Here is a 60,948-nt window from a genome sequence, read left to right on the forward strand (position 1 = left end):
GTTCACTCATGAGTGTGAGAAAAGTTATGTTTGCAGTCATATCAGAGGTGGTTAGGTGCAAGTTGATTTGAGTGCATTCTTTATTTATTTTTTTATTTTTTTAATTTATTTTTTTTCTCCCATTTTCTCCCCAATTTTCGTGGTATCCAATCGCTAGTAATTACTATCTTGTCTCATCGCTACAACTCCCGTACGGGCTCGGGAGAGACGAAGGTCGAAAGCCATGCGTCCTCCGAAGCACAACCCAACCAAGCCGCACTGCTTCTTAACACAGCGCGCCTCCAACCCGGAAGCCAGCCGCACCAATGTGTCGGAGGAAACACCGTGTACCTGGCCCTCTTGGTTAGCGCGCACTGCGCCCGGCCCGCCACAGGAGTCGCTGGAGCGCGATGAGACAAGGATATACCTAATGGCCAAACCCTCCCTAACCCGGATGACGCTATGCCAATTGTGCGTCGCCCCACGGACCTCCCGGTCGCGGCCGGCTGCGACAGAGCCTGGGCGCGTACCCAGAGACTCTGGTGGCCACTGCGCCCTAGACCACTGCGCCACCCGGGAGGCCCTATTTGAGTGCATTCTGTGTAAACCAAAATAATATTTTATCAACCACATCTAGGACCTCTTTCTTGGTACCACACCATCTCATTATCATTGAATTACCACTAAATTAAATTAGCCAGCTGTTTAAAGAGCTTCTAATTGGAGTCATAGGCTGAGGCTCCACTTCAGAGAGAGAGAGAGAGGCAGGGAGAGGGTTAGCTGCTCATTGAGGGTCTTTCTTTCCTGGTAGATACAATGGCACAGCATACTTCCGCTATACATTTAGGAATGTCCCATCAGCTTTCACAAGTAAGATCATTCCGTCAGGGTTTAACCTTGAGGCCATAGTCTACAAATATAAATAATGGTAATTTTAATGACATTTAGTTGTGATAACTAACTTTTATATGTGAAGTAAATAATTCAGTGAAGAAGATGTTGACTTTGAATGTAAAATAATCAAAACATTTGACTGAAGTCCAAGTGAGGGTAAAAATACAGATGGACCCATTTACAGTATTAATCATTTACTTTCAGTCATGTTTGCTTTGGACTACAAGTCTGCATCCTATGATGCAACATCATGACTGACTGGTCGATACACATCCTGTGATGAAATCATCAAAAACTTGTAGCCCCACCCTTCAGACCTCACAGACACTACAATACAGTGTTCTATCCTCCAATAGAATTCCGATGTGTCTGCAGGCATTTGTTCCAGCACAGCACAAACACCTGAGTCAGCTAATAAAGGGGTTGTTCATTAGTTGATTATATGTTGATTATTGATTGATTGATCAATTTAGCTTGAGCACAATGCTCCATGTGTTGGTGGCCTCCTTCCCATCCTCAACTTCAGTTCCGTTACATACACCAGGACAAAGAGAGTGAATGGAAATAGAATAATGTCAAAACTAACAGGGGAAAGCACAATTACTTCTGTTTCGTTAAATCACATCAATAGACCTTGGATGAGCATCTGGATCACCCACAGTGATCTTTTCCACCCTGCTACCCAATCTTCAAAATGAAGCACCTGCTATTATAGCTGCTAAACTGATTTGATTTGGGGAGAAAAACAAAAAAACACACAGAGTCTTTGTATATAGAACAAAAATATGAAAGCAACATGTAATGTGTTGGTCCCATGTTTCATGAGCTGAAATAAAAGATCCCAGAAATATGCACAGAAAGCTTACTTCACACCAGTTTAATGCACACATAATGCACACATTACATCCATGTTAATGAGCATTTCTACTTTGCCAAAATAATCAATCCACCTGACAGGTGTGGCGTATCAAGAAGCTGATTAAATTGTGCAGGGGACAATAAAAGGTCACTCTAAAATGTGAAGTTTTGTCACATAACACAATACCACAGATGTCTTATGTTTTGAGGGAGCATGCAATGCTGACCTCAGGAATGTCCACCAGAGCTGTTGCCAGAGAATTGAATGTTCATTTCTCTACCATAAGCCCTCTCCAATGTCGTTTTGGAGAATTTGGCAGTACGTCCAACCGGCCTCACAACCGCAGACCACGTGTAACCTTGCCAGCCCAGGACATCCACATCCGGCTTCTTCACCTGCGGGGTCATCTGAAACCAACCACCCAGACAGCTGATGAAAATGTGGGTTTGCACAACCAAAGAATTTCTGCACAAACTGTCAGAAACCACCACAGGGAAGCTCATCTATGTGCCCATTGTCGTGCCATTAATCCGCCGCCATCACCTCATGTTTCAGCATAATAATGCACGGCCCCATATCGCAAGGATCTGTACACAATTCCTGGAAACTGAAAATGTCCCAGTTCTTCCATGGCCTGCATACTCACCAGACATGTCACCCATTGAGCATGTTTGGGATGCTCTGGATGGACGTGTACGACAGTGTGTTCCGGTTCCCGCCAATAACCAGCAACTTCGCACAGCCATTGAAGAGGAGTGGGACAACATTCCACAGGCCACGATTAACATCCTGATCAATTCTATGAGAAGGAGATGTGTCGCGCTGCATGAGGCCAGCATCCTGGAGTCGCCTCTTCACTGTTGACGTTGAGATTGGTGTTTTGCAGGTACTATTTAATAAACCTGCCAGTTGAGGACTTGTGAGGCGTCTGTTTCTCAAACTAAACACTCTAATGTACTTGTCCTCTTGCTCAGTTGTGTACCGGGGGATCGATATCCATTTTTCCAAAGTGAAAACAATACGTTTTAATCAGAACAACAGTTTTCAGCTGTGCTAACATAATTGCAAAAGGGTTTTCTAATGATCAATTACCCTTTTAAAATGATAAACTTGGATTAACTAACACAACGTGCCATTGGAACACAGTGATGACATTACAAGTCTTGGTGTGTGTGTGTGTGTGTGTGTGTGTGTGTGTGTGTGTGTGTGTGTGTGTGTGTGTGTGTGTGTGTGTGTGTGTGTGTGTGTGTGTGTGTGTGTGTGTGTGTGTGTGTGTGTGTGTGTGTGTGTGAGAATAGGACTGGCCACCCCTCCGAGCCGGGTTCCTCTCTAGGTTTCTTCCTTTCTAGGGAGTTTTTCTAGCCACCGTGCTTCTACATCTGCATTGCTTGCTGTTTGGGGTTTTAGTGTGGGTTGCTGTATAAGCACTTTGTGACATCTGCTGATGTAAAAAAAGCTATAAATGCAAAACTAGATTTGATTGATTGAATGAATGAATGAATGAATGAATGAGTGAGTAAGTGAGTTTGTGGGTGTGTGTGTGTGTGCGTGCGTGCATCTGCCCGCATGCGTGTTATGCGCACATGTTAACAGTACAACAGTGTAACTAATGCCTACCCATTCAGATATTTGAGAGGAAATATATTGCCATGCCTCCTTTCCCCATTACATATTATTTGCCCTCCTATGTGATTTCTCTTTTTACTATTCACAGTAAATGAAAGATGTTCTCAGGAAATAGACTTGTGAAAGAGTGTAGCTGTGAGTAAACACTGAAGATTATATTAAGGTGGGCAGACAGACACTTCTCTCTTAACATCTGCTCCTTAACATGCAATGTCTTCAGAGGGAATATTATCGTGTTTAATCTATAAGATGTGTCTTCATAAAGTGTGCTATTGTAATATATCTGTATATATCCTAAATATTAGGAAATATTTCTCAAAAAATAAAAAATTGGGGAAAAATGTGTAATAGGAATTTTACAGGAATGTAAATATCCATGAGTCAAAGATGTTACGTCCTAGGGGAGTTTCGGTAAGCTGTGCCAAGGCATCTAGGGGCCTGCACCAGCACACCGCAAACGTCACCATAACACACCTCTCTTGAGATGCTAAATACCTGCCCAGGATGGGCCTGGAATGTTTACTAAGACCATACGGTCTACATCTAATTCCTAGGAGGAATCGCTGTCAATGATGTGAAGATGCCCAACCTATTATTTTCAAAGATTCGGATCTATGAATTGAAGGATATACCGCAAAATAGAACACAGAGAATAAGGTAAGTTAAATGATCTAGGAAAGGGACCTTTATAGGCAGTTCATGATACATTTGTGTTATCATAATAGATCGGATGATAATGCATACTACTTCCACAGGATCGATATCCTTCTAAGCAGAAAAAGACAGAAAAAAGACATCCAGTGTATTCTGGCACAAAAGATAAATGATGAGTCCTTTTCTACAAAAATCAAGTAAGTATGGCAACAGTGGAGACTATTTCACAACAATAACATGTCAAATAGTTTACCTAGTAATATTGACTTACAAAACACATATAATCCGCCTCATTTTTTTCAATCTTTTTAAGTCCAGAGGACAATAGAAGAATCCAGCCAACTCTTGAGACCTTGTTGAAGGACGAAAGTAATGACAACTGTTTTAACTATGTTGGCCCAGAGTACATTCATTATCATCAATAGTACAGTCTGATTAGACCACCTTCTGACTTTAGCATTAATAATCCCCCAGGGGGCCTTGCAGCCTTCCGAGCTTTCCTGCGGTCCGAATTCAGTGAGGAGAATATTGAATTTTGGCTAGCATGCAGAGACTACAGAAAGACCACCTCACCGGCTGACCTGTCCTGGAAAGCAACAGAGATCTACCAGGAGTTCCTCCATCCCCAGGCCCAGAGAGAGGTCAGTTAGTCAGGCTATGCATCAGCATTCACCTTGGCAGTATCTGGATGCAGTTATCCAAAACACTAACATAATATAAGCTAAAGTAGCAGATATAGCTATAATTCCTAAGGTGTGACTATGTAATTCCATGTACTTTGCTGATGTGGGAAATGGACTATTTCAAAGATAACTTAGCCTATCATTAGAACTTTCCCTTGGCACTCATTGTAATGGTTTATGTTTCCCCCCTACAGATCAACGTTGACCACCACATCCACGAGAAGATCAACAGGTCCATGAAAGCTCCTGCTCTGTGCTGCTTTGACGAGGCAGTGAGACACGTGTACAAACTGATGGAGAGCGACTCGTACTCCAGGTTTCTCAGGTCAGACGCCTACCTGGGGCTCAGACGCAAGCCAGGACCTTCTGGTAGAGGTTAGGGGTCAAGAGTTTGTGAATCAAGATTCACCAAGTCCAAACAAGGAGGATTCCAAACGAGTCATGGAAACATGAGACTATAGATCCTGAGGATAGAACTGGAAGATCCCCACAGGAAGTGACACATAATGACCACAGGAAATTACTTATGAATTGGAGAAGAAGAAGAAATGAGTATAGAGTATGGAGAAGCATTGAGTGATGTGTGGTGATGAGTAGTGTCAATGATTCAGAGTGCTAAACAGTACATTTATTCAAACATCTAGACTGACTGATGCATCAAAAGTGGCGTTGGTGTAAAAACATGTGCGTCTAGGGAATAGTTTTAGGTAAGAACAGAAGGTACAGAATGTCTAAATGGAAGGACTTACATTTACATTTAAGTCATTTAGCAGACGCTCTTATCCAGAGCGACTTACAAATTGGTGCATTCACCTTATGATATCCAGTGGAACAACCACTTTACAAATGGTTACAGAAATGAGTTTTGTATGGTTACAGAAATGCAGAACTAAAAGGCTTTTAAGTATTCCATTAATAAAGTGTTATTTGTTTCGGCAAAGGAAAAAATCTGTTTTTTCATTTCATGCTTATTTGACACCCATGATATGGATCTGTCAGCAATATGAAACATGAATACCTGTTATTCATTTAACTCTTAATACTAATATAGCATGGATGGACCCTGTCAGTTTAAATATACAGTATACTTCCATAAGTCAGGATGTAAATGTTGTCAGAGTGAAGGGTTATCTTTAATTTGTCCTGTGACACTGAGTAATCGTGTGTGGTCGGGCGGTGGGCAGGGAAAATCTGAGAAAATAATTTTCCACAGCCTACTGACTGTAAGTCTGTTGTGATCACATGTCAGCTGTCTCAGCTAATTGCCCAGAGCCCACCTTGCGACGATGTATTGAAGCTGGAAAAATGTTGCCCTGTCACCGTTCATCCCACTCTGTAGATGGCTCTATTTCTCAAAGTTGTCTTAAAAAGGTAATCTGGACGGCTCTAAGAATAACTGTGAGTTTGACCCAGAACTCCCACCAGTGGATTGGAGTCAGTGGATGCTCTGATGCATGGCAAATTGGCCTGAATGTGTCCCCTTGTTAGGGAAGTAATCTCATCACCAAGGAACAACTGTTCTGTGATGACTTTTGGCATCAGCATGGCACACTATGGACAAATGTCTGGAGGCTAGTACAGCATGATCTTCAATTGAGCATTGCTCAATGATTATGAGATGAACTCAATGTTTTTACTACATACCAGGTTATAAATAGACCCCAGGAAGAGTAGCTGATGCTTCAGCAACAGCTAATGGGGATCCTAATAAAATACTAAATACTTAAAGCAGTCTTCAAAGGGAAGGTTTTATGTGAGAGTTGATATTTTCAAAGAGGACTATTGGGTAGAGGGAAGACCAGACAATAGCAACTTCTATTGCAATTTTTTGCTCGGTAAGTCAATAGTATAGTTGGTATGAAGGGATATTCTTGCTAGATGACAGAGATCTCGCCCCTCCTGCATCACGACAACATCACACCACTTTGTCCTTCACACAGAGTCTGACGCTGTTTTCCTTTGTCACAAACGGTTGCCATGACAGCCGAGGGGAAGTGAGTAATGTGCAGTGTATTTCTGATACTGTCTGAGTTACTCAATACCGTCACTCAGGAACTTCTATAATGGATACTGTTCGAATTGGTGTAAAGCAGAAGTAGAAAGGAGATTCAGCAACTCTTGGAGGACAATGTAATTCAATTTTTTTTTTTTTACATATTTATGGTGTCAACCACACAGGTGATTGTGGTGTGTTCGTTTAAACCTCTGGTCAGTTTTTACTGTATGATGTAAAGGTAGTTGTGTGGTGGTGTGAAATTGAGGGCACAAGGCAGATTAACTGTATGTGGACATTTTTTGGTGTCACTTGGTTGTGCTTGACTGCTTGTGGCCATCTTTGGGTAAGTTGAGGAGAACCACATCAGTTACTGTGCAGAATGACAAGGGACAGGTCATTGGACATTGCTGCCTATAGTCACATTGGCCATGAGGTGTCTATATGACTCTGGCTAATGTATGCAAAGGCTATACACCCACAATCTACAAACTAAACAACGGACTGTCTATATTGGATTTAATCATCATATAATTTAGTAAAGATACACCTTGCCGCTGGATACAGTATAAGAAATTAAACATCCCAATGACATTTCAACAGGGTACCGAAACACACACCAAGCAAAGGTCATGATTTGCCTATCACTGTCACTGTCTCTGTCATTTGCATCTTAGCAGCCCAGACCAAAAATATTGTGGACATAAAGAGCACACTTTGAACGAGGAGCAGTTAGGCTGCCTGGAAAACCGGACAAAGAGAGAGAGAATGCGCGAGAGAGAGAGGGGTATCCAGAGAGAGAGGGCGAGAGAGCATGACACAGAGAGGTTGAAAGAGAGTGTCGCAAAAAGACAGAGAGCGCATGTCACAGAGAGAGAGATAGAGAGAGAGCGTAGGGGCTTCCTCTCATGCTACGGTTCACTGGGCTGAGTCTGTGTTTCACCTTCCAGCCCTGCATATAAAGGCCTGAGGTGGAGGGAGACCCCTCTATACAGAGAGTGATTCACCCCAGCATGAGCAGCAGCAGGGGACAGAGAGTGTGGAGTTAAAACATGCCCAGCCTAATCATCACAGAGACACTGATACAAACACAGCACTTCAATATGGAGCAGGACGACAGGAGGAGGAACAAGAACTTGTGAGTGTAGCTTATAGCTTTTTTATACTCTCAACAGCTGGCGATGTCGGGAAAATGTATTGTGGAGCTTATGTATATTTAGTCAATACTAGGCTATATTATCAATGTACTCTCGTAATACTATGGATGTGTCATATACTTTCTAAATACTAAAATGCTTGTACAAATGCTTTAGCGTCATACTACATACTTTAGGCCACACATTGTATATAAGCACTGCATATGTTTTACTAAACCTGTGAATACCTTCTACCAAGATACTACATACTGAGATGTCCTTACACAGCAATGGAATACGTTGTTTTATGAGTCGATCGTGACCGTTCTTTTATTCTCTTCATAGGGGAAAGAACTTTATGTGCCGACTGCAATGCATGTTCTCACATTCATCCACCTCTGAGAGGTCAGGATTCTTACCCTTCCTTACTCTGTTACTCTGTGTTGATCCTAATGGTTATTATTATTATATGATTTTAAATGTATATAAAAACATATATTACATATATTGTATTGTTCAAAATCAAATACCATATATGTTGTAGTGTCCATCTGTGGTAGTGTGTGTGAATTCAAATGAAACTTCAGAAAGCAGGCACGCACATAGGCACACACACACGCACCCATGTGCGGCTATAAATGTTTCCTAATTATGTTGGTTCTATGTGCCCTTTTGCCCTCACATCAAATACCAGTTTTATTTTTACCCAGATTTGATTCTAGTTGAGTAATCACCACACATTTTCTTCCTAGCAGGCTAAGTTTAGAAGATACCCAACAATGGTCTCAGTCACTGGAGAGACTCCTCGAGTCTAAATGTGAGTTTCACTTTATCAAACGATCAAAATAGTTCAAGATAAATAGCTAAATTAGATAAAATATCTAACTGAAAACAGCAAGATAGAAATGTTGAACAAAAACAGCACGTGTTTCCAGGCTTGGGGCTGTATAATTGTTTCATGTCTTGGTGTGTTTTTATTCTTCCCCACAGATGGACTGGCGACCTTCAGAACCTTTCTGAAGTCTGAATTCAGCGATGAGAACATTGAGTTCTGGCTGACGTGTGAGGAGTACAAGAAAATCAAGTCTTCATTCAGAATGTCATCGAAGGCCAAAAAAATCTATGAGCATTTCATAAAGGCTGAGGCTCCTAAAGAGGTACGACTGTTATAGTTACAGTATTACAGTACATGGCTACATGCTACAGATTCAAATAGCTGCAGTGACATTTCTACAGAAAACAAACCTGCATTTGAACTCTTTGTAACCTCATTGATGTTTCAATGTATTTCATCAACATCATCTGGTTAATAAACCCCCCTCAAATGTTTATTTCCAAACATGCTATATGAAATCCATCTGTACTTCGTAAATCTAAATTAATCGTGCTCTTGTTCCAGATAAACATTGACTACCACACGAGGGAGCAGATCAAGAGGGCCGTGAAGAATCCTACACTCCAGTGCTTTGACGATGCCCAGAAGATTGTCTATGGGCTGATGGAGAGAGACTCGTACCCTCGCTTCCTGCGCTCAGACATTTACCGATCCCTCCTGGATTCCCTCGCCGCTGACGCCGTCAAGGGCTAATAGGAGCGGATTAGACGACAGGAAAACATGACAACAGAAACTGGAATGTTTGGAGTTCTACAGGATGGAAGGCTGACCAAGCATAGAGAGACTGACAGGCCTGTGTCCCTACAAACCATGGTCGCCACAACACAAGACCACACCCTGAAACACTGCAAGTGGGATTCGCCAAGAGAAAAAGAAAGGCAGAAGGAAAGGCAGAGAGGATATGAGGAATGCTACAGCGCCGCGATTGCACTGGATGCTGCTGTCTTATCTGTAACTCTGGGAGTGACATATCATAGGTGATTAGATCGTCTTTGACAGTGAATGAATCACAGAGTGAATGACGATCGAACTGAAACACAACGTCAGCAACCATGCAGTCCCCACTCAACCGGAGGTGCTTCCTGTCCTAAAAAGATGGAGAAGAGAGTGTATGTGTGTTTGTGTGTGTGTGTGTGTTTGTGTGTGTATGTGCGCAACAGGATGCCTATGATACTGTGATAAGATATGAGATGCAAGGTGGACTTTCACTAGCAATACTAAAGTACGTGGTCTGGAGTGAAACAAAGGAGAGAGCACGCATAGAATGGATACCGGCCCGAAATACTATACTGTCCTTAATACTATTCACATTTCGTCTCTAAATTCAAACCAGTTTTTCAAACGGCGGTTGAATCTTTAGATTTGCAAGGCAGTTAAAGACTTCTTACACTGTCTGTCATTGAATAATTACCAATTATGAAGTAGAGTTTAATTTGTGTGAGTGCAATTGTAGACAGAAGGGTAGCCTATGTCCCACTTTGTATATTGAACTTTGAACTCCTACTTCTCTAATGCAGAATATTTTTTGATTGCTTACAAAGAAAGCACAATACAATGTTGATAAATTAAGATTAGAATGTTGTACTATTTATTACACAGTCACTGTTAGGATGCTGACTTTTGCAATGCTTGTAAAAAATGTTCACGATTAAATTATTAAATTATTTGCAGACAAAATATTTATTGTCAATCACTCTCTTCTGGCTTATTCTCAATTAACAACTAAATTAAAAAACAACATTTCACTTTGCGGTTGCCCCTGTATGTGTAAGCCCTTAGATCGCAATATCTACTAGGTTAGCATATGGAACTGATTTAAGACAGTCATAAAGTTTATAATTTAGCCATTTGATTTAGATTTTTTTTTTTTTTTACTTTATGACTGTCTTATATCAATTCCATATGCTAGCCTAGTAGATATTGACCCCCCCATACTATATATACATAGTAGAGAGCCCACCCTTTATTATCTTTATTTTTTACTATTTTCTACATTGTAGAATAATAGTGAAGACATGAAAACTACGAAATAACACATATGGAATCATGATAGTGCTGTTAAGAAGGTAGAGCAGCATTTTATTATGGACATACAGTAGCAGTCAAACGTTTGGACACACCTACCTCATTCAAGGATTTTTCTTTATTTTTACTATTTTCTCTCAGATATAAGAAACGTCAAAACCTTGTCCTCATGATTGATTTTTTGACTGTCTTGTTTTACCATGTACAAATGTGTTATTCAATGCATTTCTATGGGCCAAAAAAAAACTCAACCCCAACATGTTTGGGACCCATGTTTGGTCACTTTATTCATGGCACATTTTACCCTCTATGAACTTTTTGCACATTTTACATCCCGGTACTGGTTTACCTTGAGATGATTCCCCTGAATCATTGAATTGTAGCTCCAAAGGTTCGGTCTGGACAGTCGGTTTTGTGAGAAGATCAATTCAAAATGAAGTGGTTCGCAACAGAGAGTTCAGACGACTGCAGTACAGCTTGTGGATGCCAAACAACCGACACTGTAGTATTCGTGAGTCTCATCTTTCGATGGTGGTGACTTATTAGTTTCTGTCTCACACAGTTTGGGTTTTACAGACGATTTCGTGACAATTGTCTTGTCCGGATCTTCTCATGTGAAAAAGGCCGCTTCAGAAGCCCTTTTATGGAATAGGCACAAACTTTAGATCGGCAGAAAGAGGGGATTGAGCTGCAGCCATTACAAGAAACGGTAAGTCTCTAGCTTGAACACATGGGGAGCTATTCAATATTCAAAATGATGTCACCGTGTGATGCATGGGTGCATCATACGATTCTAGGGGGTGCTATAACCCTAAAAGTCTCTAGATCAAAAATTGGCTTTTCATTTATCTGACTTTCATTTATCTACATTAGACTCACTATGAATTGCTTTACCATTTTCTTTTCCGGACAACCAGGGCTACAAGTAAAACACAACACATTTTGACATAAACAATTGCATTCATGAGTTAAATTGATGAATGTAAATTTAAAAAAGAAGGTTCACCAAAGCAAAAACCTGGTAAAAAATGTATTTATATGAATGCTGTAAGTACAGAAATAGTATGCTCATTGGGAAATGAATATCCAACTAGTCAGTGATATTTGTGTGAAATTTGGAGTGTGACAGCAACTATGTGAGCTTATTAGAGTATTATAGACACCATGTCCTGGGATTTCCTATGATCTTCTATGTAGAAGAACCCCTTACCTTCTAACAACTATTATGTAACTTTTCATAGATAGCTTTTAATAGTTTGTAGCTCAAACCGTGTCCTTTTTACTGGGCCCCTTCAGGATCACCCTTGTCTCACAAACACTAGCTCGGTCCCCCTTAATCACACAGACTAATGGTTGGTATCAATGGAGGCAAAAGAAATAGATGAATCCATTGGTATAACCTGGAAGTATGTAACACACAATGTTTTAAAGGGGTTAGAAGTACAAAACACACATGTTGGGACTGTAGGAGTTCAAGTTCACAGCTCAGTACAGATGAAATGTCTCAAGATTCCATGATTTCTTACTACATTGTTTTACCAGCTAAACATAAGTATAACATAACCATTCCATGAAAAGTGGTATACAATTATAATTGTGTGGCAATAGTATTAACAAATAAATGACACGTGTTAAATTTGATCCCTTGACACACCTTATTCAAAGATATACATGGGAAGTAGTGAGAGGGCTATTACCACAAAGAAAATCACGTGACAGCATGATGAGTTTGAGTACACCTGATGGTCTTGAATGTACATAAAATCCTCTCAATGTACAAAAATACTATTTTTCAATAACAAGATACGCTACATGATCAAAACTATGTGGACAGCTGCTTGTCGAACATCTCATTCCAAAATCATCTGCATTAATATGGATTTGGTCCCCCCTTAAGCTGCATTAACAGCATCCACTCTTCTGGAAAGGTTTTCCACTAGATGTTGGAACAATACTGCAGGGACTTGCTTCCATTCAGCCACAAGAGCATTAGTGAGGTCGTCCATCGGACTGCCAGATGGTGACGCATGACTCATCACTCCAGAGAGCACTTCCACTGCTCCAGAGTCCAATGGCGGCGAGCTTTACACCACTCCAGCCGACGCTTGGCATTGCACATGGTGAACTTAGGCTTGTGTGCGGCTGCTCGGCCATCGAAACCGATTTCATGAAGCTCCCGATAAACAGTTATTGTGCTGACGTTGCTTCCAGAGGCAGTTTGGAACTCGGTGGTGAGAGTTGTAACCGAAAGCAGACTTGGCAGTCCATTTCTGTGAGCCTCTGTGGCCTACCACTTTGTGGCTGAGTCGTTGTTGCTCCTAGACCTTTCCACTTCACAATAGCAGCACTTACAGTTGACCGGGGCAGCTCTAGCAGGGCAGAAATGTGACGAACTGACTTGTTGGAAAGGTGGCATCCTATGACGGTGCCACGTTGAAAGTCACTGAGCTCTTCAGTAAGGCCATTCTAGTGGCAATGTTTGTCTATAGAGATTGCATGGCTGTGTGCTTGATTTTATATACCTATCACCATGGGTGTGGCTGAAATAGCCAAATCCACTCATTTGAATGGGTGTCCACATACTTCTGTAAATATAGTGTGTCTCTTCATCATTGTGGTTAGATGCTCCTTCATGCTTTTGTTATTTATTTGAAAGACACATCTGCTGTCTTATTTCTAAGGTGTTTTTTCTACATAGTGAATAACATAGAGAAAGGAAGGTGTGAGTTTCAGTTTTTAACGACAAGGGGGTTTATGAGAAGTAATGTGTTATTACAGTAAATTGAAAGGTAAATAAACAATATGTGGCAAGAGACTATGATCCTTGAGATATTAAGAACCATGACATTGCAGATGAAGGTGTTTCATCATCTCAATGACAGTGGGCCCTCCTCATCTGACAAAGACCTTCATGGCTGTTTCTCTCTGCTGTATGTTACAAACAAGGTGCATGATAAATTCTCCATTTGTTAGCATTTATACTGTCCAAGGTATGGCCCTCACCTAAACTGTTTCAGAGGCCCTCATGTAAACTACTTTACAAAGTCCAAAAAGTTGTTATTTTGCATTGCTTGAAGTGGTTTGGAATGTGTTTAAAGGGTTTTAAGTGATCATTGTGTTCCATCCCATGCATTGGACATTACTACCACTGCATTGTTTGCCAAGTTGTACAGTACACAGTCGCTTTAAAGGGAAGGTTCACCCATTTTGAATGTTATATTGTTTTTGTGCATCTCTGAGTGATGTTCTATCGATTCCCTAGGTCATTTCATGTTTTCATGTGTATCTGAGTTACTGGCATTCAAGCAGTCAGAAATCCGGCCGGTATGGCGTAGCCCCGTGACAAAGTCACTCTCACTACACTGGAAATTAATAGGAATATGACTTTCAGATCGCGAAAAAATCTAGCATACATGTCAGATTTCAATACTGATCGCATCGATGTCATAACTCAGGAGGATGTCTTCTCTCGAAATGAGCCATTGATAATATTTTTGCGATATTCCTACCTTGAGAAATGTGTCATTTAATGGAAGGTCTAGCACATTTTTCCTATTTGTCTGCCTCTTTAGTCCAGTGTACATTGCAATGAATGCATAACGCCCCACCCAGCAGACTGTCGACCAATCGCGTTCACGTTGTCATGCTGCGTCAAGCAGTTGCTAAACTAATCTTAATGCAATCCCTTCTCAATGTCAGTGTATGTTGAGAAATGTGCCTATTTTCCTTAAAAGTATGTAATGTCACGTTTCCAAATCTATACGATACTACAAATAGTAAGTTAATTATCTCACATCTCAGAATATTTTTTTTATGTACTTCTTGTTGACGAAATTCATGCTAATGTTAGGTTTTTGAGCTAGCGCCCAATAGACTCCCATTCACTCCTTGAAGGACAGTGCTCCTTGTGCCAGAATCGCCCAGAATGCACCGCTCGGACCATTGATGTAGCATGGGCAACATTTCCCATCTCCTCAAAAGTACTATATATCTGCCGTTGCGAGTAATTTGAAGAACTTTGCATTTATTTACCCTCAGAAACAACACAACAAAACACGCACATAATGCTGGAGCACAACTTGTACTTTCGTACTCTGGGATGCTAAGGAATCCTAGTTGGGGACAAAATATGCTTCAGTGCTGGGAAATACCTGCTACTACTACGTAAAGCTTTTTGGAAGCATTAGTCTTGGTGGAAACTTGGCTCTGCTCCTTATTCTCTTCTGAACAATCAGCTGCTTACACACTGTCTGCACATCATAATAAACAGAACAGACCAGCCCCATCTCTGTTTTGTGGTCCTGGTGATTTCAGCAGGCCTGGTGATTTACCTGCTAGTGCCAATTCACAATGAGAATCACAACACAGATGCAGACGTACTGTACTAATAATGATCGAGTACAAAAATACCAAAGTGTTGGCTGCATGGCCTCTGCTCAAAGTTTGTCAAAGATGGATGGATGGAGGCTATGAGAGTAGACTGACTCATACAGTATTAGGAAGGATTATGTACATGTGACAGTTATTTTAAGGACAACAGACCCCTCGCCTAAATCAAAATGGCAGTCAAGCAAATCAACAGGGATGTAGTTTCATAATGTGGCTAATGTCTTCCATTTGATCAGTTGAGTACATTATGCCTGGGCAGGATAATATGTGCCTTCAGAAGGTATTCACACCCGTTGACTTTTTCCACATTTTGTTATGTTACAAAGTGGGATTAAAATGTATTCAATTGTCATTTCAAGTCTCTAAGAGCTTTGCAAACCTTGATTGTACAATATTTGCCCATTATTCTTTGAAAACATTTTTCAAGCTCTGTCATGTTAGTTGTTGTTCATTGCTAGACAGCCATTTTCAAGTTGTGCCATAGTTTTTCAAGCCGATTTTAAGTCAAAACTGTAACTAGGCTACTCGGGAACATTCAAGGTGGTCATACTCCAGTGTATATTTGACCTTCCGTTTCAGGTTATTGTCTTGCTGAAAGGTAGATTTGTCTGCCACTGTCTGTTGGAAAGCATACTGAACCAGGTTTTCCTCTAGGATTTGCCTGTCCTTAGCGCTATTCCTTTTCTTTGATCCTAAAAAACTCCCATGACATGATGCAGCCATCACCATGCTTGAAAATATGAAGAGTGATACTTAGTGATGTGTTGGATTTTCCCCAAACATAATGCTTTGTATTCAGGACAAAAAGTACATTTTCTTTGCCACACTTTTTCAGTATTACTTTTGTGCCTTATTGTAAAACAAATATGCATGTTTTGGAATTTTTTATTCTGTACAGAATTCCTTCTTTTCACTCGGTCATTTAGGTTAGTATTGTGGAGTAACTACAATGTGTCACTGGTGTAGAGAGTAGGCAGGAGGCAGTCGCAGGTTTAGAACTACTGCATTTATTGAAGCACCATAGATCAACGTGGGACGAAACCCAAACGCTGTTGTGCTCAAAATACATCTTCACAAACAAAAAGTCACAGGGCGAACCCAAAGTGCAAAATATAAAGTACTCAGAAAATAGTAGGAGAGATTCCTCTCAGGAAAACAAGTAACATTTACAATGACCGACAAAGACAATTGGCAGAGGGAGTATACAGTGGGGCAAAAAAGTATTTAGTCAGTCACCAATTGTGCAAGTTCTCCCACTTTAAAAGATGAGAGAGGCCTGTAATTTTCATCATAGGTACACTTCAACTATAACAGACAAAATGAGAAAAAAAAATCCAGAAAATCACATTGTAGGATTTTTTATGAATTTGTTTGCAAATTATGGTGGAAAATAAGTATTTGGTCAATAACAAAAGTTTATCTCAATACTTTGTTATATACCCTTTGTTGGCAATGACAGAGGTCAAACGTTTTCTGTAAGTCTTCACAAGGTTTTCACACACTGTTGCTGGTATTTTGGCCCATTCCTCCATGCAGATCTCCTCTAGAGCAGTGATGTTTTGGGGCTGTTGCTGGGCAACACGGACTTTCAACTCCCTCCAAAGATTTTCTATGGGGTTGAGATCTGGAGACTGGCTAGGCCACTCCAGGACCTTGAAATGCTTCTTACGAAGCCACTCCTTCGTTGCCCAGGTGGTGTGTTTGGGATCATTGTCATCCTGAAAGACCCAGCCACGTTTCATCTTCAATGCCCTTGCTGATGGAAGGAGGTTTTCACTCAAAATCTCACGATACATGGCCCCATTCATTCTTTCCTTTACACGGATCAGTCGTCCTGGTCCCTTTGCAGAAAAACAGCCCCAAAGCATGATGTTTCCACCCCCATGCTTCACAGTAGGTATGGTGTTCTTTGGATGCAACTCAGCATTCTTTGTCCTCCAAACACGACGAGTTGAGTTTTTACCAAAAAGTTATATTTTGGTTTCATCTGACCATATGACATTCTCCCAATCTTCTTATGGATTATCCAAATGCTCTCTAGCAAACTTCAGACGGGCCTGGACATGTACTGGCTTAAGCAGGGGGACACGTCTGGCACTGCAGGATTTGAGTCCCTGGCGGCGTAGTGTGTTACTGATGGTAGGCTTTGTTACTTTGGTCCCAGCTCTCTGCAGGTCATTCACTAGGTCCCCCCGTGTGGTTCTGGGATTTTTGCTCACCGTTCTTGTGATCATTTTGACCCCACGGGGTGAGATCTTGCGTGGGGCCCCAGATCGAGGGAGATTATCAGTGGTCTTGTATGTCTTCCATTTCCTAATAATTGCTCCCACAGTTGATTTCTTCAAACCAAGCTGCTTACCTATTGCAGATTCAGTCTTCCCAGCCTGGTGCAGGTCTACAATTTTGTTTCTGGTGTCCTTTGACAGCTCTTTGGTCTTGGCCATAGTGGAGTTTGGAGTGTGACTGTTTGAGGTTGTGGACAGGTGTCTTTTATACTGATAACAAGTTCAAACAGGTGCCATTAATACAGGTAACGAGTGGAGGACAGAGGAGCCTCTTAAAGAAGAAGTTACAGGTCTGTGAGAGCCAGAAATCTTGCTTGTTTGTAGGTGATCAAATACTTATTTTCCACCATAATTTGCAAATAAATTCATAAAAAATCCTACAATGTGATTTTCTGGATTTTTTTTTCTCATTTTGTCTGTCATAGTTGAAGTGTACCTATGATGAAAATTACAGGCCTCTCTCATCTTTTTAAGTGTTAGAACTTGCACAATTGGTGGCTGACTAAATACTTTTTTGCCCCACTGTATATACAGTGATAGAGTGGGGATTGGAACCAGGTGTGTGTAATGATGACGAGACAAGTCCAGGGTTAGTGAGTGAAGGGCCTTATCCAGCAGCAGGTTTGGCAGCAGCAAGAAGGCCGGCGACGCCGAACGCCTGAGCTGGACAGCAGCGGGAGCCAAAGCGAAGGCTGGTGTGACACAATGTTGTTGATCCATCCTCAGTTTTCTCCTATCGCAGCCATTTAACTCCGTAACTGGTTTAAAATCACCATTAGCCTCATGGTGAAATCCCTGAGCGGTTTCCTTCCTCACCGTTAACTGAGTTAGGAAGGACACCTGCATCTTTGTAGTGACTGGGTGTACTGATACATCATCCAAAGTGTAATTAATAACTTCACCATGCTCAAAGGGATATCAAATGTCTGTAAGGGACCTTACAGATAATTGTATGTGTGGGGTACAGAGATGGGGTAGTCATTCAAAAATTATGTTAAACACCATTATTGCACACAGAGTTAGTCCATGCAACTTATTATCTGACTTGTTAAGGAAATGTTCCCTCTGGAAGTTATTTACGCTTGCCATAGCAAATGGAGTTGAATACTTAGTGATGCAAGACATTTAAGATTTTCATTTATATTCATTTGTAAAACCTTCTAAAAACATAATTCCACTTTGACATTATGGGGTATTGTATGTAGCTCTTACAGAGTTACCCAGAAAGTTTCACAGCTGTAATCGCTGCCAAATATGATTATTTTCTTATTTTCTCCTTACAGTGTGATTGCTTGCATGTGTGGCTGTCATCGATGACCACTCGAAAGCTGCAGCTCAACCCTAAAAAGCCTTAACAATGTCTTAAGACTATTTCCCTTTCCTTCCCACTTCAAAGCCCTCAACAGCTCCACAGTTCCTTCCCAGGGATTCCGACCAGACAAAATTCTAGAGAACCGAATGGCCAATCTCAGTTCTACCGCTATCCCTCTGGTATTGCTCATACTACTTAGCCAATCTTTTCAGATCTATGAGAAGTCAAAGGGTAGCAGCTAGGGGTTGAGGTTGGACTGGGCCTACTATAAGTGTGACCTTGGACAACCAATCAGAGCGGACATTAGAAGACCACTCATCCAATGGCAAGATCCCAACACATTCTGCCTACATGTGATACCAGCGACTGCCTATGACTTTGAGCACTAATTCAATGACACTGATATAAACGATACCACTTTGTATTTACGGAACATTTAAAACTTTGTTCCTGTATATGCAAATTCACAGATTTCCATTACCTCTTTGGTCATACCACACTGGCATACTGTACCTACAGGTAGCTGTAATTTCTGGGTGAGGACAAACATTAACATCATCCACCATGCATTTGCATGACGCCAATGGGTGAATGGAAAGATGCAGCACTACTGCCAAGGCAGGTGATTTGTGTGCTATTATATTATCTTGCTGGTGAGGCAAGAACCAGTCATGCAGGTTGGAGCGCTGCGATGATAACTCACATTATCACTCTGGGTCAGTTGGACATATACACAACTGTATTTTCTTTCATATGAAGACAGGAGATAATATTTGTTGAGTCTAGATCAGGGGTCTCAAACATGTCGATCATGAGCTACCAGTAGCTCACAGCCCAGCTACGAGTAGCTTTACAAACAATTCTGAAAGTAAATGCAACTTTCATCATCTCAATGACAGTGGGCCCTCCTCATCTGACAAAGACCTTCATGGCTGTTTCTCTCTGCTGTATGTTACAAACAAGGTCTCTGTGCATGATGAATTCTCCATTTGTTAGATCGGCTGTACCGACTTCAGACGAGTCCCAAGACACTTGTGAGGGTTGTAGAGCAAAATGGAGAAAACCATTGTGTTTGTTAGGGTCTCATCTTTCCATAGAGGGGTCATAATAGTTTGTACCGTTCGAACGCTACAGGCGATTTTGTGAGAAGATACATTTTCGGGATGTCTCATGGTCTTACAAACACCGCTCTAGCTCTGTCAGCTTTCACAGCAGATGCGGAAGTGCGACATAGACGGATACGGTGGACTGAGATGCAATCCATGCAAAAAAAACACATCTCTATCTTAAACTGACTTATTTCTATGGTGACTTTTGTGTTATGCTAATTAGATCTTCCGCGGGGTGCAGACATCGACCTTAGGGGCTTTTAAAGAGATTCGAGGTGAAAGGGTTTGGGTCATCTTTACAGAAAACAAACCGGCAGAAATGCTTGGAGATTGGCAGCTAAAGTAATTTATTTCCAACCACTTCTTTCCACCTTTCTATTTTTACAACTAAGACTCTATTTATAGAGCATAAACGGGAATGTAAGAAAACGAGTTTGATGGGCTATGGCATTCCAATCAGTACGCATCTTACATCTTACTTTGTGTTGTCAAGCGGATATTGCATCAAGTTAAGTCCTCATCATCATACTTTCCATGCATTATTTTCTTGGCATCTCCCACTGCTTGAAAAGATCAGGTTGGATTAATTCATAAAATATATTTTTGTGTCTATAACAGGATCATTTTGCTATTTGATTTTGAATTGGAAGACCACTTGAAGTATAAAAAGAAATATTAAAAAATGATTTTATAACATTTTATTTTGGCCTTAATGCTATTAACCCATTCAAACGCAATGGATAAGAGATTCACTACATGGAACAAAAGATCCATAGGATGTTTGTTCTACAGTTGAAGTCGGAAGTTTACATACACTTAGGTTGGAGTCATTAAAACTAGTTTTTCAACCACTCCACAAATTTCTTGTTAATTAACAAACTATAGTTTTGGCAAGTCGGTTAGGACATCTACTTTGTGCATGACACAAGTAATTTTTCCTACATTTGTTCACAGACAGATTATTTCACTTATAATTCACTGTATCACAATTCCAGTGGGTCAGAAGTTTATATACACTAAGTTGACTGTGCCTTTAAACAGCTTGGAAAAATCCAGAAAATGATGTCATGGTTTTAGAAACTTCTGACAGGCTAATTTACATAATTTGAGTCAATTGGAGGTGTACCTGTGGATGTATTTCAAGGCCTACCTTCAAACTCACTGCCTCTTTGCTTGACATCATAGGAAAATCAAAAGAAATCAACCAAGATCTCAGAAAAAAAATTGTAGAGCTCCACAAGTCTGGTTCATCCTTGGAAGCAATTTCGAAACGCATGAAAGGTACCAAGTCCATCTGTAAAAACAATAGTACGCAAGTAAAAACCCCATGGGACCACGCAGCCATCATACCGGCCAGGAAGGAGACACGTTCTGTCTCCTAGAGATGAACGTACTTTGGTGCGAAAGTGCAAATCAATCCCAGAACAACAGCAACGGACCTTGTGAAGATGCTGGAGGAAACAGGTACAAAAGTATCTATATCCACAGTAAAACGAGTCCTATATCGACATAACCTGAAAGGTCGCTCAGCAAGGAAGAAGCCACTGCTCCAAAACCAGCATAAAAAAAGCCAGACTACGGTTTGCAACTGCACATGGGGACAAAGATCATACTTTTTGGAGAAATGTCCTCTGGTCTAATGAAACAAAAATAGAACTGTTTGGCCATAATGACCATCGTTATGTTTGGAGGAAAAATGGTGATGCTTGCAAGCCGAAGAACACCATCCCAACCGTGAAGCACAGGGGTGGCAGCATCGTGTTGTGGGGGTGCTTTGCTGCAGGAAGAACTGGTGCACTTCACAAAATAGATGGCATCATGAGGAGAGAAAATGATGTGGATATATTGAAGCAACATCTCAAGACATCAGTCAGGAAGTTAAAGCTTGGTGGCAAATGGGTCTTCCAAATGGACAATGACCCCAAGCATACTCCCAGAGTTGTGGCAAAATGGCTTAAGGACAACAAAGTCAAGGTATTAGAGTGGCCATCACAAAGCCCTGACCTCAATCCTAAAGAAAATTTGTGGGCAGAACTGAAAAAGCGTGTGCGAGCAAGGAGGCCTACACACCTGACTCAGTTACAGCAGCTCTGTCAGGAGGAATGGGCCAAAATTCACCCAACTTATTGTGGGAAGCTTGGGGAAGGCTACCCGAAACGTTTGACCCATGTTAAACTATTTAAAGGAAATGTTACCAAATATTAATTGAGTGTATGTAAACTTCTGACCCACTGGGAATGTGGTGAAAGCTGAAATAAATAATTCTCGCTACTATTATTCTGACATTTCTCGTTCATAAAATGAAGTGGTGATCGATCCTAACTGACCTAAAACAGGGAATTTTTACTTGGATTAAATGTCAGGAATTGTGAAAAATGTAGTTTAAATGTATTTGGATAAGGTGTATGTAAACTTCCGACTTCAACTATATATCTGACAGATACAAGAAAGATCAGGAAACTTTTTTTTACATATATTACATGTATTTAACCCCTTATGTATAAACAGTCTCCATATATACTTACATACATTTTTTCAACTGGTACGAGTCTTGGTGTGTAGCCCAAACTGTTCGGATGCTAAAGACAGAAGTTGGTAGATCGGCTGTACCGACTTCAGACGAGTCCCAAGACACTTGTGAGGGTTGTAGAGCATTGTGTTTGTGAGGGTCTCATCTTTCCAGAGATGGGTCATAATAGTTTGTACCGTTCGGACGCTACAGGCGATTTTGTGAGAGGATCAATTTTTGGGATGTCTCAGGGTCTGACAAACACCGCTCTAGCTCTGTCACTTTTCACCACAGATGCGGAAGTGCGACATAGACGGATGCAGTGGATTGAGACGCAGCCCATGCAAAAAAACATATCTCTAGCTTAAACTGACTGTCACGACTTCCGCCGAAGTTGGGGCGGCGTTCGGCGGTCGTCGTCACCGGCTTTCTAGCTGCCACCGATCCACGTTTCTTTTTCCATTTGTTATGTCTTGATTGTACACACCTGGTTCCCATTACGTTATTATTATTTCCCTATTTAACCCTCTGGTTCTCATTATGTTTTGTGCGTGATTGTTCCTGGTCTTGGGTTAGTCTTTTGTGTTAGGGTTTGTTATTTATTTTGGCTGATTTCTTTTTTCAGAGTAAAGTACGTTGTTTACTCAGTTCTGTGTCCTGCGCCGGACTCCGTCCTCAGCTCGGCACAACTGACACTTGACACTGACAGATTTTTTTATGATATGCTAATTATCTCTTCCGCGGGGTGCAGACATCGACCTTAGGGGCTTTTAAAGAGATTCGAGGTGAAAGGGTTTGGGTCATCTTTACAGAAAACAAACCGGCAGAAATGCTTGGAGATTGGCAGCTAAAGTAATTAGTTTCCAACCACTTCCTCCCACCTTTCTATTTTTATAACTAAGACTCTATTTATAGAGCGTAAACAGGAATGTAGGAAAACGAGTTTGATGGGCTATGGCGTTCCAATCAGTACGAATCTTACATCTTACTTTGTGTTGTCAAGCAGATTGCATCAAGTTACTTTCTCCTCATCATACTTTCATGCATTATTTTCTTAACGTCTACCACTGCTTGATAAGATCAGGTTGGATTAGTTCATAAAATATATTTGTCTCTATAAGAGCTGGTGTGTGTGTGTGTGTGTGTGTGTGTGTGTGTGTGTGTGTGTGTGTGTGTGTGTGTGTGTGTGTGTGTGTGTGTGTGTGTGTAAGGGGGGGTCCTCTAAACTATATTTTAGTTTTCGGTGGACTTGGTGCGCCTCTATGTCATTGGCCTACCCGGAGATAAATATGGAAGCACTCTCAGTAGTGTAACCGTTTACACTAAACAACCAATCACATTCCCTAGCACTTCCTTTACTGCCGCAGGCTGTCACAGTCAGCAGATGGGCTAGCCAACTGTTCACAGAGTGGGCCAATCAGGTTACAGATCTGTTACTCTAGGCCGGCCTTCCTAGCATGACGATATCAGAAGGAAAATATAAAGTGCTCTGACTGCTCTAGAGGGAGGTAGATTCATTTGACTGCTATAGTCAGTGCTATATTCAGTGTTTTACCACAGAATATTGAGAGTGTGTTGTATCAGAAAGAGACATGGCATGTACAGACTGTATGAAGGCGTCAGATTTCTCTATTGATAAAAAAGGAATCAAGTGAGTTAATTATTCTTGTTTGTGTTATTACAGCTGATTATCATGACCTTGTTAAGCAACGATAGCAGTCACATGGAATTTTACTAACAGAAAAAACGTTTTTTTTCAGGAAGAGAAACTGGAGGACAAGGATACGATATCTCTTGAAGATCACCTCTTCTTCAAAATCCATGACAAGAAGAAGATCTTACAGGTAAGGCTCAGGGGTCTGAATCATGTAGTATTATGGATGTAAATTAGGGAGTACCATAAGGCTCCATATCCTAATAATGATCAACCTTAATATATGTATTTAAAAGCAGTAGTTACTACTACTTGTTTACAATGAGTAGATACAAGTAGTGGTATACAAGTAGTTTTTACTGCTTGTATACTGCTACTACTACTACTACAGGCCTCTAATGTGACTGTTCTCTCCTTCCTAAGGCCAACAGTGGATGAAGTCAACCAATGGGCACAGTCACTTGACAAACTCCTGAGTCACAAATGTAAATGCCACATCCTGTCTTTTATAGCTCATATGATATCAGCATGACTGTATGAAATGGACACAAATGTTATAGAGTGAAAATGTATATGACTGAAGTGAGTCATCTCAAAGTACAGTTGGATCTAAACTGCACCTCTGATTGGTTGATATTTGACCGTTCTCAACTCAGCTAGAAGACATTCTACTGCTTGAAGAGCTGCTTTGACATTATCTCTCCTTCCCTCCCTCCTCTCCTGCAGATGGAAAGGCAGCATTTCGGATCTTCCTGAAGTCAGAGTTCTGTGAGGAGAATATAGAGTTTTGGACAGCCTGTGAGGAGTTCAGGACCATCTCGGCTCTAGAGAAACTGTCGTCGAGGGCCAGAAGCATCTATGAAGAGTTCATACGGTGTGATGCTCCTAAAGAGGTGAGTTTTCCTTTCACTACGTTCAGGAGTCATTCTTAAAGTGCTGATATTAAGCAACAATCTTATAATAAAAATATGGTAACGATAAAGTGATAGTTATGTTTCTTATGTCCAAACAACTTATATCTAATGCCAATGTGTGATCACTCTGATTGTGCAAAGACTTATTGGTGTTCTTGTCTCTATTTGGTTGCAGATCAACCTGGACTACCAAACGAAAGATGCTATCGCCCAGAGCCTGTGTCTGCCCAGCCTGACGTGTTTCCTGTTGGCCCAGAAGAAGGTGTTCAGCCTGATGGAGAACAACTCGTACCCTCGCTTCATCCACTCTGAGCTCTACAAGGAACTTTGTGCCATTTCCAGGGGAGAGGGGCAATATCTCAAGTCTTAATAAGATGAACCACTTTGAAGGATTGTCTATGCAGTCACACATGACATGTTGCACTGACACCATGTAGCTACATGGAATGTAAAACCATTTCACATTTGAGCCATGCGGTCAATGGCAATGCTGCAGTGCACTATTTAGAAACAGTACTGTAATGTAGGAAGTACAGTGAATGACTAAATAGCTTTTCATTTACATTTTAAAAATGTAAATTCAATTTTGTGCATCCTGCTTTTGAAGATTGAGACAAAACAATGCAGATCAGACGTAAAGTCATTTTGATATTGGCTTAAAATGGAACTGCCCATCCTGTTGTGTTTGAATATGCAGTTGAGTTAGTTTCACCAAACACCCGTACCGGTAAATAACTGTCTAATAACTATTTGCAACTATATGATGTGAGTAAGCACTTTCTGGGACCAGTGGTATAGGTTTAAATTGGTAACTGTTTTGCTGGAGAGCTGAATGGAGGTGAATGTTTTGCATCGCATAAAGGTGTTTACACTAAATATTGTAGCGGATGTTGCTTCAAACCAGGGACGGGCAGACTTTTTGGTTCGTGGCCCACATCGGGATTCCGAAATTCAACGGAGGGCCGCACTGATATATATTTTCTTACAGAAAAAGGGCAGTTATTAGAAAATATATAGGTCCATTATACTTTCTACATATTTTCTATGTAGTTTGTTTTTTTAACCCCCTGCAGTTCATTGTGGGTGAACTTACTGTAAATAAAACAATAGACATAGAGGCAAAGGTATGGTGGCAGCTGGACTGCAATACTGTGGTTCTTTTTATATTTTGTTGAATACATACATGTCCAATGTCAAGTCTAATAAAATATTGAATTCAGAACATTTCCAGTTATTGGGCCCTGAAGGCTTTAACACCGTGTTTTTAATTATAAAAAGACACTTCAGATCCAATTCAAATTGAACTCCAAGTCATAACAAACCATCAGGTCAACGAAAGCGAATGAAGTCCATGACAGGATCAACTATACAGTACTTTTTACCTTGCAACTTCACAGCAGTACCTTGAGGCAGCTGAGGAAGGGGATGTTTTGGTGTAAAGAGATGACATATATGAGGCCTTCCCAGTCTGCTCCCTTCCAGACCAAATATTTACTCAAACACAAAATGTCAAAGATATAAATACCTGCATCATATCAATTCCCTTTCCTCACAACTCCTGGATGAAATCTATCTACTGTACTCTACCAGAAAAATTGTCTGCACAACATCATCTGCACAACACATAATTTGGCTTCCAGTGGAACAGTGTTCACGCAGTGGAATGGGCTCATATGAATAGGAGGTTCCAGTAAAAATGGTGCTGTGTTCCCGAAAACAAGATCACGACTGACGCGATGTACAATATCTCTGTGGCTCTGACTATGGGGATGTGCAGACTTTGTGTTAATCCCCTGACATGACAAAGTGTTGTTGGTACAGATGAGCAGGAACTCATAATAAAAGCTGACACTGAGAAGACAGCTCTCCTCTCTGACAGCTGTCCGGTAGTACTAGGACCCAGGGCCTCTGTTATGATATTTGACAGGGCAACTATAGGACCATTTCTCACCTTACACATCTCAACCCAAACAGACCCAACACAACTCCAATCGCTCCTAACATGCAGGCATAATAAGACATACATCTAACACATTATCCCAAATAGACCAAACATAGCTCAATATGTTTCTTAGAAGCAGGCTAAATGTTTTGCAAAGGGCAAGTTTTTTCACACTGAACTTCCAGTCAAAACTTTGCAAGAACTATTGTGGTTGGTTTTGGTCGTTTAATTTGACACAAACAGTTTTTCCATCCTAAATATTACCACTTAGACTGCCCGCCGAAGAATTTCATACACAGCAGAAAAAAAAACTGTAATTAACACCAATGACTGTAATTTTCTCAATTTTAAAGGGAAAGTATATATTTTGGTAATGAAGCAATATATATATATATATATATATATATATATATACATACACTGCTCAAAAAAATAAAGGGAACACTTAAACAACACAATGTAACTCCAAGTCAATCACACTTCTGTGAAATCACACTTCTGTGAAATCAAACTGTCCACTTAGGAAGCAACACTGATTGACAATACATTTCACATGCTGTTGTGCAAATGGAATAGACAACAGGTGGAAATTATAGGCAATTAGCAAGACACCCCCAATAAAGGAGTGGTTCTGCAGGTGGTGACCACAGACCACTTCTCAGTTCCTATGCTTCCCGACTGATGTTTTGGTCACTTTTGAATGCTGGCGGTGCTTTCACTCTAGTGGTAGCATGAGACGGAGTCTACAACCCACACAAGTGGCTCAGGTAGTGCAGCTCATCCAGGATGGCACATCAATGCGAGCTGTGGCAAGAAGGTTTGCTGTGTCTGTCAGCGTAGTGTCCAGAGCATGGAGGCGCTACCAGGAGACAGGCCAGTACATCAGGAGACGTGGAGGAGGCCGTAGGAGGGCAACAACCCAGTAGCAGGACCGCTACCTCCGCCTTTGTGCAAGGAGGAGCAGGAGGAGCACTGCCAGAGCCCTGCAAAATGACCTCCAGCAGGCCACAAATGTGCATGTGTCTGCTCAAACGGTCAGAAACAGACTCCATGAGGGTGGTACGAGGGCCCGACGTCCACAGGTGGGGGTTGTGCTTACAGCCCAACACCGTGCAGGACGTTTGGCATTTGCCAGAGAACACCAAGATTGGCAAATTCGCCACTGGCGCCCTGTGCTCTTCACAGATAAAAGCAGGTTCACACTGAGCACATGTGACAGACGTGACAGAGTCTGGAGACGCCGTGGAGAACGTTCTGCTGCCTGCAACATCCTCCAGCATGACCGGTTTGGCGGTGGGTCAGTCATGGTGTGGGGTGGCATTTCTTTGGGGGGCGACACAGCCCTCCATGTGCTCGCCAGAGGTAGCCTGACTGCCATTAGGTACCGAGATGAGATCCTCAGACCCCTTGTGAGACCATATGCTGGTGCGGTTGGCCCTGGGTTCCTCCTAATGCAAGACAATGTTAGACCTCATGTGGCTGGAGTGTGTCAGCAGTTCCTGCAAGAGGAAGGCATTGATGCTATGGACTGGCCCACCCGTTCCCCAGACCTGAATCCAATTGAGCACATCTGGGACATCATGTCTCGCTCCATCCACCAACGCCACGTTGCACCACAGACTGTCCAGGAGTTGGCGGATGCTTTAGTCAAGGTCTGGGAGGAGACCATCCGCCACCTCATCAGGAGCATGCACAGGGGTTGTAGGGAGGTCATACAGGCACGTGGAGGCCACACACACTACTGAGCCTCATTTTGACTTGTTTTAAGGACATTACATCAAAGTTGGATCAGCCTGTAGTGTGGTTTTCCACTTTAATTTTGAGTGTTACTCCAAATCCAGACCTCCATAGGTTGATAAATTTGATTTCCATTGATAATTTTTGTGTGATTTTGTTGTCAGCACATTCAACTATGTAAAGAAAAGATATAAGATAAGAATATTTAATTCATTCAGATCTAGGATGTGTTATTTTAGTGTTCCCTTTTTTTTGAGCAGTGTATATAAAAGTGAAATAATCTGTATGTAGACAAATGTTGGGAAAATTACTTAAAACTCGTCTTTCAACCACTCCACAAATGTCTTGTTAACAAACTATAGTTTTGGCAAGTCGGTTAGGACATCTACTTTGTGCATGACACAAGTAATTTTCCCAACATTTGTCTACAGACAGATTATTTCACTCATAATTCACTGTATCACAATTCCAGTGGGTCAGAAGTTTACATACACTAAGTTGACTGTGCCTTTAAACAGCTTGGAAAAATCCAGAAAATGTCATGGCTTCAGAAGCTTCTGACAGGCTAATTGACATAATTTGAGTCAATTGGAGGTGTACCTGTGGATGTATTTCAAGGCCTACCTTCAAACTCACTGCCTCTTTGCTTGACATGACATTTTCATGGGAAAATCAAAAGAAATAAGCAAAGACCTCTGAAAAAAAACTCCACAAGTCTGGTTCATCCTTGGGAGCAATTTCCAAACGCCTGAAGGTACCACGTTCATCTGTACAAACAATAGTACGCAAGTATAAACACCATGGGACCACACAGCCGTCATACCTGGTGCTCTTCCATGCCATCCCTAGGAGGGTTGCGTCACCGACGTGATCTTCCTGTCGGGGTTGGCGCCACCCCTTGGGTTGTGCCGTGGGGGAATTCTTTGTGGGCTATACTCGGCCTTGTCTCAGGATGGTAAGTTGGTGGTTGGCGATATCTCTCTAGTGGTGTGGGGGCTGTGCTTTGGCAAAGTGGGTGGGGTTATATCCTGCCCATTTGGCCCTATCCGGGGGTATCGTCGGACGGGGCCACAGTTTCTCCTGACCCCTCCTGTCTCAGCCTCCAGTACTTATGCTGCAATAGTTTGTGTCGGGGGGCTAGGGTCAGTCTGTTATATCTGGAGTATTTCTCCTGTCTTATCCAGTGTCCTGTGTGAATTTAAGTATGCTCCCTCTAATTCCCTCTCTCTCGGAGGACCTGAGCCCTAGGACCATGCCTCAGGACTACCTGGCCTGATGTCTCCTTGCTGTCCCCAGTCCACCTGGTCATGCTGCTGCTCCAGTTTCAACTGTTCTGCATGCGTCTATGGAACCCTGACCTGTTCACCGGACGTGCTACCTGTCCCAGACCTGCTGTTTTCAATTCTCTAGAGACAGCAGGAGCGGTAAGAGATACTCTGAATGATCGGCTATGAAAAGCCAACTGACATTTCCTCCTGGAGGTGCTGACCTGTTGTACCCTCTACAACCACTGTGATTATTATTATTTGACCCTGCTGGATATCTATGAACATTTGAACATCTTGGCCATGTTCTGTTATAATCTCCACCCAGCCCAGCCAGAAGAGGACTGGCTACCCCTCATAGCCTGGTTCCTCTAGGTTTCTTCCTAGGTTCTGGTCTTTCTAGGGAGTTTTCCTAGCCACCGTGCTTCTACATCTGCATTGCTTGCTGTTTGGGGTTTTAGGCTGCGTTTCTGTACAGCACTTCGTGACATCAACTGATGTTAAGAAGAGCTTCATAAAATACATTTGATTAATACCGATCAGGAAGGAGACGTTTTTCTGTCTCCTAGAGATGAACATACTTTGGTGCGAAAAGTGCAAATCAATCCCAGAACAACAGCAAAGGACCTTGTGAAGATGCTGGAGGAAACAGGTACAAAAATATCTATATCCACAGTAAAACGAGTCCTATATCAACATAACCTGAAAGACCGCTCAGCAAGGAAGAAGCCACTGCTCCAAAACCGCCATAAAAAAACAGACTACGGTTTGCAACTGCACATGGGGACAAAGATCGTACTTTTTGGAGAAATGTCCTCTGGTCTGATGAAACAAAAATATACCTGTTTGGCCATAATGACCATCATTATGTATGGAGGAAAAAGGGGGATGCTTGCAAGCCGAAGAACACCATCCCAACCGTGAAGCACGGGGGTGGCTGCATCATGTTGTGGGGGTGCTTTGCTGCAGGAGGGACTGGTGCACTTCACAAAATAGATGGCATCATGAGGGTGGAAAATTATGTGGATATATTGAAGCAACATCTCAAGACATCAGTCAGGAAGTTAAAGCTTGGTCGCAAATGGGTCTTCCAAATGGACAATGACCCCAAGCATACTTCCAAAGTTGTGGCAAAATGGCTTATGAACAACAAAGTCAAGGTATTGGAGTGGCCATCACAAAGACCTAACCTCAAATGAAGTGGTGATCCTAACTGACCTAAGACAGGGAATTCTTACTAGGATTCAATGTCAGAAATTGTGAAAAACTGAGTTTAAACGTATTTGGCTAATGTGTATGTAAACTTCCGATTTCAACTGTATATACACTACTGTTCAAACATTTGGGGTCACTTAGAAACATCCTTGTTTTTGATAGAAAAGCTCATTTTTTGTTCATTAAAAAAACATTAAAATTGATCAGAAATACAGGGTAGACATTGTTAAAGTTGTAAATGACTATTGTAGCAGGAAATGGCAGATTTCTTATGGAATATCTACATAGGCGTACAGAGGCTCATTATCAGCAACCATCACTCCTGTGTTCTAATGGCACATTGTGTTAGCTAATCCAAGTTTATCATTTTAAAAGGGTAATTGATCATTATAAAACCCTTTTGCAATTACACAGTTAAACTGTTGTGCTGATTAAAGAAGCAATACAACTGGCCTTTAGACTTGTTGAATATGTGGAGCATCAGCATTTGTGCGTTCGTTTACAGGCTCAAAATGGCTATAAACAAATAACTTTCTTCTGAAACTCGTCAGTCTATTATTTTTCTGAGAAATGAAAGCTACTCTATGTGAGAAATTGCCAAAAAACGGAAGATCTCATACAACGCTGTGTACTACTCCCTTCACAGAACAGCGCAAACTGGTTGTAACCAGAATAGAAAGAGTGGGAGGCCCCGGTGCACAACTGAGCAAGAAGACAAGTACATTAGAGTGTCTAGTTTTAGAAACAGACGTCTCACAAGTCCTCAACTGGCAGATTCATTAAATAGTACCAGCAAAATAACAGTCTCAATGTCAACAGTGAAGAGGTGAATCCGGGATGCTGGCCTTCTAGGCAGAGTTGGAAAGAAAAAGCCATATCTCAGACTAGCCTATAAAAAGAAGATTAAGATGGGCAAAAGAACAGACACTGGACAGATGAACTCTGCCTAGAAGGCCAGCATCCAAGAGGCACAGTGATTTGATCTATCCGATTGGCCAGCGCCGTAAACACACTCAATTTACATTTTCGTCATTTAGCAGAGCCACTTACAGTAGTGAGTTCAACCCTGGTACTGCAAGCACCATACGCTACTAAGCCACACGGGAGATCAATTTAGCCACTAATCTCCCAGTCAAGTAGGCAGTTGGTCTTTCAGACTAATAAAATAGTTAAAAATAGGCAGACTTCGCTTACCTAGTAGGGCTTCTGAATCAAGTTCACCATCCACAAAGAGGCACAATTTATTTTATTTTTTTAAAGGCACGTCTTCATCGTTGACTTTTCTACAAAAATGTTTGGTGACCGACTAGGAAGGCCTTGAGGATTGACCGGTTGGCGACCACTGATCTAAAGCATTTTAACTTGGTGTGGTGGTACGCTCATTTAAAACCAGTGGTGGAAAAAGTACCCAATTATCAAACTTGAGTAAAAGTAAAAGATACTCCAGTCATTTTCTATTAAAGTAAGTGGAAGTCACCCAGTAAAATGATACTTGAGTAAAGTCTAAAACTATTGGGTTTTAAATATACTTAAGTATCAAAAGTAAATGTCATTTCTAAAATATACTTAAGTATCAAAAAGTAAAATAATGAAGACTACACAATTCTTGTTTTTTTAATTTACGCAAAGCCAAGGTCACATTCCACCAGTCAGACATAATTTACAAATAAAGCATGTGTTTAGTGAGTCCGCCAGATCAGAGGCAGTAGGGATGACCAGGGATGTTCTCCTGATAAGTGTATGAATTGGACCATTTTACAATCCTGCTAAGCATTCAAAATGTAACAAGTACTTTTGGGTGTCAGAGAAAATGTATGGAGTAAGTAAGAAGTAAAAATTACATTATTTTCGTTGGGAATGTAGTTGTCAAAAATATAAATAGTAAAGTACTGATACCCCCAAAAACAAATTTAAAGTATTTTTACACCACTGTTTAAGACTAAGTGGCACTTGTTAATCTAAAGATAGGGGGAGCTTATATTTGTCATGTTTCAAACATGTACACTCCGATGGTTAAGTCGTGGCCAGGGATCAGACAGTATTGACAGCGACCCTGGAGCAATTAGGGTTAAGTGTCTTGCTCAAGGGCAGATTGACCGAGTCAGTTCAGGGATTCAAACTAGCAACTTTTCAGTTACTGGCCCAATGGTCTAACCGCTAGGCTACCCAACAACTATTAAAAAAACAACACACTTGACCATGTAGGCCACAATGATGAAATGCATTTAACAATAAAACTACAGCATGTTTGAACATCTAAACATTTTATTATGAAAATAAGACAAGCCCATTTAAACATATCTTTCCAGGCATGCATTACAGCTGAAGGGTAGACCTGGGTGGGACAGTGAACACAGTTCTCTGTCCCACCGCCTGTGCTCGTGTCTGGCGGGGGTCACAGGATACAATTGTGGGGAGAGGGTCCATGGCCTTTCACATGAATAAGATGACTGACAAGTGCGTGTGTTTGTGGGGTCACTTTGCTTCCTGGACTTTTTTGGCACTCTGCTTCTCTTTTGCCTGGGGAGCAGAACACACAAATACATGAAATAGTTTAGCGCCAGTGAGCAGGTGTCTATGATAGGTTAATACTACCCTCTAGTGGGAATCAGTTGTATATCAAGAACTACACTCAAATTGGTTCAGAACAGGGGTTTGAAAGGTAATTATTTACCGTTACGGTGTTCTGACCATGGCAGGAAAAAAAACATTCTGAACCGGTTCGAACCACAAAAGGTTCATATTTTTTTTCATATTAAAATGCACTCCACCAATTAGCACAGAGAAGCTCGCTGTGAAACAGGTAAGATAGTCGTTTAGATATTTGATTGGTGAGAAAAGCACAGGCGCAAGATGCGACTGAAATTTCATGGGTGGGGTGAGAGCGAGGAGTGGACATTGAGGGGGATTGGCATGAAGCGCTGAACATCATGGAGTGAATTGGAAAGTGTTTAGACTACTACAAGCAATATAATGTCACCAAATTACAAACAAGACATTAGCAATATTTTTGGAACTAAAAATTACATTACCAGTTCTCAAGACTGGAGTGGTGCCATGAAAATAACCTCTCCCTCAACAAAACAAAGGAGCCGAATGTTGACTACAGGATATAGAGGGAGCACACCCCCCCCCCCCCATCTACAGACAGCGCCGCAGTGGATATGGTCAAAAGCTTCAAGTTCCTTGACGTGCACATCACTGACGGCCTGAAATGGTCCCACCACACAGACACTGTGGTGAAGGTAGAGCAACAGCGCCTCTTCAACCTCAGGCAGCTGAAGAAATTAGGCATGGCCCCTAATACCCGGTGTTAAAGGAAGCCCAAGAAGATCATTAAGGACCTCAGCCACCCGATCAAATGTCTGATCACTCTGCTAGCAGAGAGAGAAGGTAAAGGTGCATCAGAGCCAGGAACAAGACACTGAGAAACAGCTTCTATCACCAGGCCATCAGACTGTTGAACAGCCATCACTAACCAGCTACCTGCCCAGTACTCTGCCCTACACCTTTTGTATTTATTAGGGATCACCATTAGCTGTCGCCAAGGTAGCAGCTACTCCTCCTGGGGTCCAAACAAATTAAGGCACTTACATTACACATAAAACAAAACGCCACATAATTACACCACTACATAGCTACAAAATGTATAAAACCACAATATACGTGTTGTGTGTGTGCGTGCAAGCTTCTGTGTGCGTGTATTTCTCTTCACAGTCAATGCTGTTCCATGAGGTGTATTTATTAGTCGGATTCTACGACTTGCATCAGTTACCTGATCATTGACTACAGCTCAGCGTTCAACAATATAGTGCCCTCAAAGCTCTTCACTAAGCTATGGACTCTGGGACTAAACACCTCCCTCTCCAACTGGATCCTGGAATTCGATGGGCCGCCCCAAGGTGGTGAGGGTAGGTAACAACACATCTGCCATGCTGATCTTCAACACGGGGGCCCCTCAAGGGTGCGTGCTCAGTCCGCTCCTGTACTCCCTGTTCACCCATAACTGCATTGCCAGGCATGACTCCAACACCATCATTAAGTTTGACGACACAACAGCGGTAGGCCTGATCAACGACAATGATGAGACAGCCTATAGGGAGGTCAGAGACCTGGCCGTGTGGTGCCAGGATTAGAGGTCGACCGATTATGATTTTTCAACGCCGATACCGATTATTGGAGGACCAAAAAAGCCGATACCAATTAAAATCGGACGATTTTTAAAATTTATTTGTAATAATGACAATTACAACAATACTGAATGAAAACGTATTTTAACTTAATATAATACATCAATAAAATCAATTTTGCTTCAAATAAATAATGAAACATGTTAAATAATGCAAAAACAAAGTGTTGGAGAAGAAATTAAAAGTATGTGTGCCATGTAAGAAAGCTAACATTTAAGTTCCTTGCGTAGAACATAAGAAAGCTGGTGGTTCCTTCTAACATGAATCTTCAATATTCCCAGGTAAGAAGTTTTAGGTTGTAGTTATAGGACTATTTCTCTCTATACAATTTGTATTTCATATACCTTTGACTATTGGATGTTCTTATAGCCACTTTAGTATTGCCAGTGTAACAGTATAGCTTCCATCCCTCTCCTCGCTCCTACCTGATCTTGAACCTGGAACACCGACAACAGGCACCCTCGAAGCAGCGTTACCCATGCAGAGCAAGGGGAACAACTACTCCAAGTCTCAGAGAGAGTGACGTTTGAAACGCTATTAGCACGCACCCTGCTAACTAGCTAGCCATTTCACATCGGTTACACCAGCCTAATCTTGGGAGTTGATAGGCTTGAAGTCATAAACAGCGCAATGCTTGAAGCATTGCGAAGAGCTGCTGGCAAAACGCACAAAAGTGCTGTTTGAATGAATGCTTACGAGCCTGCTGGTGCCTACCATCGCTCAGTCAGACTGCTCTATCAAATCATAGACTTAATTATAACACACAGAAATACGAGCCTTAGGTCAATAATATGGTCGAATCCGGAAACTATCATCTCGAAAACAAAACGTTTATTCTTTCAGTGAAATACGGAACCGTTCCGTATTTTATCTAACGGGTGGCATTCATAAGTCTAAATATTCCTGTTACATTGCACAACCTTTAATGTTATGTCATAATTATGTAAATTTCTGGCAAATTAGTTCGCAAAGAGCTAGGTGGCCCAAACTGTTGCATATACCCTGACTCTAGGTGCAATGAACGCAAGAGAAGTGACACAATTTCACCTGGTTAATATTGCCTGCTTACCTGGATTTATTTTAGCTAAATATGCAGGTTTAAAAATATATACTTGTGTATTAATTTTAAGAAAGGCATTGATGTTTATGGTTAGGTACACGTTGGAGCAACGACAGTCCTTTTTCGCGAATGCGCACCGCATCGATTATATGCAACGCAGGACACGCTAGATAAACTAGTAATATCATCAACCATGTGTAGTTATAACTAGTGATTATGATTGATTGATTGTTTTTTTATAAGATAAGTTTAATGCTAGCTAGCAACTTACCTTGGCTTCTTACTGCATTTGAGTCACAGGCGGGCTCCTCGTGAGGCAGGTGGTTAGAGCGTTGGACTAGTTAACCGTAAGGTTGCAAGATTGAATCCCTGAGCTGACAAGGTAAAAATCTGTCGTTCTGCCCCTGAACAAGGCAGTTAACCCACCGTTCCTAGGCCGTCATTGAAAATAAAAGTGTTCTTAACTGACTTGCCTAGTCAAATGAAGGTGTAAAAAAAAAAGCAGGCTAAATCGATATCCAAAAATACCGATTTCCGAATGTTATGAAAACTTGAAACGGCCCTATTTAAATCGGCCATTCCGATTAATCGGTCGACCTCTAGCCAGGATAACAACCTCTCCCTCAACGTGATCAAGACAAAGGAGATGGTTGTGGACTACAGGAAAAGGAGGACCAAGCACAGCCCCATTCTCATCGACGGGGCTGTAGTGGAGCAGGTTGAGAGCTTCAAGTTCCTTGGTGTCCACATCAAACTATCCTGGTCCAAACACTAAGACAGGCACGACAAAGCCTATTTCCCCTAAGGAAACTGAAAAGATTTTGCATGGGTCCTCAGATCCTCAAAAAGATCTACAGCTGCACCAGAGTGCATCCTGACTGGTTACATCACTGCCGGGTATGGGAACTGCTCGGCCTCCGACCGCAAGGCACTACAGAGAGTAGTACATATGGCCCAGGACATCACTGGGGACAAGCTTCCTGCCATCCAGGACCTCTATACCAGACGGTATCAGAGGAAGGCCCTAAAAATTGTCAGACTCCAGCCACCCTAGTCATAGACTGTACTCTCTGCTACCTCACGACAAGTGTAGGTCCAAAAGGCTTCTTAACAGCTGTGTGTGCAAGCTACCCAGACTATGTGCATTGTTGTCCCCCACCCCCTCTTTTACGCTGCTGCTAATCTGGTTATTATCTATGCATAGTTACTTTAATAACTCAACCTACATATTACCTCAATTACCTCGACTAACCTGTGCCCGCGCACATTGACTCTGTACTGGTACCCCCTGTATATTGCTTCGATACTGTTATTTTACTGCTGCTCTTTAATTATGTTATTTTTATTACTTAACACTTTTTTTCTTAAAACTGCATTGTTGTTTAAGGGCTTGAAAGTAAACATTTCACTGTAAGGTCTACACCTGTTGTATTCCTGTTTGTCACCTGTTGTGACAAATAAAATAATTTGATGTGGAATAGAGTTCCATGTAGTCATGGCTCTATGTAGTACTGTGTGCCTCCCATAGTCTGTTCTTGACTTGGGGATTGTAAAGAAACCTCTGGTGGCATGTCTTGTGGGGTATGCATGAGTGTCCGAGCTGTGTGCTAGTAGTTTAAAAACAGACACCTTGGTGCATTCAGCATGTCAACACTTCTTAAAAAAACAAGTAGTGATTATGTCAATCTCTCCTCCACTTTGAGCCATGAGAGATTTACATGCATATTATTATTGTTAAATCGCCGTGTACATTTAAAGGCCAGCCGTGCTGCCCTGTTCTGAGCCAATTGTAATTTTCAGATGTCCCTCTGTGGCACCTGACCACACGATTGAACAGTAATCCTGGTGAGAAAACTAGGGCCTGTTGGACCCGTCTTGTTGATATTGTTGTTAAGAAGCTTTATTATGGACTGACGTCTCCCCATCCTAGCTACTGTTGTATCAACCAGTGGCGGTCAGTGCGGTTTAAAGACGAGGGCGGACAAAAAAATAAATAATTCACGAGCATAGCCTTATATCTATTACAGCATACTGGATAACAGCCATTCATATTCCATACACCCAGTTCAATGCAACAGCGATAGATTTAGGCTACTAAATGATAATAAAATTTTCCCTATACCCATCATGAGGTTGCTACAACCTAGCCTTTGAAAGCTTCAAACGTAAAGTTTACACACAGGTCGAGAGACAAATTTGAAGTGAGACAGTGACATTCAATACCGCCTTGCACATTCTTGCCTGCATCTAGCTGATATAGGGTGTAATCATCAGTCCAACAGTTGCAAACAATAGTTTCTATTGGACAAATTCAGGTATGTTTATCCCCATTTTGTTCCGTTTAAGAAACATTTATCAGAAATTGGCCGAATGAATACACCCCTGATCACACTTAAAAACAGAGTTCACTCTCATAACAGCCACGTTGTATTCCTTTTCTTCCCTTGTTGACTTCAGTGCACAACAAATCAGCTGTATGGGACCAGGCAACAACAAAGAATTCCAAGCCAAACCTCTACAAACAGCCTATATCGTTGTCACCATAGAACGTGTTAGTAAACCCTCTACAATCATGGAGTAACATTAGTGCACAGTCAGTAAGTAGTTATACCGGTAGGCCCCGGTGGCAATAAATTAGTAATACCAAAAGCTTACCTTGACTTGGAAGAGTTCCAGTGTTGTGTTAGATAGCCAGCTAGCTAACATAGCTAGTTTAGCCTACTCAAACAGAGGGATGCTATCTACATTTGCTAGGTAAGTGAAACAAAACAAATTAGAAATATAAATGTATCTTGCTTCTCCTTCATTTTGGAAGAATTAAAAAATTTCAAAACTGTTAAACTATTGTCTCTCTCCAAGTCAACTAAACACCACGTTGTATACAGTGCAGTGCTAGCTAGCTGTAGCTCATGCTTTCAGTACTAGATTAATTATCTGATCCTTTGATTGGGCGGACAACATGTCAGTTCATGCTGTAGAGCTCCGATAGGCTGGAGAACTTCCGGAGGACGTCCTCCAGCCTGTCATAATTACTGTGTAAGTCTATGAAGGGGGTGAGAACCGTGAGCCTCCTAGGTTTTGTATTGAAGTCAATGTACCCAGGGAAGGATGGAAGCTAGGTGTCGTCCGGCTACACCATGGTGCTACCCTACAGAGTACTGTTGAGGCTACTGTAGACATTTGCAAAATAGTGTGTTATAAATCAGTCATTTGGTGAAGTGATTATATTTATTATAGTTTTATCTAAAAAAGGACAACTTCGAATGTTTTAGAATTTAACTTATGAAATTCACTGAGGATGGTCCTTCCCTTCCACCTCTGAGGAGCCTCCAATGGTATTTACATGGTTTTGACCATGACAGTTTACAATCCAGGGTTACTCCAAGCAGTTTAGTCACCTCTACTTGCTCAATTTCCACATTATTCATTACAAAATTTAGTTGAGGTTTAGTGAATGATTTGTCCCAAATACAATGCTTTAAGATTTTGAAATATTTAGGACTAACTTATTCCTTGGCACCCATTCTGAAACTAACTGCAGCTTCTTGTTAAGTGTGGCAGTCATTTCAGCCACTGTAGTAGCTGATATGTATAGTGCCGAGTCATCCGCATACATAGACACTCTGGCTATACTCAAAGCCAGTGGCATGTCATTAGTAATGTTTGAAAAAAATAAAGGGCCTAGACAGTGGCTATGGGGAATTCCTGATTCTACCTGGATTATGTTGGAGGCTTTCATTAAAGAACACACTGTTCTGGTAGACAGGTAACTCTTTATCCACAATATAGCAGGGGGTGTAAATCCATAACGCATAAGGTTTTCAAGCAGCAGACTATGGTCGATAATGTAAAAAGCTGCACTGAATCCTAACAAAACACTCCCCACAATATTTTTAGCATCAATCTCTCTTAGCCAGTCAGTCATTTGTGTAAGTGCCCTGCTTGTTGAATGTCCTTCCCTATAAGCTTGCTGAATGTCTGTTTAAAGTAAACTAGCATTGTATCTGGTCAAACACAATTATTTCCCACATTTTTACTAAGGGTTGGTAGCAGGCTGATTGGTCAGCTATTTGAGCCAGTTAAGGGGGCTTTACTATTCTTGGGTAGCAGAATGACTTTTGCTTCCCTCCAGGCCTGAGGACACACACTTTCTAGTAGGCTTAGATTGAAGATATGGCAAATAGGAGTGGCAATATCATCTGCCATTATCCTCAGTAATTCTCCATCCAAGTTGTGAAAAATAAGTTGTCTATCAACAAATACAAGCCAACATAGACAACTTATTTTTCACCGCTTCCACAACCACTTCACAGAATTCAAAATTACAATGCTTGTATTTCATAATTTGATCAGCTATACTTGGATGTGTAGTGTCAGTGTTTGTTGCTGGCATGTCATGATTAAGTTTGAGACTAATGCCCCATATATATATACAGTGGGGAGAACAAGTATTTGATACACTGCCGATTTTGCAGGTTTTCCTACTTACAAAGCATGTAGAGGTCTGTAATTTTTATCATAGGTACACTTCAACTGTGAGAGACGGAATCTAAAACAAAAATCCAGAAAATCACATTGTATGATTTTTAAGTAATTCCTTTGCATTTTATTGCATGACATAAGTATTTGATACATCAGAAAAGCAGAACTTAATATTTGGTACAGAAACCTTTGTTTGCAATTACAGAGATCATACGTTTCCTGTAGTTCTTGACCAGGTTTGCACACACTGCAGCAGGGATTTTGGCCCACTCCTCCATACAGACCTTCTCCAGATCCTTCAGGTTTCGGGGCTGTCGCTGGGCAATACGGAATTTCAGCTCCCTCCAAAGATTTTCTATTGGATTCAGGTCTGGAGACTGGCTAGACCACTCCAGGACCTTGAGATGCTTCTTACGGAGCCACTCCTTAGTTGCCCTGGCTGTGTGTTTCGGGTCGTTGTCATGCTGGAAGACCCAGCCACGACCCATCTTCAATGCTCTTACTGAGGGAAGGAGGTTGTTGGCCAAGATCTCGCGATACATGGCCCCATCCATCCTCCCCTCAATACGGTGCAGTCGTCCTGTCCCCTTTGCAGAAAAGCAGCCCCAAAGAATGATGTTTCCACCTCCATGCTTCACGTTTGGGATGGGTTCTTGGGGTTGTACTCATCCTTCTTCTTCCTCCAAACACAGCGAGTGGAGTTTAGACCAAAAAGTTATATTTTTGTCTCATCAGACCACATGACCTTCTCCCATTCCTCCTCTGGATCATCCAGATGGTCATTGGCAAACTTCAGACGGGCCTGGACATGCGCTGGCTTGAGCAGGGGGACCTTGCGTGCGCTGCAGGATTTTAATCCATGACGGCGTAGTGTGTTACTAATGGTTTTCTATGAGACTGTGGTCCCAGCTCTCTTCAGGTCATTGACCAGGTCCTGCCGTGTAGTTCTGGGCTGATCCCTCACCTTCCTCATGATCATTGATGCCCCACGAGGTGAGATCTTGCATGGAGCCCCAGACCGAGGGTGATTGACCGTCATCTTGAACTTCTTCCATTTTCTAATAATTGCGCCAACAGTTGTTGCCTTCTCACCAAGCTGCTTGCCTATTGTCCCGTAGCCCATCCCAGCCTTGTGCAGGTCTACAATTTTATCCCTGATGTCCTTACACAGCTCTCTGGTCTTGGCCATTGTGGAGAGGTTGGAGTCTGTTTGATTGAGCGTGTGGACAGGTGTCTTTTATACAGGTAACGAGTTCAAACAGGTGCAGTTAATACAGGTAATGAGTGGAGAACAGGAGGGCTTCTTAAAGAAAAACTAACAGGTCTGTGAGAGCCGGAATTCTTACTGGTTGGTAGGTGATCAAATACTTATGTCATGCAATAAAATGCAAATGAATTACTTAAAAATCATACAATGTGATTTTCTGGATTTTTGTTTTAGATTCCGTCTCTCTACATGCTTTGTAAGTAGGAAAACCTGCAAAATCGGCAGTGTATCAAATACTTGTTCTCCCCACTGTATATATATATATATATAGAGACATTGAACACTGGTCACTTCACATACTGTTGTTAACTTACTGTGTATGTATGCATATACTGTATTCTCAATGTAGGTCATCTTAATATACCTACTACTGTGCATACAATTTTGCATTCCAAATTATTTACTGTCTATACACACCATATATTTATAATTTATCGTTCAGGCATTTCTTGATTTGATTTGTATTTGCTAGACATTCTGTTGCACTGTTGGAACTAGTAACATAAGCATTTCGCTGCACCTGCTATAATACCTGCAAATCTTTTTATGCAACCAATAAACTTGATTTGAAAATAAAAGGTACTGTTTCATTCACGGTTCCATTTCTCAAAAAAAAGTGTTCTTGTTCAGTTTTGTTCCCCTGGTACAGAACTCAAAATTGTGCATTCAAATATCATAACATAAAATAATATTATACACCAAAATCACGTTCCTGGCCTCAGCTGTTCCTCACCTTTTCCACCAATGGTATCAACTGCTGGTATTCTGCCAGTGTCTTCAGTAGTTCCATGATGAAGGGTAGGTAGTTGTGCTTTCGTCGGATGTTTTCGATCTACAACAAAAAATATGTACACACACACACACAATGTTCAAGAAAAACATCAAGCATTATAATATAGTATTGAAATGACTGCATATCTTCTAAAATGCCCATATTATCTGACGGTTATAGACCCACGGTCAGCGAGCACACCTTGTATCGTTGGAGCTTCTGATTCTCCTCATCGATCAGCAGCTGATACTTTGCGATTTCTGATTGGAGGGAGCTGAGGAGGGTGCTGCTCTGGTCTGTGTCCATTGGCTCTTCCTGGAGAAAGGGTGAGACAGAATTTCAATTCGGTCAAATGTCAAACCAGATTTTAGTTTGCCGGACAAATGCGAGATTTATCAGCCATATCAAATAGAAACCCATCTGAATACCACCACGTGTAGGGTAATGTGTTTTGAGGAGTGCCCACTGCCCACTGTAACCACATGGAAGAGACTGTAGTTATTATGCAAGAAAGATTGTTAGCCGACGAAGTGAATGGTAGCTCCTAGAACAATGCACGTCTCCCTCTGTCCATCTGGCTTGTAAAAATCCTCCGTTTCTGTATAAAATTTATATTTCCACTTGTATGTGCCTTCATCCTGTATACAGTTGCTAGTTAACCAGCTAGCTTGATTTGTACTGTTTTGGGCATTTTTAAGCTAGCTGCTCAACCAGGCTTTAGACTAGAGGAAGAGAAGGAAGCAATATCACTTCATCTAAATACTCCTCCTTGGTGGACATTTCTGTAAATTGTCTTTAAGGGAGATAAATCTAGCAAAACGTCACAAAATACCTGAACATTTGTCCCCTGCTTGCATACAGCCATGTCTGTCACAGACTCACTTGTGCCGGGAAACTTTGCGGGCGCTACCATGATACAATGTTGCAAGTTTGTCAGTGAGAGCGCAAATTCAAGACAAGACAGGCATAGCAGACAAATGACACGAATGAAATACAACCTCCCCGTGCATAGATAATTTGATTCAGAGGATATTTATCTCATCCAAATTATTATAACGTCGGTTTTTATGTATTTATATCAGCAAAAAGCAGGCAATAACCGGCTAACGGAAATTCTGGGATGACACTAACATTACTTAACACAGATAGGGTAGATGTTTCTTTCATCATAAGCAGACATTTTAAAGGACTTGATCAATGGCAGTGACATGGGTGGAAGTCTATTCATGGCCTTGATGGCAGGTAATTGTATAGTCCTGGCCTGAGGGCTGCACCATGAATAACTGCAACCCCACTTACCTCTGTTAGCTGGATCTGTAGTTCGGCTATCTTCCTCTCGTAAATCATCTTCCTGTCGGACACAATGGCCATCAGGTTGAAGCGGATCTCTCCCTCACTGTACCTGATACCAGGGATGGAAGATGCAGTTGTTTTATATATTATTTTCTGATAATTGAGTCAGTTAGAAGTTGCGTAGCACAATGAGCAACAAACAGCAACCATATATGACACTTATTTACCATGGTATATTTACTTGCGAAAAAATATTTACTTCTGTATTCTTTTCTCAATCACTGGCCGAACTGCGTTGATCCAATCGTCCTGGTTGCATACACCTGAAACACAAAACAAGCATAAAGTGTAGATCAGAAATCAATCATCAACTAGATTTACCCACGGGATGATTTTTCTTGAGCGGATGGTCAGGGGGCCAGAACATAATGACAAATCATTTGTAGACTGCAAATTGACTGCAAGAAGCCCAAACAGATATCATATTTGACTAAAACATAATTTCAAACCTTGCTTAAATTTGTATACGATGTTGGGGTGGCAGGTAGCCTAGTGGTTAGAGTGTTGGGCCAGTAACCGAAAGGTTGCTAGATCAAATCCCCGAGTTGACATGGTAAAAATCTGTCGTTCTGCACCTGAACAGTTCAGACTGTTCCTAGGCCGTCATTGTAAATAAGAATTTGTTCTTAACTGACTTGCCTAGTTAAATAAACTGTATATTATGTGTAGGAAAACTTTGGAACAGATTCCAAAATTAAAATCATTTGGAGCTGATTTGCTTGTGTTTTTCAAGTATTTTATGTCCAACAATAAAATAAAAACACACCAGTTGGGGAACCCTGGTGTAGATAATCATCAAGGGTGTTTCTGAAGAATGTGTCAGGTTCAAGACGAGATTAACTGCACTACTGGCCACACAGTCACAATTCACTAGAAAAAATTTAAATAAAACACTTAAAAGCTAAAAGGATATAAAACTTAAAAGAATCTGAAACAGCAGCTTATTTCAAATTCACGAAGCTAACTAAAACTGCTACTATGAAACACTACAAACATTTAAACTGTAGTAAAATTATATGTAGTACAAAACAGCAACTTTATATCTCTATCAAGCTAAATATATGACCGGTATGTGCGTACCGAGGTCGATGGGTCCTTCACGTAGGCCGTCCAGCTCATAGAGCCTGCCGTTGACAGGGACGTAGCTCACAAAATGGAACGCATCCTCATCCTTTGTTGAAGACTTGGCGTCAAACTCAAACATCTGCTGTCTGAAAACAATGAAACACAATAAATATAACAGTTTTAGCTCTCATTAGCAGATAAACTAACATGGTATTAAAACCAAAGCCTTTATTCTCTTCATTTTCAGCTCTGTGGGTAATGTCTTATGAAAAACATTCAATCAAAAATGACAGTTTGTCTACTTAGAGCCAAGCCTTCGATTAATCTAGTGACGTTAGCAGTGATAAACTATCCCGCTGAAATGAAAAGTCAACTCACCTGGCAAAGCTGTTGTGAACTTGTCGAATAACTTCAGAGTTGCTGAGAGCCAGACCTTTCATCTTTATAGAAGAGAGAATATCATCAGTGTGAGTTTTATGTAGTCTCCTGACTTCGGGGTCTGTTTAATGTCTGCATGATGCATCAATAATGAAGATGGCTGGGATTTTACTGTGGATGGTTCTCCTCTGTTTCGCTCACTCAATAAAATACATATACAGCCACACACATTTCCCGAGCGACGCCCCCTTCCCTTACAACTGTTGCATTTTCAAATCCAAACACGAGTTCTCAGACCCCTCAGAACTTTAGAGAGAACCAAATCGAAAGTCTCTCAATGTCTGGGCAAATATTATACCAACAAATTGCCTCCTGTCCAGACCAGTATGTCACAGCTCTTCTTCGCTGTGTACCACGTGGGTCACGTCAACCAGGCTAGGTGTTATGCACATCTCAAGGACAAAAAACACAGACTGAGAAAAAAAAAGGCTTGCAAAAACTAAACACTGCCCCAATAATCAGAATCAACTTACAGCTGCATCAAAGCTGAGTGAAAACTCTCTGAACTCTGTGAGTGTCTCTCCCAACAGCATGTCAGAGTGGGTACAGTTCAGCAGCACGCTCACAATGGCCTGGGTAGCACATGCATTGTTTATCACCTGAAACAGCACACATAGCAGGTTGACAGCAGGTTATTTACATTGATTGTCATGCGTCTTTCCCTAGAGGAAGAACTGAGAAGTTTCCACTGAATGGGCCAGCTGCAAAGACAATATTGGCTAGATTGTAAAAATTCATGAAAACAAAAATGTGCTTTTTGGTATTAAACTTAAGGTTTGGCATTAGGCTTAGCAGTGTGGTTAAGGTTAGGTTTAAAAATCGTTCTTTATAACTTTGCGGCTGTGCCAGCTAGTGACCACTCTCCAGAGCTGCCTCCAGTACATGAGTCATCTCAATAAATGCCAACCTGCACACACACACACAGGAGAGACAGACATCAAATGAGATCCTGTAATTTTACATTTTAGTCATTAAGCAGACATTCTTATCCAGAGCAGACTTAGTAAACACATTGAACTTGAAGTTTAAAAAAACAACCACATCACAATAATAATGCACAGGTAGACTCTTCGAAATAGCCGCTATCAGCAGAATCTGTGCCAGGAAGAAAAACAAGAGACTTCTGAGAATACTTCAGAGAGCAATCTGGATATGTTCTAACTATACAATACATACAATGAATACAGATGTAAAACCAAACCATGTACCTGCTTGGCAAAGAAGATGTTGTCAAGCCTTGAATCCTGAACGATAGATCCTCCTGGCTCCTCACCTGGTTGCCACTTGAACAGGAAGATCAACCCATGAACTGGTCTTGAAGGAAGAAAGAGAAACCTAGTACCACTGCAATACTATGAACTTATAAAAGTAAAGCATTTAGAAGTAAAGAGATTAGGGCATGGGCCATGGCTTACTTGAGGTTTTCAAAGTTCTCTGGTTCCATACTCCATATTTCTTCCACCTGAGCTCCTTTACAACCTGGGTTAGTAGAAAGGAGAAAGCTGGGTTAACTACTACATAATTACATAAACCAGGGAAGGGCAAACTGGCCCCTCTTTTGGGATGGGCAAAATGGCCCCTCTTTTGTAGGTCCAAGAACACCAAAATGTTTTATCAGTCATGGTCTCAACTTACTGTTGAGGGTTTTATAACAGAATACACAAGGTGCAATTTCGAAATTTGGTTGTGCATCAGCAGTCACTAAAGTCAGCAAATGTTTTTTTAGATTGTCTAGCGGCCAGCTAATTTACCAGTCTAAACTTGTAGTAAGCAAGGTTGAATGAATTACCGACCGGGGTGGGGCCCATTGATCATCAGTTGTCATTAAAAACTAGAAACATTTGCCTCCGCCCTATAGCAAGATGAGTAAAATTGCATTAAATTATTTATAAAATTGCAAAATCTTCTCCGCTCAATGGCAAAATGTGTAGAATTGCAGGAAATTAACATTAAAAATGAAATGTATCTTTGCTGTCACAGGGGGATATGGATATGCAGACCCACTGCGGCCTCATGACGAGTTCCGTTTTTTTGTGGCCCCCACCTCCATCAAAGTTGCCCATCTATGACATAAGTTAAACCATTAGTTAGTGGACAGGACTCTCCATTTAACGTTAGTTTGCCATTTGAATTGGCAGAGAACTGCACCAACAAGCTATGTTTATCCATCGAGTTGATCATATTGCGTACAATATTCAATCAAAGGGCATGCAGTAAAATTGATTTGTCAGTTTCTAAAGGTCAGCTAGCTAAACTAGTAACCGCCGATACATACACACCTAAGTGTCGTGGTAGCATGCTAATTATCTCTCATAATTATCCCGTAATGGAATCAACGACGCCACCTGGCTAGCATGTTCGCTGTAGCAGATAACTAGGGTGTGTTGAATCTGGTTCGCAAATAGAATCATGAAATTTGCTGGACTGCAAACTAACACCAATCGTTTATGTGCATAGCCAATGCTGCAGAGACTTGGCTAGAGCTTGTTGGCAATCGAGTTAGCGAGTAATAGTAGACTAGCTAGTTAGCATACAGCACACTCACCAAAACCTTTGATCAATTCTGTGAAAACACCAGGATCACTTTCCATAAGACACCATTCTCCTGCGCTTCCAGACATTACTATGTTATGATTTCAAAAAAGACTGTAGGGCATGTGATTTTACTGCAATCTAATATTCGTAGTGGGTAGTTAGCTTAGCTAGCTACCTAGCTAACAAAATGAATCAATATGTCACGTAAATCGAAGTATTATAAGAACTGGATACCGCATCCAAGATGTCCGCCCGTTGATTGCAAGAAAATCTAATCACGTACGCATACGCCGATTCATGGACCGCCTATATCCGGGTTGTATCCGGTTTATACGGACTAACAGCACATGCGCACAGGGAAAAGCATGATCAGAGATGATGTCATCACTTCAAACAGAAACAAGGCAGACATTGGATGAATATAAAATGTTAATATCTTCGAACCTGAGTGATAAAAAAATTATCGGCCTCAGCTACAATTATTTAAATAATTCAATTCATGTTTTGTAAGGGTTGTGGACAAAACAAGAATCGTAACGATATGGGACATTTTCTGGATGTAATTATGATCTGAGTATTTTTTTATTTTTTTTTAAATGTATTTTATTCATAATACAAAAATCAACTTACATTGCTACATCAAACATGTCTAGCAAACCAAACACAGGTATTAACAATGCTCAAACATACAAAAAATATAAAAAAAATATTTAAAAAATAAACAATTTAAGTGCAATTATATTCACTCTGAAAATATCTTATTATAATGATTCATGAAGGTGTTATTCTTGTTGTTATTCACTAGGGTTAGAGTTTTAATAAGATAATTAAATTCAATCAGAAAAATTGGTAATTTTGGTATAGAATTTTGGAATTTTTGTTTGTGTATAAAGTATTTGGCAACAAGAATTAAAAAAAATACAATAATTTCAGTGGTTTTGTTATCATTGCAATAGTAACATATTATATCTTTTATGTTAAAATTATAGGCAGTGTTCATAATGGTAAATAAGTACTTTGCAAGGTTTTCCCAAAATTCCGACACAAATTTACATTCAAAGAACAAGTGAGACAGATTCTCATCTTCTTTTTCACAGAAAACGCAGATATCATCAATAGCCACAAATTTGGAAATCATAGAGTTACATGGATATATCTTATGTAAAATTTTGAAGTGCACTTCCTTTACTTTGTTTGGTATACAGTATTTGTAAGGCCTTAACCATGCATTTTTCCAGACAATGTCAGGAATAAGCATGTTCCAGAAAAACTTTCCTCTCGGTGTAAGTTGGTTTTGTGAATGAAGAATTTGTCTTATATATTTATTACAACAAGATTTCTCAAGTAAGCCCACGCCTTCCAATCTGAGTTCTGGATAAACTTTGTGATCATTCCCAAAATTAAGATGACTTTTCATAAGTGTAGTTAGACCACTGGGAACGGCTTTGATCACAGAAATAAACTCTCTGAAAGGTATTGGAAACTCTTTCATTGTTATAAATTGTTCATATGTGAGAATAGTACCCTTGTTGTCGAAAATATCTAGAACAAAGTCAATATTCCTCTCATGCCAGCTGGGGTAGAACAATGACTTATTCCTTACAGTAATCTCTGAATTATTCCACAAAAGAGCTTTATGAGGGGAAAAATTGTGCAGGAAACATATTTTCCAGGCCATTAAAGCTTGTTGGTGAAACCTAGCTAATTTAGCAGGTAATCTTTCAGGAATATAATTACATTTCAGTAAAAATCGAAGACCTCCCAATTTATTAAACACATTATTTGGAATGAAATACAATATTGAGTCAGTATCGAGCAAACATTTTTTCAGCCAGTTTATCTTGAAAGTGTTATTTATGTCAACAAAATACAACACTTCTAGACCGCCTTCAGCTCTTTTGTTAGAAAGGACAGATTTTTTTGTGAGACTTATTTTTCCAGATGAAGTCAAGAAAGGTCTTATTGATCTCTTTACAAGTAGCTGGATTTACACATAACGATAATGAGGGGTACACAAAACGAGACAGTCCCTCTGCCTTGGACAGAAGTACTCTCCCAAGTATAGAAAGATCTCTTTGTAGCCAATTATTAAATATATTTTTAGTTCTCTTAATTTTAGGAGAGAAATTCAAATGTTGTCTGACTAAGTGGTTTTTTGACAGATGTATTCCTAAATATTTTACACAGTCCTTTACAGGAATATTTTCAATTTCTTTATCATCAGAGTCAAATAAACAAGATTTCACATTTAGAAACATTCAGCATTAATCCTGATGCAATAGAAAATGCCGTTATAGTATTAAGGGCATGTGCGACCTGGTCTTTGTCTCTTAAGAAAAGAGTAGTATCATCAGCCAGTTGGGAAATTTTGATTTCTTTGTTAAAAATGGTTAAGCCATACAAATTTGCATCATTCAGAATATCTAGAGATAGAAGTTCCACAACCAAAATGAATAAAAATGGCGAAATTGGGCATCCCTGTCGTACACTTCTGTTGATACTAAATCTTTTGGAAATATTAAGGTTCAGTAGCACAGAACTATTTATATCTTTGTAAAACATGCAAATTACTTTAATAAAATGTTCACCAAATCCAAAAAGTTTAAGAGACCTAAAGAGAAATTCATGTTCAATTGTGTCAAAGGCTTTACAGAAGTCCAGAAATAGGACAACCGCATCTGAGTCAATTGCATCTGAATAATCTATAAGGTCCAAGACCAAACGAATGTTAGAGCTTATGTGACGGCCTTTCATAAATCCTGTTTGAGTCTCATTTATAATGGTATCTATTCCTTTCTTTAATCTTTTGGCATAAACCAGAGCAATCAATTTGTAATCAACATTTAATAAAGTAATTGGTCTCCAATTGTCAATGAGAGAAGGGTCTTTATCAGGCTTCAGAATCAATGAAATAAGGCCCTGTTTCATAGTGGAGACCATCGATCTGAGTATTTCTTGCCGGAGTCGCCTCTTCACTGTTGACGTTGAGACTGGTGTTTTGCAGGTACTATTTAATGAAGCTGACAGTTGAGGACTTGTGATGTGTCTATTTCTCAAACTAGAAACTCTAATGTACTTGTCCCTTTGCTCAGTTGTGCACCGGGGCCTCCCACTCCTTTCTATTCTGGTTAGAGACAGTTTTCTCTGTGAAGGGAGTAGTACACAGTGTTGTATGAGATCTTCAGTTTCTTGGCATTTTCTCACATGGAATAGCTTTAATTTCTCAGAACAAGAATAGACTGACGAGTTTCAGAAGAAAGTTATTTGTTTCTGGCCATTTTGAGCCTGTAATCGAACCCACAAATGCTGATGCTGCTGCTTCTTTAAAGAGCACAACAGTTTTTGACTGTGCTAACATAATTGCGAAAGGGTTTTCTAATGATCAATTACCCTTTTAAAATGATAAACTTGGATTAAGCTAATACAATGTGCCATTGGAACACAGGAGTGATGGTTGCTGATAATGGGCCTTTGTACGCCTATGTAGATATTCCATTAAAAATCAGCCGTTTCCATGTTGTCATTTACAACATTAACAATGTCTGCACTGTATTTCTGATGATTTTGATGTTATTTTAATGGACAAAAAATGTGCTTTTCTTTCAAAAACAAGGACATTTCTAAGTGACCCCAAACTTTTTAACAGTAGTGTACCACAGCCACAAAGTCATAAGGCCTGCCTACTAGACCAATCAGATGAGGGAGTGTGATGACACGTATGCCGGTTTACCGTTCTCGGGCAACGACCAATCAGAGTAGGTGGTGAGATGACACGTACAGTTGAAGTCAGAAGTTTACATACACCTTAGCCAAATACATTAAAACTCAGTTTTTCATAATTCCTGACATTTAATCCTAGTATAAAAATTCCCTGTTTTAGGTCAGTTAGGATCACCACTTCATTTTAAGAATGTGACATGTCAGAATAGTAGTAGAGAGAATGATTAATTTCAGCTTTTATTTATTTCATCACATTCCCAGTGGGTCAGAAGTTTACATACACGCAATTAGTATTTGGTAGCATTGCCTTTAAATTGTTTAACTTGGGTCAAACGTTTCGGGTAGCCTTCCACAAGCTTCCCACAATAAGTTGGTTGAATTTTGGCCCATTCCTCCTGACAGCGCTGGTGTAACTGAGTCAGGTGTGTAGGCCTCCTTGCTCGCACACGCTTTTTCAGTTCTGCCCACAAATTTTCTATAAGATTGAGGTCAGGGCTTTGTGATGGCCACTCCAATACCTTGACTTTGTTGTCCTTAAGCCATTTTGCCACAACTTTGGAAGTATGCTTGGGGTCATTGTCCATTTGGAAGACCCATTTGCGACCAAGCTTTAACTTCCTGACTGATGTCTTGAGATGTTGCTTCAATATAGCCACATAATTTTCTCTCCTCATGATGCCATCTATTTTGTGAAGTGCACCAGTATTTCCTGCAGCAAAGCACCCCCACAACATGATTCTGCCACCCCCGTGCTTCACGGTCAGGATGGTGTTCTTCAGCTTGCAAGCCTCCCCCTTTTTCCTCCATACATAACGATGGTCATTATGGCCAAACAGTTCTATTTTTGTTTCATCAGACCAGACGACATTTCTCCAAAAGTACGATCTTTGTCCCCATGTGCAGTTGCAAACCGTAGTCTGTTTTTTTATGGCGGTTTTGGAGCAGAGGCTTTTTCCTTGCTGAGCGGCCTTTCAGGTTATGTCGATATAGCACTCATTTTACTGTGGATATAGATACTTTTGTACCTGTTTCCTCCAGCATCTTCACAAGGTCCTTTGCTGTTGTTCTGGGATTGATTTGCACTTTTCGCACCAAAGTACGTTCATCTCTAGGAGACAGAACGCGTCCCCTTCCTGAGCGGTATGACGGCTGTGTGGTCCCATTGTGTTTATACTGGCGTACTATTGTTTGTACAGATGAACGTGGTACCTTCAGGCGTTTGGAAATTGCTCCTAAGGATGACCCAGACTTGTGGAGGTCTACAATTTTTTTCTGAGGTCTTTGCTGATTTCTTTTGATTTCCCCATCATGTCAAGCAAAGAGGCACTGAGTTTGAAGGTAGGCCTTGAAATACATCCACAGGTACACCTACAATTGACTCAAATTATGTCAATTAGCCTATCAGAAGTTTCTAAAGCCATGACATCATTTTCTGGAATTTTCCAGGCTGTTTAAAGGCACAGTCAACTTAGTGTATGTAAACTTCTGACCCACTGGAATTGTTATGCAGTGAATTATAAGTGAAATAATCTGTCTGTAAACAATTGTTGGAAAAATTACTTGTGTCACGCACAAAGTAGATGTCCTAACTGACTTGCCAAAACTATAGTTTGTTAACAAGAAATGTGTGGAGTGGTTGAAAAACGAGTTCCAACCTATGTGCATGTAAACTTCCAACTTCAACTGTATGCCGGCTGCGGTTCGTGGGAAATGACCAATCAGATGAGGGAGTGTGATGATGTGTATGCCAATCAGCTTGCAGGGGCATACAAGAGACATGCATTTCTTTCAAGACAACTGTGAACTCAGAAAAAAACGAGGTCAAATCATGAAGTCAGTGGTCGGAAAGTCGGAGCTATAGAAAATTTGCAGTTTTCCACATGGAATTCTGAGTTGGATGACTTTTCAAAAATATTTTTCACAGTCGGAGCTAGTTCGCAGTTGTCTTGAACGCTCTGAAGTCAGAGATTTCCGAGTTCCCAGATGTTTTAAATGCAGCAATATTAGCTATAATAAACCAAACGTTCTAAATGTGAAATGTGATAATCGGATGTCTTATTCAAACTCGTCTTGCAAGCTTATCATGATGTTTGCCATTACTTGTCAAAATAGGTTTACTCCAACAGCTGCATTGTTTTAAAATGGCATGTAGACAAACAAATTGACACATCTTGATTTTAGATTTTTATTTTCAAAATCCAAAAGTAAAATGTACATAGTTTCACAGAAATGTTCACAGAAATTTAAAGTTTGGAAATTGGCACATTTCTGGCAGATTTTAGATGAAAACTTCATCCCTGTTAATTTATTTGGCACTTACTATAGTCATTTATTTATTTAACATATTGAGTTTATTAAGTTGAACTCTTTATGACAGAATGTTAAAATTAGGCCAGTAGTGGGCCGTGTAGCCCAGTTTGGAAGACCATTTATCAACCAGAGCCTGTGGAAGAGGTAAGGACCCGTTACATAGACATACACAACAATAAGACTATTCATTCTGAATTATTAACGGAACTCACTAACATCCTCTGTCGTGTCACTTAAATTTCAATTGCTGCTCCTTCAAATTTTCCTTGTCAATGTTGGAGTCTCTTGTGCCCTCCTTGATCTTAAACATGACATTTCTTATATGACTGTCAGTCGGGTAAAACCACCTGTGAGTAGGTGGCTGCTCTCCACGGAAAAGGAAGAACTACAAAGGTGTTTAGATGACGCTTCATTTCAGTTATCTTTCTCACACCAGACAGTCAGCTGCAGTATCTTGTCTCAGTCTTGCATCAACAGCTTCCCTAACATCAGCTGTCTGTTGGATGTATACTGAACAAAAATATAAACGCAACTTGCAACAATTTCAATGATTTTAATGAGTTACAGTTCATATAAGGAAATCAGTCAATTTAAATAAATTCATTAGGCCCTAATCAGGGCGGCAGGTATCCTAGTGGTTACAGCGTTGGGCCAGTAACCAAAAGGTTGCTGGATCGAATCCCCGAGCTGACAAGGTAAAAATCTGTTGTTCTAAGCAAGGCAGTTAAACCACTGTTCCCCGGGCGCCGAAGACGTGAATGTCGATAATGGCAGCCCTCCCCCACACCTCTCTGATTCAGAGTGGTTGGGCTAAATGCAGAAGACACATTTCAGTTGAAGGCCTTCAGTTGTACAACTGACTAGGTACCCCCCTTTCCCTTAATCTATAGATTTCACAGGACTGGGCAGGGGCGCAGCCAAAGGCCCACCCACTTGGGAGCAGGGTTGGGTAGGTTACCTGTCCAAAATTGTAATCAGTAACGTAATCTGATTACCTTCCACTTAAGAGGAATTAGACGAAGACAAAAATGTATGTTACCAATTGAACGACATCTATTGCAAGATAAATCAATGTTAAAGTTTACATATCTGGCCATATATGGATGTTACATTTTACTTTATGGGTTGGTTATGTAGGCTTCTTCTAACCCATCGCTCGGTACTACATATAATAATACGATTAAATTATATCTTTACATTAAAAAACAAAGTCGGGCCTCCCGGGTGGCGCAGTGGTCTAGAGCACTGCATCGCCGTGTTAGCTGCGCCACCAGAGTCTCTGTGTTCGCGCCCAGGCTCTGTCGCATCCGGCCGCGACCGGGTGGTCCGTGGGGCGACGCACAATTGGCATAGCGTCGTCCGGGTTAGGGAGGGTTTGGCCGGTAGGGATATCCTTGTCTCATCGCGCTCCAGCGACTCCTGTGGCGGGCCGGGCGCAGTGCGCGCTAACCGAGGGGGGCGGGTGCACGGTGTTTCCTCCGACACATTGGTGCGGCTGGCTTCCGGGTTGGAGGCGCGCTGTGTTAAGAAGCAGTGCGGCTTGGTTGGGTTGTGCTTCGGAGGACGCATGGCTTTCGACCTTCGTCTCTCCCGAGCCCGTACGGGAGTTGTAGCGATGAGACAAGATAGTAATTACTAGCGATTGGATACCACGAAAATTGGGGAGAAAAGGGGATAATTTTCTTTTCTTTTTTATTAAAAAAACAACAAAGTCAATCAGAATTCTAGTCATTCCAATAAATATTATACTCCATGATCTTCAAGAATAGGACTTTGAAATATGGAAGTATAGATTAGCCATATTGTTTTACCTGAGCATAACCTCAAAACCAAGGACTTATTAGCCAGCCCTACTTTGTTGTTTATAATTTTGTTGTCATGGAGGACTGATAGGCCTGGAGAAGCTGAGGGATGGGCCTGGAGAAATGTAACCACTCTCAGATTAATAGACAGAGCTATGGATGCAAGGACTGACAATCCATGATATCAAAATTATTGTTTTAACCATGTTATGAGGCTATACAGTGGTTGTTTACATTTACAATGTTTACAAACATTGGGGAAAAACAAGCTTATATTTTGGGTTCTCATGGAGTGTGACAGTTAAACTAGGCTCATGAGGCATTTATAAATTATATTCTTCAAGAACCAATGGATATATATATATATATATATATATATATATATATATATATATATATATATATATATATATATATAATTCATAAATCCAAAAATGGATGTAGCAATTACAGATTGAAACTTTAAGTCTATCAAAACTATGCGAGTTTAAGCATGTGTCCATTAGGCCTATGGATTTATTTATTTTATCAGCATGAAATAGATTGAGCAATAATAGCCCCACTTTTATTCCCTAGGCTGGGATCCGCACTATGCTGCTGTTGCAAGAGCGTGTTTTTCCCTGACTGTCCACTGGTTTCAAAAACAATGATTGACAGGCAGCTTAAACTTCTTAAATTGAACCATCATTGGGTTCAAATACACATGTAGATTTGTGAACAGCCACCAACAACAACCTCAATCCGTGAGGCGCAAATAGCTAAATGAGAGAGCAGCAGTGTGATTCACATCAATGCGCTAAGTAGATATCAATAATAAATCATATCCGTGTGACCGTAGGCTACACCACTGCTGTCATCCTTACCTCCAAGCGTTTATTCAAGTTGGATAATATTTGGATGCCAACAGCAGTCGCACCATTGAAAGACATAGCTTGGACTGTAGCCTACAAAAGCCTATTCCTGCTCTTGTCCAGAAATTGATCAAACACATTTGGTGTGTCACAGTGGTCTCTGACTTGTGGTCAGACTCGCTCAGGTGGAACAAACTTAAACTTGCACCTTTTTTCAATGCTAATTTGAATGTCAATAAGAAAGCAGAGAAGGTCAAAGAATTTTTCGCAAGCATCCTTTCTGAATTAAAAAAAATCCTCGAAGTAACCATCTAGTTTTTCAAAAGTATCAGTAATCTGATTACAATATTTTTGATGGTAACGGATTACAGTTCCAATTTTTTTGTAATCCCTTACATGTAATTACATGTAATCCGTTACTCACCGACACTGCTTGGGAGCCAGGCCCACCCACTGGGCAGCCAGGCCCAGCCAATCAGAATGAATTGTTCCCCACAAAAGGGCTTTATTACAGACATAAATACTCCTCAGTTTCATCAGCTGTACGGGTGGCTGGTCTCAGACGATCCCACAGGTGAAGAGCTGGATGTGGAGGTCCTGGGCTGGCGTAGTTACTAGTGGTCTGCGGTTGTGAGGCCGGTTGGACGTACTGCCAAATTCCCTAAAATGACGTTGGAGGTGGCTTATGGTAGAGAAATCAAATTAAATTATCTGGACACAGCTCTGGCGGACATTCCTGCAGTCAGCATGCCAATTGCACGCTTCCTCAAAACTTCAGACATCTGTGGCATTGTGTTGTGTGACAAAACTGCACATTTTAGAGTGGCTTTTTATTGTCTTCAGCACAAGGTCCCATAAGTTGGTAAAGGGTAACATACTCAGCATTCTTATATACACTACTGGTCAAAAGTTTTAGGACACCTACTCATTCAAGGGTTTTTCTTTATCTTTACTATTTTCTACATTGCTGTTCTTGCCATAAAATGGACCTGTCTTTTACCAAAATGGGCTATCTTCTGTATACCCCCTACCTTGTTACCACACAACTGATTGGCTCAAACGCATTAAGAAGGAAAGAAATTCCACAAATTAACTTTTAACAAGGCACACCTGTTAATTGAAATGCATTCCAGAAGACTACCTCATGAAGTTGGTTGAGAGAATGTCAAGAGTGTGCAAAGCTGTCATCAAGGCTATTTAAAGAATCTCAAATATAAAACATATTGTGATTTGTTTAACACTTTTTTTGGTTACTACATGATTCCATATGTGTTATTTCATAGTTTTGATGTCTTCACTATTATTCTACAATGTAGAAAATAGTACAACTAAAGAAAAACCCTTGAATAAGTTGGTGTTCGAAAACTTTTGACCGGAAGTGTACTTGTTATATATACTCGCTCATCTGAAAAACATATATTTATTTACCTGGCCAACAACTGCATGTCAGCTATAATCAGAGAGAGGGGAACCTGATGCAGTAGACAACCTCTGCCTTCACCAAGCTGGGATTTTTCACTTAGTGCTGACATCATAGTTTGGAAGGTCTCCTTTTTAGAGCGCATTGTACTTTCCTCAGTCTAGACATGAAATAATGTGGTATTTGTTACATGTGTACTGTTATTATGTACAGCGTTAGGCTGTGTTTACACAGACCAATTATGATATATTTTTTTCACTAATTTAGCTTTTGACCAATGAGCTCTTGTGCCCATAATTGGAATTGGGCTGCCTATGTAAACAGAACCTTAGACTTTGGCCAACGGTAGGCCTTTATATACTTTTTTTTATATTTACCTGTAAACCAGGATAACATGGGAGATTATAGCCTTGCAGTCCACCTTTTTGGTATTTTGTACCTGTCACACCCTGATCTGTTTCACCTGTCTTTGTGCTTGTCTCCACCACCCTCCAGGTGTTGCCAATCGCCATTATCCACAGTGTATTTATGCCTGTGTTCTCTGTTTGTCTGTTGCCAGTTTGTGTTTCCTGAAACCTACCAGTGGTTTTCCCTTGTTCCTGTCTGCTCTAATTCCTGGTTTCTACACGCTTCACACAAAGAGTTGCCTGTATTGTGGGACTACTGGTCAGTTCCTCTCCACCTGTCCACACACAAAAAACAGGCTCACTGGTAGGAGTGAGTTCTCTGGTGGGCCATACGGATAACTTTTCCTCTCTCCTTACTCGCACCCCTTTTCATGCCATTTTGCTGTGGGGAACCAGTCAAAATCTCTTTAAGGACGCTATCCTGGCTTCCGAGCTGGACATCCCCACTCAGCCCCTCTCCATTCCCATGGACGTTAGAGCACTGGATGGGCGCTCTATAGGCCGGGTCACCCACAATACCACCCCCATCAACCTACGTGTGTCAGGGAATCACAGCTAGTTGATCCAATTCCTGCTCATTAAGTCTCCACAGGTTCCCGTGGTATTGGGATTCTCCTTGCTCCAGTGACACAATCCCCTCATTGACTGGTCTGCTGGTGCCGTCATGGGCTGGAGCCCGTTCTGCCACGCCCATTGCCTGAAGTCAGCGCAGCCTGCCCTGGGACGTCTTCCTTGGGGCTTGGCAGTTGCCCCGGACCTCTCCGCCATACCTGCAGTGTACCAGGACCTCTGGGAGGTGTTCAGTAAGGCCCGGGCCACTTCTCTTCCGCCGCACCAACCATATGACTGCAGGATTGACCTTCTCCCAGGCACCACTTCGCCCCAGGGACGACTGTACTCTCTGTCGGGTCCAGCAACCAAGGCTATGGAGACCTACATTGAGGACTCCCTAGCTGCAGGGTTCATCTGTCCTTCTGCCTCCCCTGCCGGCGCAGGGTTCTTTGTGGAGAATGACACCCAAGAGCACGTGCTCCACGTCCGATAGGTTCTCCAACGCCTCCTGGAGAACCAGCTTTCTGTAAAAGCAGAGAAGTGCGAATTCCATCGCTCCACCATCCCCTTTCTGGGTTACATCATCGCTGCAGGGAGTGTACAGATGAATCCCGGAAAGGTGAGAGCGGAGGTGGATTGGTCCCAGCCTACGTCCAGGGTGCAGCTGCAATGTTTCCTGTGATTGCCAACTTTTATCGCCACTTTATCCAGGGTTACAGCACCCTGGCATCCCCCCTGTCTACACTCACCTCTCCCAAGGTTCAGTTCACGTGGTCCCCAGCTGCTGACCGGGCATTCCGGGATCTCAAACACCGCTTCACCACAGCTCCTATCTTGGTTCATCCTAACCCATCCCGTTGTAACGGTTTTCTTCCAGGGGTGAAGGAGAGGACCAAAGTGCAGCGCGGCTAGTGTTAAACATGTTTAATAACGAACAAGTGAAACACTACAAACAACAATACAAAATAACAAATTTGCAAAAACCGAGACAGACCTATCTGGTGCAGACAATCACAGAGACAGGAAACAAACACCCACAAAATCCCAACACAAAACAAGCCTCCTATATATGATTCTCAATCAGGGACAACGATTACCATCTGCCTCTGATTGAGAACCATATTAGGCTGGACATAGAAACAGACAAACTAGACACACAACATAGAATTCCCACCCAGCTCACGTCCTGACCAACACTAAACAAGCAAAACACATAATAACTCTGGTCAGGACGTTACAGTACCCCCCTCCTGAGGTGCGGACTCCGAACGCACCCCTACAACTCAAGAGGAGGGTCTGGGTGGGCATCTGACCGCGGTGGCGGCTCCGGCGGTGGACGAGGACACCACTCCACCACTGTCTTTGTCCCCCTCCTTAGCGTCCTTTGAGTGGCGACCCTCGCCCACGACCTTAGTCTAAGAATCCTCCCCAAGGCCCCCACATGATTTTGGAGGTAGCTCAGGACAGAGAGGTAGCTCAGGACAGAGAGGTAGCTCAGGACAGAGAGATAGCTCAGGACAGAGGGGCAACTCCGGACTAATGGCAGCTCCGGACTGAATGGCAGCTCCGGACTGAATGGCAGCTCCGGACTGAATGGCAGCTCCGGACTGAATGGCAGCTCCGGACTGAATGGCAGCTCCGGACTGAAT

At 41.3% G+C, this 60,948-nt stretch overlaps 4 protein-coding genes across 5 annotated transcripts; 3 read left to right on the forward strand and 1 right to left on the reverse strand.

Annotated features, from left to right (window-relative positions):
• Positions 1-3,817: 3,817 nt before the first annotated feature.
• On the forward strand, positions 3,818-5,643 carry LOC139578611 (regulator of G-protein signaling 8-like). The gene is made up of 5 exons (XM_071406455.1): positions 3,818-4,015; positions 4,114-4,209; positions 4,326-4,381; positions 4,487-4,653; positions 4,890-5,643. Exons 1-5 carry the CDS (start codon positions 3,939-3,941, stop codon positions 5,073-5,075), a joined length of 582 nt encoding a protein of 193 aa, XP_071262556.1. The 5' UTR covers positions 3,818-3,938; the 3' UTR covers positions 5,076-5,643.
• Positions 5,644-7,569: 1,926 nt separating this feature from the next.
• On the forward strand, positions 7,570-10,396 carry LOC139578612 (regulator of G-protein signaling 21-like). 2 transcript variants are annotated; one of them, XM_071406457.1, is made up of 5 exons: positions 7,570-7,826; positions 8,170-8,229; positions 8,577-8,641; positions 8,815-8,981; positions 9,224-10,396. In XM_071406457.1, exons 1-5 carry the CDS (start codon positions 7,741-7,743, stop codon positions 9,410-9,412), a joined length of 567 nt encoding a protein of 188 aa, XP_071262558.1. In that variant the 5' UTR covers positions 7,570-7,740; the 3' UTR covers positions 9,413-10,396. The 2 variants fall into 2 exon arrangements, with proteins under 2 accessions (XP_071262558.1, XP_071262557.1); XM_071406456.1 differs by having other exon boundaries at positions 7,608-7,826; positions 8,580-8,641; positions 9,224-9,541.
• Positions 10,397-23,849: 13,453 nt separating this feature from the next.
• Positions 23,850-26,138, forward strand: LOC139578617 (regulator of G-protein signaling 2-like). The gene is made up of 5 exons (XM_071406461.1): positions 23,850-23,999; positions 24,109-24,192; positions 24,426-24,487; positions 24,729-24,895; positions 25,092-26,138. Exons 1-5 carry the CDS (start codon positions 23,941-23,943, stop codon positions 25,284-25,286), a joined length of 567 nt encoding a protein of 188 aa, XP_071262562.1. The 5' UTR covers positions 23,850-23,940; the 3' UTR covers positions 25,287-26,138.
• Positions 26,139-32,675: 6,537 nt separating this feature from the next.
• On the reverse strand, positions 32,676-48,536 carry LOC139578620 (ubiquitin carboxyl-terminal hydrolase isozyme L5). The gene is made up of 11 exons (XM_071406467.1): positions 48,248-48,536; positions 47,118-47,181; positions 46,911-47,016; positions 46,176-46,301; positions 45,643-45,704; positions 45,280-45,410; positions 44,399-44,462; positions 44,146-44,248; positions 43,048-43,161; positions 42,808-42,906; positions 32,676-33,595 (listed from the first exon to the last, which is right to left on the reverse strand). The coding sequence occupies exons 1-11, from the start codon at positions 48,321-48,323 to the stop codon at positions 33,551-33,553; spliced, it is 990 nt and encodes a 329-aa protein (XP_071262568.1). The 5' UTR covers positions 48,324-48,536; the 3' UTR covers positions 32,676-33,550.
• Between the last annotated feature and the right edge of the window lie 12,412 nt (positions 48,537-60,948).

The sequence above is a fragment of the Salvelinus alpinus genome, chromosome 6 (assembly GCF_045679555.1).
Source record: "Salvelinus alpinus chromosome 6, SLU_Salpinus.1, whole genome shotgun sequence".
Lineage (NCBI taxonomy): Eukaryota > Metazoa > Chordata > Actinopteri > Salmoniformes > Salmonidae > Salvelinus > Salvelinus alpinus.

Coding starts and splice junctions, on each gene's coding strand:
- LOC139578611 (XM_071406455.1), top strand. CDS start 3,939: ATGCCCAACCTATTATTTTCAAAGATTCGGATCTATGAATTGAAGGAT. Junction 4,016..4,113: donor AATAGAACACAGAGAATAAG/GTAAGTTAAATG, acceptor CTACTTCCACAG/GATCGATATCCTTCTAAGCA. Junction 4,654..4,889: donor ATCCCCAGGCCCAGAGAGAG/GTCAGTTAGTCA, acceptor TCCCCCCTACAG/ATCAACGTTGACCACCACAT.
- LOC139578612 (XM_071406457.1), top strand. CDS start 7,741: ATGCCCAGCCTAATCATCACAGAGACACTGATACAAACACAGCACTTC. Junction 7,827..8,169: donor AGGAGGAGGAACAAGAACTT/GTGAGTGTAGCT, acceptor TTCTCTTCATAG/GGGAAAGAACTTTATGTGCC. Junction 8,230..8,576: donor CATTCATCCACCTCTGAGAG/GTCAGGATTCTT, acceptor TTTTCTTCCTAG/CAGGCTAAGTTTAGAAGATA.
- LOC139578617 (XM_071406461.1), top strand. CDS start 23,941: ATGGCATGTACAGACTGTATGAAGGCGTCAGATTTCTCTATTGATAAA. Junction 24,193..24,425: donor ACAAGAAGAAGATCTTACAG/GTAAGGCTCAGG, acceptor CTCCTTCCTAAG/GCCAACAGTGGATGAAGTCA. Junction 24,896..25,091: donor GGTGTGATGCTCCTAAAGAG/GTGAGTTTTCCT, acceptor ATTTGGTTGCAG/ATCAACCTGGACTACCAAAC.
- LOC139578620 (XM_071406467.1), bottom strand. CDS start 48,323: ATGTCTGGAAGCGCAGGAGAATGGTGTCTTATGGAAAGTGATCCTGGT. Junction 47,182..48,247: donor AGAATTGATCAAAGGTTTTG/GTGAGTGTGCTG, acceptor CTACTAACCCAG/GTTGTAAAGGAGCTCAGGTG. Junction 45,705..46,175: donor CACTCAGCTTTGATGCAGCT/GTAAGTTGATTC, acceptor TCTTCTATAAAG/ATGAAAGGTCTGGCTCTCAG.